This window comes from Perognathus longimembris, chromosome 16 (assembly GCF_023159225.1).
Source record: "Perognathus longimembris pacificus isolate PPM17 chromosome 16, ASM2315922v1, whole genome shotgun sequence".
Taxonomy (NCBI): domain Eukaryota; kingdom Metazoa; phylum Chordata; class Mammalia; order Rodentia; family Heteromyidae; genus Perognathus; species Perognathus longimembris.
In genome coordinates, this window is record NC_063176.1 from 42,651,686 (window position 1) to 42,723,774 (window position 72,089).

Consider the following 72,089-nt stretch of genomic DNA (forward strand, 5'->3'; position numbering starts at 1 on the left):
GGGATGGCTGATACCTATGCTTTCAATAGAAAATATGCTATTTTAAGTCAAAGGCAAAATGCCATTTCAATCAAGATAAAATCAGTTACAGAACTTGTCACCTTAAAAAAATCAAATTTTTTTCATTATTTTTTTTTCTGTGATGTGATATGCTTTCTAAAAAGTTTTCTATAAAGTCAGAGTAAAATTAGAAGGGAAATGAAATGAACAGGCAGTTAAAACACTTAAAGAGCTGATTCTAAATTTGGAATAATACATTCAAATATTGAAATTGAAACAGCTTTTTCACATATATAAGGACATAAAATGATGTGAATTCACAAACGTATGCAGAAGTATTCATGTGTTTAAGCACAGAAAATTGAGAAAGCCGGCACATTTGCCTCTTACTTCCGCTAGCAGTTGTACATGGCATATTTGCTTATATTCCTATGGTTATTTTCAACCATTAAGCTCTGAGCTTAATTGAGGTTTGAATTAAAATATATTCTCTAGCTTCTGCAAAATAAGATATAGAGAGATCAACAAACAAATATTTAATCAGTTAAGAACCTGTGGGTCAGAAATTTAAGAAAATGCTTTCACTGAAAATGTAACTGTTAAACACATTTGGAAAAGAAATTTTTAGTTAGATTTCTTTTTTTTCTCAGCATGCATGTGAACTTGTACTACTTTTTTTTCTTTTTCCTTTTCAGTTTGTTTGACTGAGTGCTTTGTTTAGTTTTGTTTCTCTTGTAGTCCCTCCCTGTGGCTGTACCCTCACTACCACTTTGCTACATCTGAGTACCCTGGATATTGTCTGATACAGGTAGTAGAACTGGGGAAGGGAGAGGGAATACAAGGATCAAGAGACAAAGAACAAAAAGTCAAACTATTCAAAAAGCAACACTTAGAAACCATTTGGTGTAAACTGTTAGGTTTTAAAGTAGGTAGCCGGTAAAGGAGAACGCCACGCGGTATTCAGGCAGGAGAGAAAGTTTATTACTGAACTTCTGGCCTATGGTAGAGATGATCCATGGCTGGAGAGAAGGGAGAGAGAGAGAGAGACCCCCACCCAGCTCTGCCTTATCTAGGGCAGGGGCAACGGGTGTGGCCAGGTGGATTAGGATGTGACCTCAGGGAAAGGGGAGGTAACTGCCTCCAGGTCTGCAGGTTACCCAGGTAACTGGGTGGAGACTTAATGAGGTGGGGGCATTTACATGTAGCCCTCAGGGAGAGGACCTTACATAAACCAACTGAGCAACTCTTGGGGGGAGATGAAAAAGGGGAGGGGAAGGGGGAAATGAGGGAGGAGGTAACAAGTAGAACAAGAAATGCACTCACTGCCTTTCATATGAAACTGTAATCCCACTGTATCACACTTTGACAATAAAAAATAAATTAATGGAACCAAAAAAATTATAGGCCAGTCTTCCTCAGGGTTGAGTAACATTAAAATTAATTTCTATTCATTTAATTGACTGTATACTAGCCATTTCAGCATTAAATCTACACTCATTAATGATCCCTGTATCTATATTAAAACTAAAATATTCATAACTCAGGGTGTCTCTAAGTGTTTTGCTCAAGTCTGGTTCTGTAGCCCTTGAAATACAGCCCCAGTTGTATCTTTTTTATTATTATTTTTAGGTGGTTAACTGAGGATAAGCAACTCATAGACTTTATCTTAAGGTCTGGGTTCATGATAATCCTCATATCTCAGCCACCTGAATAGCTAGGATTACAGACTTGAGTCATAGACACTGTCTGGAGTACAGTTTTATGCACAATTCTGTACAATGTCTGCCAATGACATCACTGTAGGGATGTAACATGACTGCATATTGACTTATGTGGGTACTGGGTAAAAACAGAAACCTTCCTTTACCATTGACTCTGATGCTCCTTTTTAAAATAAATAGTTTACTTAAATGGTTATCATGATGGATATGTAAACTCTGTTTCGTGCATGTATGTTTGTCAGTCCTAGGGTTTGAACTCAGGGCCTGGGCACTGTCTCTGTGATTCATCTGCTCAATGCTACCATTTGAGTAACAGTGCCAGTTCTAGCTTTTTCTGAATAGTACACTAGAAATGAGTCTCATAGACTTTTTGGACAGGGCTGGCTTGGAACCATGATCTTCAGATCTCAGCCTCCTATATTGCTATGATTAGAGGTGTGAGCCACCAGTAACTTGCTGTGTTTAGTGCATTTTATTGTCAGAAGTAATGTGGCTTAACAGCAAATAATCCGTTACTTGGTATGATTAATTTAAAATAATATAAAAAACTTAAATACACCAGGAATTATAGATGCATAGATAATGCATTCCTATCTAATACCTGATTATAAACAACATATAATATCGGATATTAAAAATACAATCACAATTTTTGTTATATTAGTTTTAGCAACTCATTTGTTTTAGCAAACGAGTTTTTTTTCTGTATTGTTTTAGATATGGTTCTTAAATTATATATATTTAGAAAATAAAATGCTTTGTTTAATTTAAATTCTATTGTAAAGGTGATGTACAGAGGGATTATAGTTACATAACTCAGTCAATGAGTACATTTCTTTTTTAACAGTGTTATACCTTTCCCCATTTCCAGCCCCCGCCCCCCACAAATTCCTATTACTGTCACTACCCTCTTCCCACCTTGTAAAGTTCATATCCAACATAGTGTCTGGCCAATATCACTTTTGATATACTGTTGATACACCCTTTGTCATACCATTTCTGTGATTCCCCTTCCCTTCCACAAATCATATACATATATGTATATATAATATATTACATATATATTATATATATAATATATACATATATATGAAAAAGGGTACAGAAATATATGGAATCAAACCAGTTGTTCTTCAGTAGATGATTACATCAATGCAATTGAATTCTATACTTCCATCAGAAAGAATGACATTTGCCCATTTGTAAGAAAATGAAAGACTTGGGAAAAATTATATTAAACCAAGTGGGTCAGACCCAAAAAATCATAGACTGCAAAATTTCCCTCTTTTGAAATACCTATAATGTTTCTATAAATCTTCAAGCTAACCCAAAAGATAGTAAAAGACAAATAATTACAGTTGGACATGATTAATTAAAAAAACTCTCTAAGCATATGAGAACATATGAGGATCTTCTTAGTAGAGGATCACAATGGCTATATCGTTCTGTGCATATGACCATATAATATGTTACATATTGAAATGAACTTCAAGAAATGGAACAAGAGAGAGTTTTGTTGTTTGTTTGCAGTTATTTCTTTTTTCTTTCCTTTTTTTCCCTTTGGTTTATCCTCTGTAGTCACTGTTTTTGATTTATGAATAATAGTCTTTTTGGATCTTGTTTTTTATTTTCCTCTCTAAATTTCAGCCAGAAAACTTCTCTTCAAAATCTGAAAGCACATATTAACTATGTCTAGTTTTTAAAGTATATTTTTCAAGCATACATCTTTGAGCATCATAGGAAATAAGTTGTTTTGTTGATTTTTTTGGATCTTCTACAGCTTGTAAGGTAAAAGCACTTGTGTGTGACAGTGATGCTTAGTCTGAAATATCACTAGAACAAAGTCACAGGGAAGAAACATATGTCAGGGATTCATTCTCTACTTAATGCATAATGGAATAATGTGCATTAATCTCAGATATAAACTTGAAAATAGACATTGATGAGGAAAAGGTGTGTATAGAATGTTGCTTCCTTACTACTTATGTTGCTGTTCAGAAACTATAGTGCATAATATGTTTTGCCTGTTATGTAAGATAAGGAAAATCCCCCACAAATCCAGTTCTAAAAATTGAGGTGAGGTTGGTAACTAAAGAAACATACAGCTCTCTACATCAGTGCTTCCAAGACTGGTATAAACCAGGTTGTATGCGGTTCATTTCAGATAAGGAAGGGAAATATTCTGAGGAGCACATGACATCATATATTTTGTGATATTTTTATAAATATAATTCTACCATTTTTCATGGAAAAAGCTCATGAAAACATACTGTATATTGTGTATCCAGAATAAGCAAATTCTTTAATTATAAAAAAGCCAGAATGGGGGGCTGGGGATATAGCCTAGTGGCAAAAGTGCCTGCTTCGGATACACGAGGCCCTAGGTTCGATTCCCCAGCACCACATATACAGGAAACGGCCAGAAGCGGCGCTGTGGCTCAAGTGGCAGAGTGCTAGCCTTGAGCGGGAAGAAGCCAGGGACAGTGCTTAGGCCTGAGTCCAAGGCCCAGGACTGGCCAAAAAAAAAAAAAAAAAAAAAGCCAGAATGATTTTATTCAAATTAGCAAATAAAAAAATCTAATGAAAAATAAACCACAATTATATGTATAATATCTAGTTCCTAAATGTATTTAAAATTCAACTATTTAAGCTTGAATAATAACTAATATATATTATGAGCAATTTTATAGTTACTCTTTATACATATTATTATCAAGCTTAGTTAAACCATTTGTACTCCTTCTATACAATTTATTTTTATACAATAGTGTTATATTAAATTGAACATATTAAACAAGATCATATAACTAATCATTATGCATTTTATTTATAAGATTTATTATGGCTTTCACATTCTTAAAATATATTTCAATTTTCTGATTATATCTACTGTATTATGTTTCAGTTCAAACTTTTATACATCTTCAAACTAGACAAGATACTTTATAAGTAGTGAGACAAAGAAACCTGCATCAATTCCATTGCTTCTTAAAAGAAACTTTCCATTACTGTCCACTTTCTGTTACAAGTTGGAACTTAACTATTTAGTTATAAGAACATTCATCTTGTTTCTTGTTTTAGGTCATTTTGCCTTATACGACTTCTCTTACTTCAACTCAAGAACTCACATATTAGTGTGAATTGTGGTTTTTCAAACTAATAGCCATATTTTCTTATTTTTCATTTGTTTTTCTCACCTCTTAATATTTTCAATTTATTTAAACTACACTAATATTACAAACAGTGTAATCAGAAATTAATAAACTAGGTGATAATTAGTCAGTAATGACTTGGAAGGTTTAAAGAAAATGCATGAGGATATGAAAACATTTCTTGTCAAAGAAGAAATCCAGTATCAAGAACTTAAGGTGATAGAATGCTAGGATGCACAAAGAATTTTAAAGATAGTAGGTGACGCGATTGTTACATAAATAGAAAATGTAAACAGTTACAGACATCAAGTGGGAAATGTTAGGTTCAGGAGGGTTGTATATATGATTGATCCTTTGCTTAGCCTAAGAAATCATTGAGAGGTTATATTAGAAAAGCTGAGGTGGCTGTTATACAACTTGGTACTTATAAATGACCAGTTTGGGAAGGCAGAAGATTAATTAGAAGTTAGACTAAAAGTCAAAATAAGTGACAATAATCAAGTGGTGGCAGATAAAATAAAAGATGTGATTCAAATGAGAGTTATAGTAGTTGAGTTAAAAGAGGTGATTAGATTTTGGGCATAAATAGAAGGAATAGTCAAATTTCCTATAAAATACTGAAGATCATATTAGTCAAATAACAATAAAAGATGAACTCAAGGTATGGGTTAGGCAAACTCTAAGAATGTATTATTATCAATTAACACAAAAACATGATTTACACAATTATGCTGACAGGAAAGATCAGATTTGTTTTGAACCCAGAAATGTTGCGATATATTATAGACATCCAATTAATGTCTACATTATTGGGTTGAGAATCAGAGGCATGAACTTAGAGTGGTTTGGAAGTTCTGGATTGGTGATATAAATTTAAGAGTGATCATATACATGGGTACTACTCAAAGTTACCCTGCTGGGCATGGAGCTCCCAAGTGTTAGAGTAGCTACTTGGGAGGAGAATCAGAAGGATAGTGGTTTAAGGACTGCCTAGACAAAAGTTAGCATTAAGCAATACCAATAAAATTCATGATAATTACATAAATATGCCTGTAAATCCAGCTATGTAGAATGTGTAGGTAGAGTCTGGATATGAACCTAAAGTAAACAAGAAGGGAACTCTATCAGAAAAAAAGAACTAATGCAAAAAACAAAAGGAAAAACCTAGTGTAATTGCTCACATTATAAAATGTCTGCTTACCAAGACAAAGGCCAGGATTTTAACCCCAACAACATTTTCCACTATACAGTCACTTACATCAGTAAGTACATCAGTAGAATGGTCAAAAACACAATCTCCAAAAATGGAGCCTTGAAATACCCCAATATTTAAAGACTTGGGAAAATGATGTAAACAGCAAGATAAATTGTAAAGAAATACAGCTAGTAAGAAAGAAGACTGAGTATGAAATTGGCCTGGAAATCCAAATGACAAATATGAACCTTACAAAACCAGGCTCATTACCTTGGCCCAAGGACATCTTATGGATCAAGTAAGATGAGGGGAAAAAAAAACCAAGAGAGACATTTTTCTGAGATACAGATAAAATTAATGAATCACATGCCAGAGTTTTTCATGAAAGACATCAAGAGGTTAAAAAAAAGCTTGACTGAAATGGACTTTAGGAAGACAGAATTACAATTATTAATTGAAAATTGAGGCAATTAATATTACTGTTATTATTATTATTGGTGGTGGTGGTCATGGGGCTTGAACTCAGGGCCTCACATTTTTCACTTGTTTCTAGTACTCCACCACTTTGAACCACAGTGCCATTTCTGGTTTTCTGGTGGTTAATTGGAGATAAAAGTGTCACAGACTTTCCTGCCCAAGCTGTCTTAGAACCATGATCCTTACATTCCAGCCTCCTCCATAACTAGCATTACAGGCACAAACCCTCAGTCTCTGAGAAGACAATTATGTTGATAATTTTATTGCAACAAGACATAATATTGCCACAGAAGATGAATAGTAGCACATGTCAAAAACATTTTTAAGTTTGCAAATTTGTGGATGACTGTAGAGAATTTTGGAGAGTACAGAAAAACATTGTCAATTTGTAAAAAGCCTCCTAATCTCTATTCTTCTACCTGTATTTCTTCACTGTCAACTACTGTTTTACCTGTTGGAAGATTTTTCTTAAAGAAGTATGTGCATTATTTGCTGGTCTACTTTTCCTTTTTTTTTTTTTTTTTGCCAGTCCTGGGGCTTGAACTCTGGACCTGAGCACTGTCCCAGGCTTCGTCAGTTTGTTGTTGTTGTTGTTGTTGTTGTTTTGCTTAAGGCTAGCACTCTGCCAACTTGAGCCCCAGCACCACTTCTGACTTTTTCTATATATGTGGTGCTGAGGAATTGAACCTAGGGCTTCATGTATATGAGGCAAGCACTTTTGCCTCTAGGCCATATTCCCAGCCCTGGTCTTCTCTTAATATGTGATCACATACAAAGATATACCTGTGTATACCTTCGTGTATTTTTCTTCTATAACATTTTAGAGTATTTCAATATAGAAACCAATTTTTGAACCTTGTCCTTTAATACCTAGAGTAAGAAGATTAATCGCTTCCAATAAGTTATCTTAAGAATTACAGATGTTTAAAACAAAAGCTACCAATGATGTTAAGTAGGATTCGGGTCAAACAACAATTAAGTAATTATGATAAAAAAAAAAAAAAAACTAGTGAAGATTGTAATTTTGTGTGTGTGTGTGTTTGGCTAAAACATGATTTGGGGCAAGTTTCATTGAGAAACATGCAAGGAACAGTTGGACTTCATCAAGTGAAATAAGGGAACCCGATGAGAAAAGGCTAAGTAAAAAGCATGTCTAATGTATAACTTGACTCATGTTTTTGTTTGCAAGAATGAAAATACAATGAGATATAGGCAAAGAGAATACAGATGAGATCATAGGTGTTTATTTATCAATATTATGGATTCAACTCAGATAGAGATGAGGAAACAAAAAAGAGAATTTCTCTGGATGAGATCAGTATCAACAAAGCATCCAGACCTGGACATTTTTGTTGGGAATCCCGAAAAACTTCAGTTAAGTGAGATTGTATTAAAATACAGTACACTGGAATTCTATTTTTTCCCCATAGCATTTATTACAAAGTATTTGTTCTCATTAGCTGTGTGCTCCTGAGTAAGTTTTGAATCCTCTTCTGGTTATACATTTAATTTCCCAAATCTTTTTTTTTCCTACTTGATATGCCTACGAACTTCTGCAGATATGCAAAGGGTCATTTTCCTCAGCTTATTCAGCCAACACAAACTTTTTTTTCAGTTGGCCATCCTCTCTTTTCCATTTTTTTCCTCACTAATGGTGAATAAGATTACCAAAAGCTGGAGAGAAAGTAAAGATATACTCACAGAAAAATCACAATAGTCAGAAAAGTATAATAAAAGACATTGAAAGACAATAATGAAGAGTTACCTTCTTGGGAACAAGATATAATATAAACAAATGTATTTGTAGAATTAGGATTGTAGAAGGAAGAGTAAAATTTAACAAATGGATAACATTTATTTGGTCACATAATGATGTATTAATAGTTTTAAGGTATAGAGCATAATCAGTAAGCATATTTTTAAATGGTAAAGTCTTGAAATACATTAACTGAAGTTGTCACTACAGAGAATCATCCCTTAAAAGTACTATTTTAACATTTTAAATTACAATTTGATTATCATGGATGTTTAAATTGTCGGGATCTGATGAATCCCTTTTCCCCTATCTCCCGGGGAAATGTCCAAACCCCCAAAACTATGAGAGAGCTCTCGGCCTTATCTTCCACCCGCAGAATGTGAAGGCGTGCTCTCGTTGGGCTGCGTTTAGCTAAGGAGAGTGAACTACTGAAATCTCCTGCCCCTGCCTTCTCACGTGTTGGTGATAGGCGCAGTGAAACAGAAGACTCCAGGGAGGCAGTCTGGGGTTTTGAACTGAACTCCTCGCCCAGGGGGCGGGGGGAAGGTTTTTATTACAGTGGGTAAGGCAGGAAAGCGGGTTTTGCTAATAGGCTGAGCCGGGCTGTCTCAGCCAGAGTGGTATCATGGGACGCCCCCCCACGGGCTGACTTCATGCCCCAATAGGACCGCCCCTGGGCACCAGTGGCACCATCTTGAAGGCATCCACGTGGACCCGAGATCGAGATGGGAGGCGGGCCTAGCCAGAACTACTCTTTCCGGTTCTGGTCCCAGGGCAGGAGGAGGGGAGGTTGATCTGGGACCGCCCCTCTATGTATACAGCCAGCACGCCCACATTTAATGACATACAATCATATTAATTTTTCTGCCAAACATTAGATATTATGCTTCTGCTAATACCAATACCAATAGAGTATGTTGTATTTTTTTCTTTTAAATTTCATTTAAAGTATTTTGGAACCTTAGTGTTTTGGAAGGCAAACAACACAACTCAAAAAGTAAAGCACAGTACTCAGAAACATAATCCTCAATGGAAAGGAAGTAGTTACAACCTACTTAGTAATCCTGAAATACATGTTAGAGAAAATGAACTGCCTTATAACTTAAGTGCCTAAATTAAAGCAACTGAGCTGTCTTATAATCAGCTAGAAATGAAGAAAACCATTTCCCAGAGCCACCAAAAAGTTATGTTTTTTAAAGAATGACAATGATCCCGAAACTTGTTTTGATAGTCTTCTTCCTTTATGGCAGTGATTAAAACTATGGATTTCCACTGAAAACACAGAAAACATGGCCACTAGAGTAGGAAGGATCTACCTACAAAGTCTTGAAAGTTAGAAAACATTTCCTATTGATTTCTAGATAATGTGTTGTTAAACAGAGTTTAGTGTAGACTACTCAGCGATAAACTCATTTAAAATTATTATTATTATTATTACAGTAGGAAACTATAATTTGCCTCATGCTAAAACCTGAAATTATAAGCTTTACTTTATGAGAGGAAGAAAGTGAGAGATAGTGTGTATGTGTAACAGATAGAGACTGGGGGAGAGAGAGAGAGAGAGACTACAGACAGAACTTTGGATCTTTCCATATATGTTTCTAGAGACAAGAAGTACATTACTGTAAACTTTCGGGCCTTATTAAGCAAATCCTCTTTAAGTAAAATTTTTCACATAAGAGTACCAATATTATAATTCAACTAAAATGTTTGCAGATGAGTTTAGTTACTTTGCACCTTCAATTTCTGCTTCTTTCTGCTTTCAATTAATGGCTATAGAAACCTATGCATGTGACTGAAGAAGCAATTGTTCTGATTCACTTGACATGCTAATTCAGTTGTTACTAATCTGTGTTAAATGGATGCTTTTACTTAGGATATCATGATTATAACTATTTTACCACACTTAGTAAACACTAATTCACCCAAATCAGAAACTCAGTGTTTACAATATTTACTATAGCACAATTATGCTAACTTATCAGATTGTACCAAATTTAAGACAATGTTCAATGGGCCTTTAATGGAAAGAAATATAAATCTTTACCAAACACTGGTGGCACATACTGTAATTCTAGCTATTCAGAAGCCTGAGATTTGAATGATTGCAGTTTGAAAACACCTGGGCAAAAAAGTCTAAAAAGTCATATTTCCAATTAACTAGCAAGAAGCTAAACTGGAGCCATGATGAGAGCTGTGTGAAAAATATCTAAGCATTTTCAGGAATATAAATTGAGAATTTATCACAGAAATCTGTATCTAAATATGGAAAATAAAACAAATATTTCTACCTTTTTAATACTAGGGTAACTTAACCAATATACGAAAGCAAGCCTGTTGTGAGTCGAGGACAATGCCTAGATGAAAAATCGAACTTTAGAACATGAACTCCTTGGTCTTGTGATTTGTAAATTAGTTTTAAACATCTTTAAGAATGAACACCAATGAGCTGGTGACTTTCAGCTCTGTACTTCAGCTATAGAGTCTGGTTCAAATTCGGGTTCTCTTGTAGCCTCAAGTGTGATGGTACTCATCAACTACTATCAGGTCAAATTCTTTCATCTGTTACCTACTAGTTAGCATAAACCTTTTCATGTATAGCACATCTTGAAGATTGACTAGGATGATGAAATTACAGTTTGTTGTAATTCAAACAGTTGGTAATCTTGAGTATATTTAATATTGCCTTCAACTCTACTGATATGGTCAGAAAGCATCTTGGAGGCCTGAGTATATGAGGAAGGTCTGAGTTTTGCCAAACTGTGATTGACAGGTCTGTCATTGTTGGCACTTCAGATTGGATGTAGCAGTGGTATCAATAATCATTCCTGTGTCTACCCAAAATTAAGATCATGGTTCTGAACATCAGTGACCACACCAAAAATCTGTAAAGCAGGATACAGGGAAACCAAGAAAAAAATCAATAAATAAAATCTTTTGAAGTGATTCATAATAACTTTGCAAAAGTAGCTTTACAATTTATGTGATCAAAACCTAGAGAAATATTTGCAAATTGAAAAGCTTGATGACATGTAGAAATATTCTGCAATCTGAACACTACATGTTAAAGATTGTTTCACATAGTGATTGATGGGGAGTAATTAACTCACAACATCACAGAAAATTTGAAAGTACCAGTAGACAAATACCATCCTAATATACATTGATGGTGTAGAAAAATAAAGATATTTTAAGTATTCAACATTGCAGTGATTAAAAGAAACCCACTTGGACAAATACCCACTGTATTCTAATACCAATTGCATGTTCTTAACTTACACATTTTGAATACTTAAAATTCAAAAATATTGCAAAATGCTATTGAATGGTTTAAAGAAAACTGGCAGGGGGGTGGGGAGTGGAAAATAGTAATTTACTAGATAGCACGTATACCATAATTACTGAGTATCGTGATTTTCCTGAAAAATACTAACATTTGAATGATTAGGCTCAGTAATTCAAATGGTTTTCACAAAGGCTTTTACTCAGGGCATGAATAGAATTTTTGCCTTGTGCCTGAACTAACAGCCAGCATCTACCTTGCCTGGTTGCGTTTGAGATTTCTTATCTTCCATACTTACATAAACCTATTAGAATTTCTGTCTGACTCCCATTCTCCCTCCCCCTCTCATACTCTCTCTTCCTCTCCCCCAGTCCCTCTGCTGAAATGCTCCATCCCAAAAGTTCTGTCTCTTTGGGTCCAAGACAACAGTAAGCTCAAAATAAGTGGAGATTGTTGTTATGTTTTCCTGAAAATTAGTTATTTTTTTCTTTTCTTTAATTGGGTTTCTGTTTATGATGTGTGTCATTTTACCAAAAAGTCAAAGCAAAAAGTTTGGATTCTAGTAATAGTGGACTTAATATGAGATACTGTAAAAAAAAATGTAAAAACAAACATAAACTAAATCTTACCTGCAAGCCGGTTGTATATGAATATGTGTTTTCACACTTGCAGTAGGTAATTTAGAGATAGAGATAGAGACTACAGTAAATACCAGTCTTTCTGGACTGGAGGGGTTTTTCTGGAGAAAGTTGAGAGAATTAGGTTGAAAGGTAGACAATGGAACTAAAGTTTGAGACATCTTTCCAGGACTTATAATATAAGATTTCCAGGGACAATATCCCCTGAGAGACAGTTGAGTATTTAGACATGATTATGAAAGGTTAATTGAAAGTACCACAATAAATCAGTATCAGAATCATATAAAACCGCACATTAATTACAGAGATGGACTAAAATAAACAAATACCAGAGAAGAATTTCTCGATGTTTAGTTTTTAAACGTGTTGCTCTGTAAATACGTAAGAGAATTACAAATAATATGATTTTGAGCTAAGTTTTTAACATTAGAATAATATAATACAGAACTCCTGAGTAGAAGAGGCTTGCACTTGCAAAGAACTTTATAATAGGCTGCAAAAACCTTGACAGTGTGTTATTTTCCCCTGCTGGTTCTGACCAATCAGAAGTGGCTTCTGGAAATGACTATTCTGTGGAGTAGAACAAGCTTTTGGCTCATTACTGAGCTGTGGAGGCAGTGTCATGTAGGTCTCAGTGAAAAACACAAGTGCATTAGGAGCAAGTCAGAAGACAGTTGCATATAGTCATGCTGGGTAGTTATGGTCCTATTGTTCAAAACATTCCCAAAATAACTGCATCTTAAAAGTCACCAAGGAGTAAATAATTTTGAATGCTTTTTTCTTCCTGTTAAAAAGTAATTTTTTCTGTGCCTTAATAATGTTTAATGCTGACATCTGTAAAGATTTACAAAAGGGTAAGATGTTTAACATCTACATTTCAAATATAATGTTCTCTCTGTCCTTTAATACTTTCCCAAGAACATGCTTGCTTTCATTTATTTTTGTTGAAGTGATTTATTTTTCTTGTGGCAGTTATTCTAAACAGATGAAAAAAAGGCAACATAAATCATGGATTTTGTTGAAGTGTTCTCTGGCCTACAGAGAAAAAAGTAAATATCCAACTAACATTTTTCAGAGCCAATATCTGTAAAAATATAATTAACTTCTAACGTTTGAATACATCTCCATGAACTCTCAGTAGCTAAAGGAAGACAAGACCCTGGCTAAAGAATAGTATCCTAGAGACTCTGACAGGTGTGAGACTACTTTTTATTGCGATATATTTTGGAATAGCTTTTCATTTCCAAGGAAGTTGTAAAGATAATATAGAGATTTCTGTAAAAACTTTCACCAACTCTGCCATTGTCAGCATCTTACTTTTCCTTAGAATATTGGTAAAATGGAGAGACTGATAAAGGCAGATGAATCATCAGCTAAATGCCAGGCTGCTCTGTGGATTTCAGCATTTTTCTTAGTGATTGTCTTTACAATGTTTCTTTATACAATACATGGACCCACAAATTTTTAATGACCTTAAATCTCAACATCTCTCACCAGTGGACAATTCCATGGACTGTCCTTGTTTTTCTTGCTCTTGAGATTCCCCAGATACACTTGAGAGTGTCAAGAGGAGTATCCTGGAATTTTGTGAGTATCCTTTTTGTCACATGACATTGGAAGCAATATAAAATCCACAAGGCATTGACCAATGATGGTGATGGTCAAATTTATCAGTTGTTTATTTCTTTGAATGCTGGACTTTTTCTCTATTGTTTCCTCTGGGATTTGAAGGTTGCAACTGTACCTCCACTAGGAGGACAAATCTACTGTGTGTAGATTTGTAATTCTTCTGGAGATAAGAAAGAAAAAAAAAACTGATCTCTTCATCATTCATTTGCTGCATCATTCAGTAATTTATTGTATCATTGTGGACTTTTATCAACTTTGATGTGCATTACAATGATAATTTTCATTCTATTGCTCAAAATCATCAGCTTTTAGACAACTGAGATCTTTCAGATGAATTGTGAAGTTAATCAGCAGTCTATTTTTAATAAAATATTTTAACCTTCTTTTTTTGCTTTTGTCTTTTTACTATTATTTATTGTGCTAAAAATTTTCCACATAATGAAATCATTTAAACCATTTAAAATTTAAACTCTAGTGAAATAGATGAGGTCATAATGTGTAGTCATCCATACTATTTGCAAAATGGCCCATTATCCCAAATACTGAATTTTAAAAGATTTCAAGTATAAAATTGATTATTATTAACCATAGTCACGGTTATGTACAAAAGATCACTTGAACTTATTTTCCCTTTCTAACTAAATAAGCAATATGAATATTGACCTCCATCTTCCATGTCCTGAGAGCTACAATTATTCTCTGATTCTATGAAGTTATTTTGTTTAGATCCTACAAAAAGTGGGATTGGGTATTATTTCTATTTTTGTGCCTGTCTTATTTTAACTTAATATAATGTCTTTTAAACATACACATATTACAAAGAGCATAATTTCTTTCTTAACAGTAAACACTGTATGTAAACACTGCATTCATTTCTTTATTTTCTACATTCTTTCATTTGTTCTCCTTCCTTCCTTCTTCCTTCCCTCCCCCACTCCCTCCCTTCTTTTTTTCCTTTTTTCCTTTATTTTGCATCTTCTTTCCTTCTTTCACACTATGTTGAAATGTCCTCCAGTATGGCCTCTAACAAACATATAGTCTTCCTCCCTCAACCTCCCAGATTCTGAGATTACAGGCATGCAATTCTCTGACTCAGTTCATTTTCCTTATGTCTTTATCTATGACTCTGCTTAATAGTTGATTCCCTATCTTGGCCTAATTTTGACTAATTGTGACTAATTCTGCAATGACCTTGAAAATGCATGTACCTCAACTTTTAATATATTCATTTATATTCTTTGGATATATTCCCAGTATTGAATATGCTGGATGACATATATTAGATCTCTGTTAATTTTTTTTTTTTTTTTTTTTGGCCAGTTCTGGGCCTTGGACTCAGGGCCTGAGCACTGTCCCTGGCTTCCTTTGTGCTCAAGGCTAGCAGCTACTCTGCCACTTGAGCCACAGCGCCACTTCTGGCCATTTTCTGTATATGTGGTGCTGGGGAATCGAACCCAGGGCCTCATGTATACGAGGCAAGCTCTCTCACCACTAGGCCATATCCCCAGCCCTCTGTTAATTTTTAAAGAAACCTTTATAGTGTTTTCCATAGTGTTTACATGAATTTACTTTGCCACTAATGTGCTACTCTAACAGAGGGGGGTTATACCTCCTTTGGTTATAACTTGTAATTTACTCATGATTAATAGTATTGAACATTTTAAAATATGCTTGTTGACTATTGTAACTTTTGAGAAATGTTTAATCCATCATACAGTCTTTATTCATATTATTTGTTTTCCGACTGCTATTTGAGTTTCTTATATATCTTTTCATTATTCTTTTATTATATATAGGGATGGCAAATATAGTCTCCCCTTCTAAAGCTTCTCTCTTCATCCTGGTGATATTTTCCGGGATGGGAAGAAGATTTTTTTAGGTTGACATGCTCATATTTGTCAGTTTTATTTATTTATTTTACAATTGTTGTCCAATTTTTTGGAAGGATACCTTCACTTATGACACGGTTAGCCCAGTATCCCACTCTATATTTCTATTTATGCACATTCTTAAAATTGTGGTTTCCTGTTATATCTAAGAAAAGTCTAAATTCCTTGGAACAGGGACCAGTGTTTTCCAAATGTGTCTATCCCTACATCCTCACTTGCAACTTTTTATTTCATATAACTAAATCACATTTTTTCCAATGTTCTGGACCAAATTATCTTATATTCTGCCTTAACACTTCATACCCATATACCTATCTCCCATTTTGTGACAGCATGCTTGCTCACTTGTTTCCAAGCAGTGATATGTAATAGGTATAAATAACCATTTCAATGACTAAATGAAAATTTCTGTTTCTTACATTATCTTTTCTTTTCCCTTCAATAGACATTTTTACCTGGTAGGATCCTAAATTCTATATTTAAAACTTTACTTCCCAGAGACTGTTTTCTCCATCATTCCTGATCATACCTAGTCAGCTTTCTTTCTTCTCTGCTGCCATGGATTCCAGTCTGTGTTTCCATTCATATCATTCATTATGGTCACCGTATCCACTTGTGCATTGTCTGTCTTTCTGAATCCCCTGTACTTTCAGGACCATAGTATTGTTCCTATTCCTGATCTCCATATGCAGATATGCAGTTGTCCACACTTGGAACCTGGACATTATTTGTTGCATAAATGCAAGAGTTAATTGTGGAGATAAAAAGTACGTTAGTGCTGTGCCCAACACAGATCTGGACCCTGAAGACTGACAGGTTAGGACTATGTACAGGCAATGGAGCAAGAGTAAGGCCAAAGTTCTCTATGGACTCTATGTGGTTCAGCTGTAGGCAAAAGCACCCTGGAGATTGTAAAAGGTAGGGGGTTTAAATTTAGTGAAGATGCCATTAACGCGTTGGGGCCAAGAGAATGGCACTGAAGAAGCAAGCTGGAGGTTTCAGAGAACAGGTTCTCAAGCAATTCAGTAGACCTATGCAGGAAACCCGAGAAAGGTTTTGAAAGTTGTGACTTTTTTTTTCACCCTCATCTCTCTTGCATAATAATATTCTGAAAATGGGAGCATCTATATCTGCAGGTCCTTTCATCTCCTTAGAGTGACTTTATACTTCTATGACTGCATCAACCTCTGTTTCCTTATGACTTTGGTGTTATGAATGATTGTTACTCAAACAATACAGTCAGGAAATTACTACTTCATTAGGAACTACATGAGAAAATCACTTTCTAATAAACATATTAATGTAGAATAACACCCCAAACACTGATCAGTTTAAAACAACTATATCGTATTCCTTAGAGGAGTCCAAGGATAAGCACGTTTCTTTTCATTTTTTATTATTTATTTATTTGGATTGATTGTGGGATTTGAACTCTGGGCCTTGGCGCTGTTCCTGAGCTCTTCAGCTCAAGGATAGCATTCTACCACTTGAGGCACAGCACCACTTTCCATTTTCTGAGTGGTTTATTGGAGATAAGAGGCTCATGGACTTTGCTGCCTGGCTGGCTTTGAACCTCGATCCTCAGATGCCAGCCTCCTGAGTAGCTATGCTTACAGGCATGACCCACTGGTGCCCAGCTTTATTTTTATTTTTATTATTATTCAACACATTTAATAGTGCATCATTTGATTTCATTTTTGTTGGCCAACAAATGATATACATTAATGATCTGGGTTATATTTACTGCTTTATTTAATCTACTATTTGATGCTTATGAAATTAAAAGACTTTAATCCTACATACCCAGGAAACTGAGATCTGAGAAAAACAGTTTGAAATCAACCTGAGCAGTGAAGTCTGTGTACTCTTATGGCTATTTAAAAAGAAAGTTGATGTAGGTCTCAAGTGCTCAAATGCAGTGTGTTAGACTTGAGCAAAGACTCATAAGGACATCACACAGGCCTGAGTTCAAGCTTCAAGACCAGCACCCAAAAATTAAACAAAAAAAAAAGAACAGTGAAAAAATTCTTCATGGTCTATTTTTCTCAAATGTATAGTTTACTATATTGTAAAGGAAACTATAATGCTTTCTAGTTAAATTATTCTTCAATGAAAATCTAAGTATAATGACTGTATTTTTTATTCTTATAATTTTTCCAAGGAAGGATATATATAATCTGATTTTATCCTGGTATAACCCCTTCATGACATGTTTTATTATCCTGGCTTTCTCAAATTGAATATTAGTCACATGGAATTGCAAAGATTAAATTCTCAGTTATTTTACAAGAGCCTGCTTTGTGTCAAAACTTGGTTAGGTGGGTTTAGATGCCAAGTGCAAAATACCTTGCATAATAATGTGTTTGGTAAAGACATAGAACTGGATTAGAGTAGAGGGGCTGGCAGCAAAGGCAGTGCCTCTTCAATATGAAGGATGATAATAGAGCTGCCAACACTACCAACACGAGTATAGATGTGGATTAACACTTGCAAAACACTGCCTAAATATAATTTTGTTACATTTCCACAGCGCATTGAATAAGAATCAATGTCTGTTGCTTACGTATCCACATAATAACCATGAGAAATCTAATTTTAATGCATGCTGAGTAGGTTACCTCAAAGTGAATTAAAAAACAATTGAGCAGGCAAAATGTCAGACATAAGGACACATGCAGAAAAAGAGCATCCAATTTTTAGCCGTAAAACCCCCCACCCTAGCACTTGTCTGACTGACTCAAGCTGAGCAGGAAGACCCCAAAAGCTCTTTGTAATTTGCCCAACAGGTGCTTACCATAGACAGGGTTGAGAAGGATCCTGACATAGAATCTGTAGTGGTGAGCCTTTTGCACACTTTTGCACACCACCAGCTTTAAGACAATGTCAATTGTACAGTGTTTTTGTTCTTGTTCTACTGATTTCTTGTATCAGTTTCTTATATATCAATCATTACTTTCTTAGGTAATAATTAGCCTTAAACAGTCAAACAAATGACCACCTGGCACTTAAAATGTAACAGAAGAGTCCTTTGGAGAATTGTACAGGGATAAAGAGAGGAATTGGGAGAGAATATACTCATAACAGTGAAAATCCTGAGACTAAGAATATTGAGTGAGAAGTTGGATTAGGATGGACTGAGCAGTATGATGGAGGTAAAGACAAATTATATTTATAAACTGATTTATTGAATGGTATTTATTTTTACAAATATTTAAAGATAATAAAATATAGTTAAATAGTGAAAAACTATGGGTTTTTTGACATTTTTATTTAAGCTACAGTTTGACTATTGCTTTTGTTGCTTCTAGAAGAGTGGAAGATCTGTATGAGAAAAATTAAAAAAACAAATATTCACTTTAGAGAAGAGCATGCTTTATTCCCGATTATCTTCCACATTCGTCAAAACACATTTCTGTGACTTCCTATCCTAATATTGCAGCACATTTGTGTTAAGATTGAAAATCAAAACTAAAACTTACAGGAAAAATATTGCTAATAAACTGTTGAAATTTTCAAATAAGCAAATTTTAGATATGAATAATAACGGAAGACTTAAATTTATATATATTAATTTATACAAATGAATTTCTCTTGTCTAGCACACATATAAAACTTTCTGCCGTGCACATGGCATTCAAGCAAAAATTCTTACCACCGCAAAACCTTAGTTCCATAATGCAGAATCATGCATCTATTTAAACAGAGTATAGGATAAACTTAGCAGCATATCAACTTGGTTTATTAAATATATTCCATAGACAGTAGAATTTCAAAATGATTTTAAAATAGGAAAATTGAAAATAAAAACAACAAGAAGTTAAAAAAAAAAGCAAAAGTGAATTAGTCTTGCCTTCTTTGTTCTATAAGTTGGTGTGTTGCAGAGGTAGAGTGTTAAGTCACTTTTCTCTTTGTTTACTACATTTGGCCACCAGCCAGTTAAGGTTGTAACTCTTGCTTGTAGAAAACAGTTAAGTAAATGGAGACAATGAAGCAGGTGCAGTAGATAAAAATTAGATACGCTGAAATTATAGTTATCCAGGTGTGATTCTACTGTTGTGACAGAGTTCTTCTGCAGAAAGGCAGAGTACAGAAAGAAATACAAACTCAACGTACTTTCTGAATATGTAGTCAAGTTACTTTATATCTCTGGTAGTCACCTACAAAAACAACTAAAGATTTTTTGAGTCTGTTGTGGGTTTTGTAGCTGTATTTCTTTTTTCTTCTTTCTTTGTGTTAGCAATTTTTTGGCCCATTGATGGATAGATCTAGCAAACTATTTGTTCTTCCTATTTTTTTTACAGAAGTAAGGAAATATGCATATATTTAATGTCTACATCACTTAAAAATGTCCTTCCAGTAAATTTTGTACATCATTAGCTAGTTTGCATCATATGATTTTGAAATCATCTCTGGATGATTTGAATGATTGAGGATGAAATCAAATCTCTAATGTTATAACATGTTAAATATGGCAAATTATTTGACCCTTACAAGAGAAAAGTTTGAATTAATAGAGTTTTGGTATGTTATAGGAAGTCTATTCCTTCTTGCTTAAGTTCTTGATATCTCTGATTATGCATAAACTTTTGGAATTGTTTAATTAACTAAACCCATTCAGGTTTTTCTAGGGAGTTTGTGACTCTCCCATTCCTCCTTCATGAGTAAAGCTAAAGGATACATTTACATAGTTTAAAAGTAAAAAGTCATGCATTTCTATATAAACCAATGCAGAGAAAGAACAAGAAAACAAGAAACCTGTGTTTTTTTTACTTTCAAACGCACTTTGTATGTGGAAAGTGATTGAACTATCGGCAATGAACCCTTAGTGGTTATTAATCTGGACTTCGTGAAATGTCATATTTGAAAGATTCCTCAATAGCTACATGTTTCCCAACAATTATTGTTTTAGCCAAATTCTGCCTGTTATGCTCGGCTGATCATATGATAATGGACAAAAGGTGTCAGATCTCTTGATTTTAACCATTATACTTGTGAATGGATGATTCTACCTGATATAGATAAAGTGATTGGACATGCAATTTTTTAAGGAATTGAGATTCAGTTCGACTTAGAATGTCGACAAATTTCTCAAAAATGCAAGGCCTGTATTAAACATTTCTAAAATGCCTTGGACTTCCCACCTTGTGCAATTTGCTATTATGTACCTTCAGAGACTGGTAGATTTCCTGTTGTTTCTAAAAATGTGGACCTGTAATGCACTGTGCTTCCTTTCATTCCATAGCATCATGTCACACTCTTAAAAATGGAGTTATATAATAACATAATTGGTCAAATAATTGACAAATTTATCAAAAATTTATCAGAAATAAAGATAATACAATGGAGCACATGAAAGGCTGTTCAACAAATAATGAAGAAAATTAAAAATAAAAGATACAGATGTTATAAAAATTAAGGCCTAACCCTACAAGCAAAACATAAAACTCTTTGAATATAACAGTAAAATAATCAGGTATTCTTGTGGTTGATAATGATCTTTTAGACATGAAAATAAATCCATGATTAATGAAAAGAAAAATTTATAAACTGGATGTCATTAACAGTAAATTTTTCTATTCCTTAAAATACATTAACTAAAAGTAAATTAAAGCACAAGATACAAACTGGGATAAAATATTGGTAAAGAAATATAAAAAAAATACTTTTCCCATATGACTGAAAGCTCTTTAAATTCACAAGTAAGACAGTAACAAAACTCAGTACTAAGGAAAGATGGGCAGGATAAATGCAGAGAATTTTTTTCACTCACGGCTATCACTGGACGACTTTGAGCCACAGCGCCACTTCTCCTTTTCTGGTGGTGAATGGGAGATAAGCGTCTCACAGACGTTCTTGATCTGGCTGTATACAAACTTTGATCCTGGGATCCCAGCCTTCTGAGTAGCTGTGATTACAGATAGATGCAAGCCATAGGCACCCAGGGAGAGGACTTTTATACCATTTGATTACATTGTATAACACTGTAATGATCAATACATGTCCTTATACATAGGTTTTAACTCAAAGAATGTACAAATGAAATGTTGGACTTATTCTGGGTAATGATAGTATATGATGTAGGGCCATCAATTGTTTCCTATATACCACTGGGAGATGTGGATAATAAGAGAGAAAATGCTTAGGGGGAAGACAATTCACATAAGGCAAATCTCTGTATTTTTAAAAGCAATATTGCTTTAAATCTAAAACTGCTCAATGAAGCAGTCTTTTCAAAAAGTGTGAGACTAAACCTAAATCCAAGAATAGAGTGCAAAGAATGGACAAATGAAGAGGAGAAGGGAAGGAAGCAGTGAAGATTCCAATGTATATCCTACAAAATTAAGAAGAGTGAGGAGGGCTGGGAATATGGCCTAGTGGCAAGAGTGCTTGCGTCACATACATGAAACCCTGAGTTCGATTCCCCAGCACCACGTATATAGAGAACAGCCAGAAGTGGCGCTGTGGCTCAAGTGGCAGAGTGCTAGCCTTGAGCAAAAGGAAGCCAGGGACAGTGCTCAGGCCCTGAGTCCAAGCCCAGGACTGGCGAAAAAAAAAGAAGAGTGAGGAAAAGAGTGGATAGAGGGGGCATCGGTTTGAATGTTGAAAGTAGTGACATTGTTCAAGACATATTGTATTAATAAACTGCTTTTTTTAAATGGAAATTCCTTTCTTTACTTAAAAACAATACAAAAAAGAATTCCAAAATATAAAAAAGAAGATAATAAGCTTAGGCAATTTAATCTTTGACTGTAAAATTACAGCTATTCAAATATCAAGTATCACTCTTGCATTATCCAATATTTATCGGTTCATCAATGAGCATTATTCAATTTATTTATCTATAATATGGACAATTATTCATTTATATATATATGGTGATTATTCTATGTACTTTGCTATACCACTGAAATTTTCAAGAGACCTTACTAGAAAAATACTAGTATTTTTTGTAAACATTGTTGAAAAGCTTTATACATGAAGAAATCATTGTGTTCTCTCATATAAATAAATACTTTGTTAACCATCCTTATATCTTCCCTACTTTCATGATGCCTCAATATTATCCCCACCAACTGCAATCTCCTAGTAGAAATACCTATGAAGTATGTTCTTAGTAGGTGTATATTAATGCTTGTTAATTAACTTAGCACTTTACCCTTGTTAATTGCATAATAAGTAAGACCAGTACATTTGTTATCTCATAAAATTAGCTCAATATGTAATCTTTCAGAGAAAGTAACTGTACTTGCTAATTCAGTTCCTGCTACGGTCTCTTTAACACAAGGAAATGAGGAGTGCAAGTGAATATCTTGAAGCCAGAAAGAAAGCTTTCTCAAACTGTCCTGTGTGAGCTTGTTTTAGTCAGCCTCCAGGAAATTATTGAGGTTTCTTTCAAGAAAAATAAAAGAAAAATATTTCACCCTCCCTAGAGAACTCAAAGAAATTGAGTATCCAAAATCCTCAGGTTCATCTATATTGATGCCCCTATTCTGGGTGTTTCCTTCTTATTTCTTTTCCTTTCCTTTGACATGGGGTGCCTATCAAGGAAAACCACAGACTCTACTTCGAAGCAATGATATCATTGCTTTAGGTCTTAAGCTTGATTTACAACAGCCGCTGGAGATGTGAGCCTGCTTAAGTTCTGCCATAGAGGCCCTCTGGCTTTGACAGTCAGCTATGCGTGAACAATTGCCTTCCCTGAGAGAACCGTGTTTTTGTTAGAAAACTTCAAATGCTGGTCTTAACAAAAAAGCCAGAGTTGGACATAACTGCTATAATTATTAGTGTCACAATTTTGTTTAAGAAAGAATATCAAACCACAGGCTGTCCCTTTATGATTTGCGGCTCGACACCCCAAGGAATTATAGGTAGAACATTTACATTTATTCTTTGCTACATGAGGAGGCATAGAAATACTGATTATCAATAGGGAGAGGTCCTTTCAATTAGCAGATTATGGAGTAAGCTACACCTGAGCATAAACTGTTTATGGCCCTTCCCAGTAACAAATGTCATACCCAGACCCTTCAGAAATAATCTGAGGGAGATAATGAAATGCAAAGCCAAAGATTGCTGGTGAAGTTCAAAAGTACAATTTACTGAAAACAAATGCAGAGGTTTGTTACCAAGATGAATGTTAGAAATTTGGTCTGATTATTTGATATTTTGAAGTAGCCACAAAGAAGCCACACAACTGTGTCTAAGAACTGTTCTAGAATAAATTATTTAATCCTATCCCATTGGCTTGAAGGAAGGAATTTAAACATAACCACCTCCTGGTAGCTGGTTTCTACCAAAAATCCCACAGTGTTCACTTGTTTGAATGTGATATTTTTCCAATGTTAATTTTAGACTATGACTGTGTTTTATAATAATAGAACAAGAAGTGAACCAGATCATGTGCAAAGAATCATATAACAAAATAAATTTTGTAAGAAGCCAAACAATATCAAATTATGATTTCATGATTTCAGATATCTTACTTTGAATTATAACCCAGAACAAGAGGAGACCTAATTGGCACTATTTTTCTGCATTCAAACAGGAAATGCTTATCAAAATGTCAACTTCCTAATTCACTACAAATTTGTAATCTATCTAGAATAGCCCAAGGTTTCATGGACATCCCTTTTTTAACATATGACCCAAAATACAAGCTCTCCTAAAATCTCTTATTGGTACAGTACCACATTTTCCCTTGCTTTCTCTTTTCCTTCCTAATATAAACTTAATTATATAAATTTAGGTACAGCTGTGTTTAGAATCTCCTATCTATTCAATGTTTATACAAGGATGGTTAAAACTTCTTTATGAACAGTTAAGATGCTGAGTAGTAGCTAATATGGTTACACATCGACCATCTGAAATTGCATGTACTGTATGGCAAACAGCTTATGATCAGGTTAAATATGTATAGCGTAACACCATTGATAGTAAGTTGGGTTCAGTAATTTGCTTACAAGTTTAGCACAGACATAACTAGAATAAATCAATCGTATTTCAGCATTGATCTCTATATACTGAAGAAAAATTTGAGTTTGGTCAGTATAGACTGGTCTTTGATATACCATAATATACTGAATGGTTCTCAAGTGAAAATGGAGGTAACTACTTATTGTTTCATAAATGGTCATCAATAATGGAGATAGTCCTCCAAAGAGACTGGCTACTTTTGAAGCCCTGATGTTCTATGATCTCCAGGTATTTCACAGTTCCTGTAGATATTAGTCCAAGAGTATTTTTTCCCTGGAGATGTAAATACATAACAAATATACCTTCTTTTACCTAGAATTCTTATGCCTTTTGGTCTTTGTGAAAAGAATTTTTACTTTGGTCAACATGAGTAGAAATATTATCCCTTCTATTGACTCAAATTGTTATGTTTTTCTCTTTAACTTTTATGTGCTATAAAATATTGACAGACCAGATATAACAATGCTATGTCTTTATTGTTTCTTATTACTCTAATATACTTTTCATTAGTTACCGTAGACAAATTCTTCCATATTTCCAACATGTAATTGCAGTAAATATTGTATTTAGTAATATCAGATTTAAGTCAGCCCTTTTACTGTCTTCATTCATTCATGTATTCTTTTACTCATTCAGCAAATATTTATTAAATATTTCTGTGCCAGGCATCATGCCAAGGACTTGAAAACAGTCATAAATACGATACACTCAGCTTTTGTTCTCCTGAGGTTTATAATTTAATATCTTTATGCTTAAAGATCTCACGGTAAATATGCAAAAGGCTTTCAGTATTGGGGATGACCTTTAAAAGATTCTGAAAGGCAATTTCAATACTGTGTGAAAGCATTTCAGTATTAAACAGATCCTCTGAGCTGGCCTTCCACATGAAGGAAAGCAGGTATTCTTCTGCAATGAAAACAGTAATTTTGTAATAGATAATTCACAACAGTGTTTTCCACCATTAGTACTTTGGTTTTCCACTTGGCAAACAATGAAAAGAAATGACTATGTACAATTAGAATACAACTAAAAATAGTATTATGGCTTCTCTTTTATATAATCCTCAGTCTTTAATGTTTGGGACATCCTGCCCAGAATGTCTTTATTAAGGCACTAGCATCTCCCTCTGCTATGCAAGTATTCCTGGATGTGTGTGCTTTTGGGTGAGAAATCAGCTATTGAACAAGTCACTCTAATCAATATTATAGTTTAAGAATAATAACCAACTTATACTTTTTATATCTAATGCAAATGTTGATATTATTAAAGGGCAATGATAATATTAAGGATATTTTCTCACCTACGAGTATGTTGAAGCAGAACTTCCTAGCTGATTATCACAGCAACATCCACAGTTGGTAGGGGTGGGAATGTGGCTCAGTGGTAGAGTGCTTGCCTCTTATACAAGAAGCCCTGGGTTTGATTCCTCAGCACCACATATATACAAAAGGCCAGAAGTGGCGCTGTGGCTCAAATGGTAGAGTGCTAGCCTTGAGCAAAAGAAGCCAGGGACAGTGCTCAGGTCTTGAGTTCAAGCTCCACGACTGGCAAAAAGCCAAAAAAACAAAAACACAGTTCGTTTTAAGAAGCCAAACAATAAATGTACAAAACGTACATGGTTAGTAAATGAGGAAATTATTAGTTTTCACAAGACGGGGTTTGGGCTTTTAATATCTCATTTCAAATTCTCATTTGAGATAGTGACAAATATTCTCCACAAAAATCTCTCCAACCTCTGACTTTCAGAAAATTTTACTCTAGCCCTTCAGTGTCTTATCTCAATTAAATTCCTTATCTGACAAATATCCTAAGGGAAGGACACCTCTCTATCATGACAAAGGTGATAAATATATGTTTCCTTTTCCAAATGATTGTATATTTCTTTAATCACAATATGTGAATTATAGTTCTATTTGCAAAATTGAAATATTAAAGTATTTATGATTATATGGCTTAAAATAGAATTATGAAGGAAATGAACTAGATTAAATTATAAATCAATTCACAATTGAATTAAAATTTTGAACCAGAAATATTAGGTAGTTTGCTCTCAGTTTCTGATGATTGTATGTGTAAGCTACTGCCAAGAACATTTTCTGTCCCTGTCTTCATTTTGCTCTTTTGGCACTGTCCCTGGCTTCCTTTTGTTCAAGGCTAGCACTCTACCACTTGAGCCACAGCCCCACTTCTGGCCTTTTCTATATATGTGGTGCTGAGGAATTGAACCCAGGGTACCAGTATGCCATATTCCCATCCCTGCCAAGAATATTTTCAACAATAAAAGTATAATACTGCTCCCTATTTGTTATTTGATTTCTCTTACCTCTTATATCATAAGTATGGTTTAGATTATTTAAACATCATATGTAGCTGTTTTCATTTAAATATGTTAATTTGAATCAGTTTCTCTTATTTGTTGACTGAAATTGTTGATTTTATTCTGATGTCTAGCTTCACTCTTATTTAGTTATAATTATAACTGAAGGTATGTTGTCAATTCAGAGGAACTCAGGATGTAAGGTGTATATTTTATTTCCTTTTAAATGAGAATAACTTCCATAGGACTTTGGATAATTTTTCTAATTTACGTGATGATGGGTGTAACTTATTGGAGAGACCTGTAAACATTTTAACACTGCCTTATGATTCTTGACAAAACATAATATTATTCTATATTCTATTGTTGTACAATGTAAGAAGAATTATTCAAACTAACTTTATCCCAGAGGAAGAAAAGTATACAAAATGACAAACATGTGAACTGTCACAAAACAAAGAAACAAAACAGTATTACTGAAGTTTAGGCTGTGCAATTAATGATTTTGTTAGCACATATACTGAAATAATGAATGTAACTGCATTGGAGAATTGTAAGACCACTACTTTCATAGCTTTTTGTTGTAAATAGAGAAAATTTTATTACTCTGTAACTCTAAAGCTTTCATCAGAGAATAATTTTCTCTGAACACTGTTGATTTCGTAATTTCTCCCCATGATCTTTCTTCCCATAGGGATAATTAACTTGTTGATGAGACAATATTCATTGTTTGCATATCAAGTATCACGAGTGTAAGCAAATGCATATTTCTCGACTTTTCTCTGCAAATATATCATTAGGAAGTAGCCATTGGGTAAATGAATCTGAGGACTCTAATGTTTGTTTAAGTAATCAATTCTCCAGGCTAGACAGGAGGGCTGGAGAGTCAGCATGACTATTTTGGCTCTTGTATTAAGTCATGTCTTCTTTTTCAGCTTTTATTTGTGATGAAATTGATCTGTTGTTTGACTCTTAATGTCTTGTTTTTCAATTTGATCACAATTAGAGTATATATGATGGATGCTACTCAAGGTGTCTGCTTAAAACTTTAATGATGTACATCTTCCTTAATACATTTAAGGAAAATAGCATCATTTATTAGAAAATTGTTGTCCATACAGTCCAATCTAATACAAGCAATATAGTGAAATGTGAATTTTTTGTTAAAAAGGAATGTTAGCAGACATATATAATAATTGATATTTTCAGTTGCTTAAATGTCAATTTTGTTGTATGCTTCATTTCTTTGGAAGAACATATGATCCAACAGAACATAGATACTATTAAAAAACACAGTAGAAATAATTGATAAAACTTCCTTAAAATTATTTATTATTAGCCAATCCTGGGGTTTGAACTCAGGGCTTGGGCACTGTCTGTGAGTCCCTCTGTGCTCAAGGCTAGCACTCAACCACTTGAGCCACAGTGCCACTTCTGGCTTTTTTTTTTTTTTTTGAGTAGTTTATTGGAGATAAAAGTCTCATGGACTTCCCTGCCTGGGCTAGCTTCAAACCATAATCTTCAGATCTCAGCCTCATAAATAACTAGGGCTATAGGCATGAGCCACTGATGCCTGACAAGATATCTTTAAAATATACTTAAATGTAATTTCAGAGTATAAAGGATTGAGAAAATTAAAACTTTATAATCTTTAATAAAGCACAAATCACTCAGAGGATCATATAGCTGTAAGGCAAACAAAGTGGACTGTTATTTCTGGTATTATCAGACCATGAAATGAAAGAAAAAAGGATTCTTACCTCAAAAGTTGTATGCATCTTAGTCTGAAAAGCTTTTAGGCTAATGATAAACCTTACATTCAAAATATTTTTTAACATAACAGAAAAATTATTAGCAACTTTTGCAGAGCACAAAATGTGAAAATTGCCTTAACATTATTACAGGAGGCAGAGAACAGGAACAAGAAGACATGTTCCCATGATCTCTAAGGAAATGCTTGCTTGTGATCTATTAATATTTCATTCTGAGTACTGTTGATACATGTTATTAAACTCAGAAAGTACAGAAATAGAAGATTGACTCATGTCTGGTTCCTTTGGATTCTTGATGGGCAAAGTCTTACCGAAAATCAGTGTACTACCACAGTTTGACAGAAGTTATCTGAGAGGGATGTTGTGCTGACGCTATAAGAGGACCTGTCACAGGCTATCACAAAGATCCACACAAAGGAAAGAGAAGTTGTGTGCTTTGTTTGAATCCTAATTCTTATCTTAAGAAGTATACAGATCCAAGTCAAGAAGTCTTAGTTATGCACATGAGTATATACAGATGATATACTAATGTGTGCATATATACTATTCAAATGTATAATCATTGTTTCCATTTTTATACATCATAACTTTCCAGATTAATGTTTAGCAATATTTCATGAGTTATTTAATTTGTAAATGTGTGTGTCTGTCTCTTTTCTCATTTAAACTGTGTAACCACCCTTGTGGATAAAACATAATTTTTGCAAACAATTCCTTCTTTGGGAGAATGTAGAGTGTTAGTTTGGATTGTAATAAAGTATATGCAGGAATGTGATTTATTAACTATATTTCATTGAACAATATGTGCCTTAAAACTTAAAGAAATATATAGAATAGCAAAAAAACCATATTCTGAATGATGGTCACAGAAATAGCTGTTCTCACTTTTTTTGAAAAATTTTTAAATTACATTTATTTACTCAAAGTTTATTTACAGGACCTGTAAACATGTTAATTTGTAAACCAATAGGGTTGGACCAAATTAAATCTACATTTAAATGTGTGAAAATCACTTACATTTCTTTGCATTTGTGATAATTAGGTATTACAAAGTTATAAATCTGACAGGAACATTTCATTAGTTTAGTCTAAATAAGTTTATTTAGATAGTATTGAGAAATAAAATCAACAACTCAACCTTTCAAAGCCTGTTGCTATCTTATATACCTTCTGAGAGGAACTATAGTAGACATAGTGGGAAAATTCTGCAAAATGGTATAAACTTTATTAAAACATAGTTTGTACACAGTATAGTTATTTACTGCACATCTTGTTTTCTCAATCTACTTAATGGATTCAACAAAATTGAAGATTAAATGTGATTGAATGTAACTTATAAGATCATATACATTATATTGGTGCCAATAATGTGTCTATATACCCATATTTATTCAGAAATATATTTCATTTATTTTCTCTTAATAATTTCTTAGAGATACGTAATACTTTTTCACTTAGTTTTTCCCAACCATAATCTTTTTGACAAAGAAATGACCTTTCATTGAATTCTAATGAATACAGTATCTTCGCACTTGTGAGGCTAAAGAATCAGGGCTTATTGCTCTGTAAGTATATCAACAAGCTTCCATTTATCAACCTTTAAATTCACATTTTACTAAACACATTCTGATAAAGTGTATCTTTGTTGTTGTTGGGGAAGAGTATTGAGTGGCATGTGTGTTGTATGGGTGTGAATTTAGAGAATCACGTATTTTCTTGAATGAACATTTTGCTTGTATTTTAGGTAGATTTTTCAATGATAAGAAAATGGACAGCAATGGCATTAGAGAATTTTTTTTATCATTTTAGCATTAATAAGGACAGTATTTCATAGGAGATTTATAGTTTCATAGTGAAGAGAGGGAAAATATGGCCTCTGGTAACTTGGAACTTCCAACTAGGACAATTATTTCCTTTTTTTCCCCCCACAGGAAAAGAGATACAGTAAAGAATAATGTCCCCAAATCAAAAGTCATAAAATATAACATTCATCAATACAAATATTTTCATAAAAGTTTACATGAAAAGTAATTGCTTGCTCCCTATCTGTTGGGTAATAATATTTCTGAGTGTTCTACTTCTGTGCTACCTTATTTGGCAGGGAGCTGCAATATTCTTAAACATTAACTTAAAACTTTCTAAATGACCTAGATCTGACCTCATCTTCACCATCAGAATAGTTAAACATGCCAACTTTATGTCCCCTTGCTTCAGATAAGGCAATGAATTTAAAAAAGAGTCACACTTTGTGAAGCACAAAGACACATTTTCATGAAATTCAGGTACAGTGCTATTTCTGGAAGATTCCGGTGGTCCAATTTATTCAAAATGTCCAACAATAACACACCAGGGACACAGCCTGGAGTTTTATCATGAAGTTTCTGTCTCTCAAACCACATGGCTAAAATATATGGAGATTATTTTGTCCCAACCTTATTAGTCCTTTAAAAGGGTGAAGAAAAATTACATTTAGTTTTTTTTTTCCTGGTTTCATAGTGCATTTGTGCATTCCAACTACATCATCTGCTCTTGTAAAATGAATTTATTCTCAATTTATACAAGAAAGTTATCAGTTTACCCCCAAATAGTTATATAATAAAAAATTCAGCAAAAAACTCTATAAAGTCTTTATTCAGTGTGCAATATCTCAAGCACATGTCATATACATACATATATAGTATTGTAATTATAAAATGTATATATGGCATGAAAGGAAATAAATTCATAATTAAAATGTTTGAAGGACCATTCTTCATCTTTTGCAAAGGCATCTTTAAAGAGTTCTAACACCAGTGCTCTTTTGAAGGGATTTAAAAATATTATTACTGAGATTAATGAGCACTCCTTAAAATATAACATAAATGACAAATCCAAACCCTACAATAAAAAGATTCCCAAGAACACAAAGAAAGCAAGTGTATTGATGCCTGTGTTCAATTACTGCACTGTAAAGCATTCATTCCTTTGGAAGAAACTATTATTTTTCAAAATAATGTGAAGTCTCAGCAGGTGCCTTCACAGACTGTGCATACTGCATCTCCGCCAAACTCCAGTAATTACTTAGACCAGGAAAATTGTGTTCTCCACACAAAGTGAGCGTTCACTGCATTCTTCAGATTGTTTGCTGGATCTTATTGTTCAAATTGTGACATTCATTACTGAGGACTAAACCCTTCATTACACTGTTTGTCAAAGTCCTCAAGCAATATAGTATTTCAAGAAGAACAATCAGAATTAACTTCCTATGTGGAGCTCTCAGAAGAAACAATAAGAAAACAAGGGGGGGGAAAAAAAGAAAGAAAAAGGTTTTAAGACATGTATTATTTTGCCACTAATTAGTGACATTTCTTTTCTCCAGTCATCTGTCATATTAGGAAAAGTACCCAATGTTAAAAGAAATCAACAAATGCCTTTGTAGTAATAGTATAGCTTTAGAAACTCACTTTGTCAAAATTTCATCTTACTGACAAAGTTTATTAAAGATGAGGGAATTTAATTTGTTTTTAACAGATTTATGATTTGAAGAAATATGTACAGATGTGAGAAAAAACACATAAATCATTATACAATGTTCAATTAATAGCAATTTTATTTTAGTGTGTCTTTGGCAATGATTTTTGTCACAATCTTCTCAAAGCTGGAAGAAAAAAATCCACCAAAACTTTAAACTATTTTCTGATTCCAACTTCCTTCCTAAGAGAATTCCAGAGATTCTTACGGTTTCTTAGCCATGTATGCTGTGAACATTAACTTAAAACATACATTGCAAACTGCATAAACCCTACTCCTGTTTTTTTTTTTTTTCTAATAATACATCCAAGTTTCTCTTCACTGGAGCATAAATCCAAAGAAATTTGGCAGCTTCCAACAGACAGAATGTTTAATGCTTGCCAAATGTTTTGATAGGGAATAAAAAGAGCCTATGTTATAGAGAGCAGTCTGGAACTCTGCTCAGATAACCATTTCTCTGGAAGTTATTCAGATTTAACAAAGAATCCTGAAGCACATCCACTTAATGAAGTTTCCTCTCTGAATGGGTTGGTTGATTATTCTATTGTCCTTCAGGAATGCATTTCTTACTTTACATAGTAAGCTCAACCTAATAAAGCTAAGTATTTCTATAGCACTTCATTCCATATATTATTTCCCAGGAAGTATGTCTTCATTATTCAAATAGAAAAAAGAAACACTTTCATTTCTAATCACTTTGCTAGAGAGATTATTTTACGTGAGGTCAATTTCATCACAATTCAACTGTAACAGTTAGTTTGGTTTTTTGTATCTGTCTTACTAATTTTTTTTTTACAGTTTTCTTATAAACTACATACCATTATTCTCAAAATGGAAAGAAAACCAGAAGGTCAAATGCCCTGTAATAAAACAAATCTGAGACTAGACTGAAAGCAAGATTTTTAAGATGAGAGCATGTATGTGTAACATTGTCGTATAAATACAGACTAGGGACAGTTTTGTACACACACACACACACACACACACACACACACACACACACACACACACCCCTAATATTTTAAAAGACATTTAAAGACTTGACTATCTCTGTGACACATATATTGCTCCTAACCTGGATTTACTGTTACCTGGGACTTCATTTCCTGTAATCAACAAAGGATGATATTTGTTGAGAACTTGACTTTCACAATTCAGCACTTTCTCTTTCAAAGGTATAAGGACTTAACAAATTGTCTTGCCCCCCTGCAGTTTCCAATTATTTCAGTTTACATGATTTAAATTAAACTCTGGGTCCCAGCCTACCTTAGGGAGGGAGTCAGTATAGGATTCCTTCTTTGGCATTCTGAGACCAGGGAAGGTTGAGTCCCCAGCTCAGCACAGCTTCAAAGAGGAAACAAATCACCGGAACTGAGGAAAGTAATTTTAGACTGGGAAGAAAAAATTCCTTGAGACTGAACCAGCATCCTAACAGCAAGAATGAATTTGAGGAAGGATAGACATCTTGGGTCCTAATGGGAATTAGCCTGAAGTGATATCAACTATGAGGCAAAGCATCAGGAAATAGAAGAAAAGGACTGGGGCACTGAAGACTTCAAAGCTGCCATGTGTTTACTCTCTAATGATATATGGAGATATAATTACAACAGAATGTTTCAGATAGTATTCCCTATTACATGAAAGAAAGTAATTATTAAGCTATTTGTAATTACTCAATAAGTGATTCAATTTCTTTACCAATTTCATTTGAACATGATAACATAACGCAGAATGCTCCTTACACCCATAAATGGATGCATACAATGTTTGGATTATAGTGCCTCAAGATCTTGTACTGCACTCCTTTTTCTGACTCTACTGGAATCCTTAGATTTTGTTTGGAACAATCCTAGAGTTGCTGAACTAGAACAAAAATTAACAATGATGTACCTGTCCTTTCCCAAACTAACAGTGGCTTGAAATAGTTATTTCAAGAGAAGACTATGGTAAAGCTGGGTGCTCACGTTTGCAATCCTAGCTAATCAAGATGCTGAGATCTGAGGATTGGCTTGAAGCGAGGCAGAGCAGGAAGTCCATGAGACTCTTTTCTCCAATTAATCACAGAAAAATATAAAAGTGGAGCTATGGCTCAAAAGGTAGAGTGCTAGCCATGTGTAAAAAGTTGCTCAGGGACAGTGTTCAGGTCTAGGGTTCAAGCCCAAGGACTGGGGAAGGGGGAGAGTAAAGTAGGAAAGGGCAGTTTAGAAGGAACACTTATTGTAATTCAAATTCACATTGTTTTATCTGACTTAATTAAAAGTTGAGATTCTTCGTTGTTGCTTACCAATCTTTTATCCTTTTGTAGATTTCACTGCCAATACTACATTAAATGATACGTTCCTAGGCACAGATGCTACAGAAAATACTGTAAGATTGCATTCCAACAAGCCCATTATAAGTTGAAAATATCAGGAGTCGAATTGCATGAATGTAACTAACCTACTGAACATTAAAGCACAGCAGCAAAGTGCACACTTGGGTTGGTACAGTCATGGCTTTCCTCTTGGGATCCTATGGCCAGTTGGAAAGTGTAGCTGCCTACCAGTGCCCAATAGGCAGATGTCTTGGGGACTTCATCACTAACCTGTCAAAAGTCTAGAATTAGAAAAACAAATGCTTTTTTTACTTTACTTTAGTCAACACTGAGGTTTCAAGCCAGTGGTGCCTCATACTTGCCACAAAAGATACTCTACCATTTGAGGCAAAATCCAAGTCGTATTTTGTGCTAGCTATTATCATATAGGGCTTTCCTCAAAAATTTTCCCCTGAAGTTGTTCTCAAATTATGACCCTCATAAGTATGCTTCCAGCATATATGGAATTATACACATACTTTACCAGTCTACTTTCTTGCAGTTAGCTGTATTTCTCACTTCTGTTACTATTATTCATAAGGTTATAACTTTTATTAAACTTATCCATTTTACATTACTAAGCCTTTAAGTTCTGTGATTAAAATGTCAGATCTTATTAAAATAAATAAATATAAAATATATAAATATAAATTTAATAAATTTATAATTTTAATAAATAATTTAAAATTTAATAAATATAAATATATAATATATAAATATAAAATAATAAAATATATGTAGGTTTTTTAGCCAAAAATTTTTGCAAATTTAATTTGAACCATGTTAATTTGATCACAGTTTGAAGATGTTGTGCTTACTTTTTATTTGGAAGGCTAAAAGTATCATGGAAGTTTTATATGATCAATGAAAATACCATTCCCCAATGTAGAATCGACTAAAACCATCATGCAAATGTGAGTACTATAAATAGATCTAGTAACTCTCCCTATTATAATGATTTGTTATTTTATAAAATAAATATGGCTTTTGAACTCAAATGAAGACGACGTATTTTGAATATTTGAAAGGTACAATGTGATTAAAATATCTAGGAACCAAACAAAAGAACATATCAATTCCACTTGCAAAATGTATTGTAAATTAAATGTGTTTACTGATTTAAATTATATCTGATAAAACTATTTGTTTTTTGAGAGCAACTGTTTTTTGTTTTCAAATTAAAGTACAATTTTGCTTCTGGGATCTTTTAATGTTATTTAGTATTTATTAAAACCCAGATCATTCATGGATATATAAATTCAATAACTTCACAATTGCTGCACAGAAAATGTTTAGCAAATAGCAGAAAAATGCCACAGAGTAACTCAAGGCACACATAGTTAGATTTTTTTCTCCACAGAGAATTGTAAGCTTCGCATTCAATGAAAAGTAATGAGTTCTGTTGATTTCATAGGTTGTAGATTTATAGTTGTGCTGATGCTGACTGAAGTATAACCTATTACTCAATAACTTTCTTCTCTCCAAGGAAAATAAAAGGAAGAAACATTTTACAAAGATCCCCTGTTTATTTCCTATATAAGCAGGAGTTATGTTCAGAGACTATAAGCCTAATACTGTGTGTGTTTGTGTGTGTTTGTGTGTGTGTGTGTGTGTGTGTGTGTGGTGTGTAGTCCGAACATTTTTGCAGCGTTAGCACTTGAAATTCACCTGTTCTCAATCACTTTATATTTTTAGATCATACATATGTTTATGAATGAAGCAGAGGTATTTTATACTCCCGTATTATAAAATGTTTAAGTGGGACACATTAAAAACTGTTTACTTTTTATGAGGTTTTGGTGTTTCCATGTATTGTATCTTTTTTTGCAAAATATAATTGATTTTTTGAGATCCGGAACATTTTCAGAATGCAAGAAAAATCATTAATGGCTCAGGCTATAGAAGAATGGCATTTAATGAAAACCTTTCTTCTGCTGAAGCGCAGTCTCTTGCTCAGAAGATAAGTCTGCCATATTTCAGTATACAAAGGATCTCCCCCTACTTTACAAGTGAAAGTGTGTGAAGGCAGTAGAGAAAACTCACATGCAAAGTTCAGTAAATGCCATTGCAGTGTTTATTGAAAGGCTTAAATAAGCTGTGGTTAAATAAATCATTTGGTATTCTCCCACTTATGGGAGATATTTGTTAATCAAAATAATATGATTCCTTTCTTTAAAAAAATAGCCCAGGTGTCAAGAATCATGATACTCACTGTGACTGTGTCCTAACCAAGTATGCAGATTCATTCCATGAGTAGACAAATAAATTCACACTCAGAAAGTGCTCCTTGGGAATTTAGAGAATCATTTTCTTTCCTTCCAATGGTCCTTCCCTAATCATTGTATTTTCTCACTACCTTTGGAAAATACTAATGTGAGCTGAAGAAGAAGAAGGCAAACTTAGGGCCAATAATTTTGCAAGCGTTTGTTAATGGTGCAGAGTAGTGTTTTGCAGGAAAATTTTATAAAACTCTGTTTTTTCATTGGACTTTCAACTTGTACATAATTTTTCCCCTTTGAGTCTTGGCTACTCCCTTGTTCTCATGATTTTCTGGAGATTTTTCTTTTTATCCCATTTAATATTTAGGAAATTTCTGTTACAAGGTCAAATACTCCTTTTTATTAATATCCTACTGTGTCCCTTAGTTGTGTGTCTGTGTTTTTGATTGTTGTATAATACAAAAAGCAAAAGAAACAAAAGAGAGACAAAGGAAGGAAAAATGAAAGAAGGAAGGAAGGATGGAAGAAAAGAATGAAAGTGGCAGCCAAGGAGGCAGAAGGGGAAGTAGTAGGAAGGGAGGGAAAGGACAAATGAAGAAGAAAGAAAGGGGGAAGGAAAGAAGAAGGAAAGGTATGGAAGACTAATAGAATGCCAACATTCATAAAAGAAAGAAAAAGGGGCTGGGGATATAGCCTAGTGGCAAGAGTGCCTGCCTCGGATACCCGAGGCCCTAGGTTCGATTCCCCAGCACCACATATACAGAAAACGGCCAGAAGCGGCGCTGTGGCTCAAGTGGCAGAGTGCTAGCCTTGAGCGGGAAGAAGCCAGGGACAATGCTTAGGCCCTGAGTCCAAGGCCCAGGACTGGCCAAAAAAAAAAAAAAAAAAAAAAGAAAGAAAAAATCAAGAGAAGTAAGGAAGGAGAGAGGAGAGAAGACAGAAGTAGGGAGGGAACAAGGAAAGAAAGGGGAAGGAGGAAGGAAACAAACATCAAGACTAAGTAATCATGAGAGGAAAAAAGAAGGAAGGAAGGTAGGAAGAGGAAGGCAAGTAGGAAGGAAGAAAAGAAGGAAATGAAAAGAATGGGGTTGAGAGAGAAGGGAGTAGAAAAGTAAGAACAAAGGGAAACAATGGAAAAAGGGAAAAGGGAAGAGGAAAGAATAATATGGTATGCTTGGAGATGTCTAGTGTTATATCCTCTTCCCTTTATCTGCATCTCTGGGTAGAAACACACAGATAAGCAACTTGACAATTTTATCTTGCAATAAGAAGTCACAGACTAGCCTGATGGCTGCAGCAAAATAAATTATACTGCCTTTACTGAGTGCGGGAAGTGTTATTTCTACCATGTGTTTAGAAATGTAGGTCAAGTTTAGAATTATTACAAACTTATGGTAGTTCATATAGGAACATATGGAAAACCACATGTAAGTTAAGCAAGTAGAATAGTAACTGAATCTCATGACAATAGTTCTATAGGTTTTAGGCAAAGTCCCCATTCTCACTTCAGTCATCCAGATTGCACATATTTACACTCTCCAAAGATACAACAAAGCTTTCTTTGTAGCTTGTTAAGTTGATGGCTCCAGAAGGTGTGATTTCAGCAATAGAGCTGAAGCAAATATCTGCTAGGAATTGACATCAGCATCTTATCACTGGGGAAATTTTTTCTTCTTTGGGGATCTGTTTTTATTTTGTTTTCTATTTGATAAAAAGTTATTTTTTTCTCAATTTCTTTAGATAAAGCATGGCAAAAAAAGAGTTCCTTAAAAAGCTACAGCTAAAATATTATATATATAAAATTGTGTAAAAATATTATCAGATTGCACCCAACAAATTTTAAAACATGAAAATAGAGACAGAGTGTGCACCAACATATACAAGCATGTAAATCTAGTACCTCTGGTTAAAATCCAAAGTATTGCATTAAGTCTTAGAATTTCCTACTTGGGATACCAGGTATAAGTTGGGAATACTATAAAAATTGTTTTATGTTTTTCCTTCCTAACTTCCTAACATTTTTACTCTAATTTGAATTAATACTTCTCATAACACTTCTATTTTCTTTTTTGTGAGTTTAGATAATATCCCATTCATGAATACCCTTCATCAACTGATTTTTATTTCTCAATGTTGTCTAGAAACAACTGTTTACAAATATAGTGTTCCTTTAGGTGTAGTATTAAAAATTTTTAGAATGAAATTGGTTGTAAGGATTCAATAATCATGTGTTTACTATAGGACTCTATTTTAAATAGAAATCTTGAAAACTATTTTTTGCAACTGATTATTCAAATGTCTCAATCAAAAGGAGATTGGGTTGTGAATTGTGATTGAAAGAGTTTAAATGGAGCAACATTCATTTCTGATGCAGTGGAGAAATTTGAACTGTCTCTTGTATTTATAGGCACATTTCTTTTGGAATTCCTCATGTATCTGTGGTAATAGATCCTAAAAATATTCTGAATTAATCTAGTTCTGGACAGTTACTCATTCTTTCCTGAAAATGACAGGAATTATACCCTAGTCAAAATTGGGACAACTAGCAACTAATAACCTGGTATTTAGAATGAAAGTTTGAAATAGAAAAAAAAAAAAAAAGGAAACAGAAAAAAAAATGAGAGTACAATGGAACCACATCAACTATGCACCAAGACAAATTTCACCTAAGGAAGAAACAAACACAAATATAAGAAGGGAAGAAGCGACAAAGAGATAAAGTAACATGTAGGTCCATAAAACTTCTAGTTCCTCAGTTTAAGGTTTTAATCTTCATAATCGGTATTTTGAGAACTCTCTGAAAACAAAACTCTCTAAAAACAAAAACTTCTACCACATTGTATTGTTTAAATTATTTTCTGTAATTCATAATAGCAATCTATATATGTCATCAGATTTTTTTAATTTGTAGTTACAACTCTCTATAAAGTGTTTAAGCAAAAAAAAAAGATACTAAAATGAGCCAATAATATTTTGGGTTGGATCTATTATAAGAGATGGATTTTCTGAGTAATTAAAATATCTTTTTACACTATGAAAAGTACAGCAAATACATTAGCAACAAAGAAAATCTAATGAATTTTAAAGTGAATATTTCATTGATAAAGTTGGATATTAACCATATACTAGAATAATTATGAGTTGAAGACTATACTGCCCAAATATTTCATAGATTTGTGAATTCTAATGAAGAAAAATATAGTACATCGATTTATGCTTTTGTCTTTGCCATTAGTTGGGGCAACATAAAACAGTGTTTCTGACTTTCCAGTTTCCATCTGGTTTGGCTTCATTTAATCCTTATGATTACTCAAGTTTTTATTTGCTTCTGTAATTACGGTCACATTAAATTGGTTTACCAATCATAAATGTAGGCATTTTTGTAAAAATTATTTAAAGAAAATTATGATGCAGTAATAAAAATTATCTTTGTTTTTTATTGGTTAACAGTAATATACACATGATAAAGTGTGAAAGCTAGAGGCAAATGACAAAGGAGGGTAGTAGCAGCAAAATTGTGTTTGTGAACCTGTGTTTGACTGTATGTGTGGTGGGGAGACAAAGAATGGCAGAGAGGGAGTGAGGCAGAAAGAGGGAGAGACAGTCTAAGACAGAGACAGAGCAATCAGAACCCAGGAAGGATAACCATTAATCGAGGATAAAATTATATGATATGAGGCGAGCACTTTTACCACTAGGCCATATTCCCACCCCCCTGTAGTATAATTTTGTAGTTTGTAGTAATCCTTAAATACAACTAGTGTTTTAATAAGCTCATGCTTCTATATAACATAGTCCTACAGAAAAAAATAAAGCCAAGTCTTTATCTTATTATAAAGTGTTTTAAAAAGTTTCATTTTCTGAACTACTTTTTGTTTTCTTGTTTTGTTTTTTTTTTTTTGGGCCAGTCCTGGGCCTTGGACTCAGGGCCTGAGCACTGTCCCTGGCTTCTTCCCGCTCAAGGCTAGCACTCCGCCACTTGAGCCACAGCGCCGCTTCTGGCCGTTTTCTGTATATGTGGTGCTGGGGAATCGAACCTAGGGCCTCGTGTATCCGAGGCAGGCACTCTTGCCACTAGGCTATATCCCCAGCCCCTCTGAACTACTTTTAGAGTTACTGTTACATTATTATTTGGGGAACCATTCCATTAAAAAAAACAAGTCTGAGAAAAATAAACATTATTACCTAACAATGTAAAAAATTACATGATAGTTCTTCATTGGAGAAACATCTATTTTCTATTATCTTGATAAAAAAGAAAGTCCTTGTAATAGTCATGTTTAAATAAATTTATGTCACTACCAATGTAAGTTTACTCAAACAAATTGAAATACAGATGTTTAGTTAATTTAATGCAGACCACTGACTTGGATAGTAATATAATCTGAAATTAGCCGAGAATTTTCTGGTATCTTCCACTGGCTTTGTCGTGATGCAATGCTCAAGGACATGATAGTGTTATTAGAATGTAAGTCTAGAAATACATACCTTGATTGATTCAAAATTTAGCCAAAAATTCACAATACTCAAATGTATGGAACACCAGATTTAAATGCAATAGTGTATCTGAAGTGAAGGCAAAGAGTAGAACATATTACCTAAGAATATCAAATGAGATAGCATGAATTACTTTCTCCTTCCCAGTATGTTAAGCACATGGCTCAAGGCCAATTGCCTAACCTCAGAGCACGAAGAATATGCCATGTCTTCCACCGCGGTGCTGATTGCACTTGTTAGAAAATGTAAGCGGCACTCTTGAGCTCATATTCCCACAAATTGTTCCCTGGAGGACAGTGAGGTAGGGTAAAAGCATGGAAAATGAGAATCCTCCTCATTCATAGATGTGATGATGCATCTAGATGGGGAAGTAGGGAAGGGAAGATGTGGGAAATGACCTCACACAGAGCTCTTTACTGTGTCTCCAAAGTGCCCTAGGGGATGTATTGCTTGTAAAGCTGTGGGGAAGTGTCAGATGCTTTGACAAAGGCAAATGAGAGGAAACTTTTTTTTTTTTCTTTTTTGGCTCATTTAAGACAAATTTGGAATTTTTTTTTTTATCCTTTTTAACATGCCATTCCTCCGGCTCTATTTGATGCTTCAGGAACATGGGAGGTTTACAAGAGGAAGAATTTGTCAACAGACTCTCAGACAAGAGAGCCCTGAAGAGGATCTGTTAGAAAAGAGAGATGTTAAACATGTTGAAAGAGGAAAATATATAAGCATGATTTAGAAAAGTAGTTACTGAGGACTATAGAACAAGAAAATCAAAGCATGTTAGATAACGAAAGTGAAAGTAAGAAGGAAAAGAAGAACATTTTTTTAAACAGTACAAGAACAATTTATTTTTTTCCTAAAATGTTTTCCTAATTTGCTATACTGTCTTTGAATTTGCTTAACTTATACCTGTTATATTTCATGGTTTGAATTTATCTTATATTAAAGTTATATTGTTAATCCATACAATGTACCAGGAGCTGTGATATATACTGATTATTATAGGCGTAATGATGGACAAAGTTTTATACTGAAAAATCAAAACAGAAATACCACTACAAATCCAAAGTGCAATAATTGGAGGAAAGTGAGGAAAGGAAGGTACAATTTAGTTGAAGTCTTATTGCATTGTTCTATTATTGTATAACTTACATACTAGGATCCTCTGCATACATATATGTGCATACAAACATATACTTGCTTTTGGTTGAATGATCATATAACATTTTCTGCGTGTCTATTCAGCTATCATGTTTCAAGCTACTTCCTTTATTATACAAATGTGAAAATGGAAACTGAGGTGTTTCATTAGTTTCAAACAGAGACTAAAAATTTAAGAAAGGATTGTAGTATAGGCAGTTAAGCTTTAAAATTTATAATCTGTTCTAGCCTCTGTATTTGTACCAGGAAAAGGCTAGCCCCTCACAATTTCAGTAACACATTCAACTTGGAAATTTCAAACATTTACTAATGAGATTACAGAATTTTGGAAAACTGATTCAGCTGTTTTGGATACCTGTGTGTTTGGTGTGAAGGATGTTAAAAGAGAACCCTACTGGTTGTAGTTGCTGCTTTGTTATTTGAAGCTAAAAACTATAATACAGTAGCATAAAGAAGATCTCTTTTCTTGTCAATTATTTTTTCCATTATGATTAATTTCTAAAATGAGTATGGTCATTCACTCTTTCCTTACCATGACATGATTAACTTCATGTATGTGAAGCCTAAAGTTAGGCTAAGAGCAGTTACTTTATAGTTAGATATTTTTACTTCTTTGGTGAACTATGAGAAAGTTTGGGCCAACATGTTAACTCAAACAAATTTGTGTTTTGCCATATGATTGGCATTATTCCAGAAACCCTGAAGTTCAACATTCATGGTCAAATATAAAGTAAATGAGTGAATCATGTTAACATAATTATTATAACACAGATCGCTTTCTTGATTGCAGAACTACTAGCAGGATAATAAATTTCAAATAATCTTTTTGCCTTTTACCTGGTATTTAGTAAGTGATTGATACATGTTTGATAATTCAGTTCATTCATTTTCAAATTACATCTGCTATAAGTAAATGTTTAATATTGCCTTTCATATGATAAAGTAAGACTAATAAGTAAATTCATCGAATCCCTCCAAACTCTGTAGATATCACAGATTATTTAACCCTCTGTTAAACATTAAAATGATGACCAACAATTTTTAATATTATTATTATTATCACTTTTCTAAGTTATACTCTATGCATCACTATAGTTCTTCAGGAAGTCTGATATTTAGACTGATTTTTTGTTATACAATGATTTATAGTTGCTTCTAAAATGTATTACTAAATATTAAATTCTGTATCATTTTGTATATAAGTATTAGTAGAAACTATCCATCATAAGTTAAAACTTGTGTAAAGGCAAGTCAAAAATTTCATTTTTTGCCCTTTTGCCATATTTGTATTATAGGTTCCCTGGTTGTTAAATAGCAACTTCGAAATAATTAAGCCACAACTCTGATTAATTTTGTTTCTGATGTTTGCTTTTATTTTTGTTGGTCCTGAGGTTTGAACTAAGGGTCTGGGCATTGGCCTGTGTTGTTTTGCCCAAGGACAGTCCTCTACCATTTTGAGCTACAGCTCCACTTAGGGCTTTTTTGTGGTTAATAGAGACAAGAGTCTCACAGACTAACTCGATTTGGATCAATGTGACTAAATCAAGGGACCAAGTTCTTCTCTTGAGAAAAGACATGGAGTTGGGGTGGTGGGGGACAAGAACGAGGAGGAGAAAGAGAAGAATAAGACAGAGACAGAAATAGAGGCCGAGACAGAGAACAGAACTAACATTATGAACTATTTACTATAATAGAAAGTATAAGAAAATGAAGGTATACATTAGCTATCTATTTATGAATTACTTTCAAGCTAGGTTAAAACATTCATTTGTTTTTATGGATTTTTTTTTCTCAAAATGCAATTACAAATTGATGCAAAAATGAAGAGACAATGGAAGTTAGGGAATGCATGTAAGAAAGTGTGGAAATTTTAGGGTGGGTAACTAACTTGTAGTTAATTCAATTTGCTGTGTCCTCCAAGAAACAGCTTTACTGCTCTGCCAAAATTTGGAGAAACAGTGTAGTAATGGACACATATATTATGTTATGGTTTGTGTTAGTAAATATTGTAAAGTTTTTCTATAAATGTTTTTTGGCCACTGTGGTTATTGCTACAGCATATAATGGCAAAAGAAAAGCAAATGTTCAAAATCAAGGTAGTGAGACTGGAAAACCAAATTTTTTCTCTTCTTTTGCTGCCATTGGGTGTCCCTTGTTTCTTTGACTTGTCAGAACTTGAATATTTGTTATAGTCATCTTACCAAATTGTTATTGATAACTTGAAAGTATTCAACATTCAAAAAATCAGTGTAAATGCTTGGATCCATCAGCATTGAGACTCAAATGCACCACATGTTTTTTGTTGTTGTTATGGACTCTCAGTCATGCTCAGTCCCATTAATAAGTCAAGGAAAGGAAGAAACATTGTCAATATATGCTGGAATTCATTTTCTAGTTCCATTTTCAATGTTATAAGCATTTGCAGGCAAAAGCGTAGTTATTAAATAATGACAGGCAAGTTAAATTCTGTTACAGAGGCACTAAACAAAATACAGAATCTTCATAAGGCTGTGAGATGTGACTCTTCAACCTTTGGGTCTAGAGCCGAGTGTGATTTTTGTGACAAAAGAGATTATAAGTATTAGGTTAGTTCCTCAGAACTTTAATTAGCTCATCAGATTGCTCAGTTGTTACTCTGCATTGTACTCTTCAGCAATAAGATTCCAAAGGTGATTCATGTCAAGGTGATTACAGCATTCTCTGGTGAGTTGTAAGGCACAAGTCAGAAGAAAAGGTGACTCCTGCATACAGCAATTGCAATAATGCTTTTCGAATCCTCTATGTATGATACCTTCTTGCTGTCATTATACAAATAACAAAAATAAGTCAATAGATGTATTTGGAGTTCTCTCACAATGCCTTACATAACTGACAACCAATTATAAAGTTTGAGTTGTTCATTGTGAGTTGCAATCTCAGTTCTTAATTACATTTCTTGTGTTCTCTACCGTAAATATCCTATGCTATGTTATGATGACTACTGAATCATCAGTAACTTTGTCCTTTTGTTAGGTTCTTTAGCATGTAATACCTGAAAAAAGCGGGTAGGTTACTATTTCTACCTATAACTATCATTTGACAAGATAAATCCTTTTCTGCACAGCAGGAAATGGGATAAACTAAAGGTTAACAGAATCTTCTACATTTGATTACCAGACAAAGAGAAAATAGAAAAAGATAGAACAGTAAGATGAGATATAATACAACCCTGGTAAAATTATGATATGGAGATAAGTAGAAAAATGTAACTATGTAATCTGGATCCTATCAAGAAAGCTAGGATTATTATTTTTTGCTAATACTAATATAAGTTGTCACTATGTTTTCAAAATCATTCAGTTTGCTTCTGCTCATGGACAAGTATCAGCATTTACAGATGTCCTTTGCAGCCTTAGCAACACATTCAATCTTCCTTTCTAACTTTTGTTTAATGGTCCTGAAAAATATCTTCACAGTTAAGAAAATAAAAAGCTGAGTAATTCTTTTTCTGCTGTAAAAGACTTATTTGTTCTATATTATCTAGAATTTATGAAATGTTTATGCTACTTCACTGGGGGAAATTATTTTTAGCATATAATACCATACTTACGATTTTTGTTCCATTGAGGTTTTTTTTTTTGTAATATACAAAGATACTTCTTATGTTTGTCTTTGAGGATTCCAAGTCTATTATGATTAGTTAAATTTGTCAGAAATTTTTTTACAAAGGAAGCACTTACATGTCTGTATTAGTACTGCACTTTAACAATCCATGAACACAAACAGTACTGGGATACATTACTATTACACTTTAAAAGCAGGTTTAATAATTTTAACACCTTAGAAATGAAGATGAAATCTAGAAAAAATGAGAGTTGTGGTATTTCTGAATAATACTTCTGGGATCCACAGTTGCTTTCCTTAAAATATACAAATTCAGGTACATAGTGACATGATGCATGTTTTCCAGCATGAGAGAAACAATTTATGTGTTGATTTTATGTTGAGTAGGAAGTAACTGTGAATTTTCTGGAGAGACAATGCTTTGGAATGACATATTAGAGTGTGTTTAGACATCAAGGAAGCTTAGAAAGAGTGTCTGTCATGCTTTACATATTTAATCCTTCACTGGGTTCATTGAAATCAGTCGGAAATGTTCTTGACCTCAACTAATTTAGAGATACAATTTTAGAGACCAGAATAAAATGTCTATTCTGTAGTGTTAATTTACAGAAGCGTAATCCTTATAAATTATAATAAGCCTCTGCTTTTTATGTTATCTTGGAGGATCCAGACCCAAGAACAACTCCAGGCAAAGGGTAAATTGTGATTCAGTGGATATGTCCATCATTACATGTTCCTATTTATTTAACCAATATACAAATATCTAGTTATTTTAAGGAAAATTCATAAACACAAATGTTAATTCAATAAGGATTAAAGGCATAAAGAAATGAAGCAAAACCTAACAACAAGTCGCATGGCTGAAATATTCAGACAATGCAACTTATTTTAGAAAGTAATTTCCCATGATGCTATGCTGTTTTAAAGAATTCCACCTAATAATCTTTCCTAATTTTTAGTTTGTCTATGAGTAATTGTGAATATAAAAATCTAGATTACTCTCTCAGGTGAAAAAATACATATAAAATTTTTTTAAATGCCATTTTTCTAACAGCAATTCACTAGAGTGGTAAATACTGATTAACCTCTCATAGTACAATATGGAAAAAATAAAGCATTACCTATTAATGCAAGAATTCTGATTGTACAAGAAGTATGAGTTGAAAAATAAAAGCATAGAGCACAGTGCTACTCAAATATTGAGAATATGTTTTATATTCTCTACCTTCACATTCAAGAATCACAAGGTAGTTTTAAACCACGATCATGAAAATAGGTTTTGAGGTTAACATAAGACTGAAGGTCCCGAAGAATTCCTACTTCCCCATTTATTATTAACACTGGTTATAGACATTTACCAAAACAACCATTCCGAATGTCATGTGCATATTCCCTAATGCACAAATATTAGATCGGGTATAATTTTGAATGTAGCAGGCCCTTCAGATATTGGGCTGGTAGTTTTTCCCAAAACATCATTTCTATAATGAAAAAAAAAAGTCATCCACTTTAAATTTGTTAAGCTTTCTTTCCAATTCCACTTCTTCCTCTTTCCTTCCTTCCTTCTTTCCTTCCTTCCTCCCTCCTTCCTTCCTTCCCTCCTCCATTCTTTCCTTCCTTCCTTCCCTCACTCCCCTCCTCTTCTTCCCTTTCTTCCCTTCTCTTTTTCAATCTATTTTTTTTTTGTTGTTGTTTTGTTTTGGCCGGTCCTGGGCCTTGGACTCATGGCCTGAGCACTGTCCCTGGCTTCTTTTTTTTTTTTGCTCAAGGCTAGCACTCTGTCACTTGAGCCACAGCGCCACTTCTGGCCATTTTCTGTATATGTGGTGCTGGGGAATTGAACCCAGGGCCTCATGTATAGGAGGCAAGCACTCTTGCCACTAGGCCATATCCCCAGCCCCTCAATCTAATTTTTAATCTACATTTTTCTTCATGTTTGTCACAATTCAGTATGATTGCTTTTACCACAATTCAGTATGGTGCCTGTTTATGTAAAAAGGAAATGGGGATCACTAAAAGAGAAACAGCAGAGGATATATGTTCATATTTTGTATGAAGTTAATCTTGCTTGTGTACTTTGAGGAGAGTTGAATTCAGGGGATGAAATGGAGAGCTTTATGATAAAAATTAGAAGGAAATAAAAAGAGATACAGAAAGCAAGGAAGGAAGGGAAGGGAAAGGAAGGAAAGAAGGGAGGGAGGGCAGGCAAAATAAAGTTTACTTCAGAGTCAGTAACAGGTTTGTAACCCTGTGTATTTAGCAGTAATAGAGAATTGAGATCTGAAGAATCTCACTTCTGTAGCAAATATGTTTAAAGTACAAATTAATTAACAAGATAACAATTTAATTAGCTTAATGACTTCAGAATTTCCAAAATTAACACTAATATGGCAATTTCTATGTAACTAAGGCTCATTAAATTCTACAGTATGCATTAAGTTTGTGGAGGGTAATGCTAAAGGAATGGTACATTTCCTTTTGGTTATAGTAAAAGTAGCTTTATTTTTCATATACCATCTTTAATATTTTCCCATTTCCATTAGCATTATAATTACTGTATATTTACTATGTGGCAATATCACTACTTCTTTCTCAATTATTTCACTTTACTTTTTAAAAATCTTAATAATGCCTATATAAATATTTACATGATGATAAAAATAGTTGTCAAATCAAGTTTTAACTATAAAATATGTGTGATTACTCACACAAATCTGTTCATTGTCTATGCTAGTGGTTGGCTTTTTCTCTCAATTTGGACCTCTACTACATGAACCACACCTCCACTTGTGGTCCTTTGTTCATTATTTGAAGATAAGAATCTTCTGGATCTGTCTTCTGGGTGAGGTTGTTCTATTCATCTCAGATCTCATTTTCCCGAGTAGCTTGTGTTACAGGCGTTAACAAATGGTGTTCTGATCCCATTAAGTATTTTAAGCATTAACACAAAATAGAATTATATATTCTTGACCTAAACATTTTTGCCAAGATTTTTTTGTATTTCTATTATGGGGAAGAGTCTTCAGATATCTAGCTGTATCTAAAGAAAATGTTCCTTAGATTTTTCATGTTTCCTTTTCAATTACTCTTTCTTCTACTCTCAGCCACCACATCTAATCATGGTATAGCCTTATTGATTCCTCAAGGAATGCAAAAATGCTAGCAATTCCAGAAAATAATGGCAATATCAATCTAAGACAAGCTAAGTAAGATTATAGTGAATTTAATAGTACTTTTTTAGTATTAGGATAAGGTACCTCCCAAAGCCTTATTAAAGAATGTCTGATATTGATCGTTGTATGGACTTACCTATCTGTAGTATTACAGTGAATTAAAACAGAATAATGTTTTGTCCTTTATTAACAGTTTGTAGAAGATGTCCCAGAACAGAAAAGAATGTAATATTGATATCCAATAAAGGCCAACAGATGTTTATATTGATTGAATATTAATAGCAATTAAAGCCAACAGATTGTCAAATTGTTTGATTTTTCAGAATTGTAAGAAAAAATTCATTGTGCAAAGTCCTGGGGAAATCCACTGATATAAAAATTCAAACATTTTGAGGCAAAGCAAATAAAAATCAGCATTGCATCTCCATTTCATTAAACATACTTCTCTTATAAATTAGCACAATCCTTCTCTCTCAGAGGTTAAATGACATTAAATTTCAACAAACAGAAGCAACTATGAACCTTGAGGCGTGTTCTTGATCAAATATCCAATAATCGTTGCATTTATTTTAAACAGGTAAATTCTGGTTAAGACTAGATGGAATGAAACAGCAAGAAACTTGAATGTGCAATTCATGCTGATAAGGCACATTCAGAAAGACAAATCACACCTGTATTCAGTAATAGTAATATTAGCTTTCAGGAAGCATGGCGATAAAACATATGTGGATGGACCATAGAAAGAATATGTGCAAAACAGTGAACATATTTAAAGAGATAGTCCCTCAGATGGTCAAAACTCCAGGTGACTTGAATGCACTGCAGCCAAGAAAAGATTGAGATTACCATTTCACCCATCTACTATCATATCAGTTGGAAGTACCACAGTAGCAGTCAAGGTAAATCTGATGAAGAATTTAAATTCATTGAGTTAATGGAATAGCACCAAACACACATCGATTATGATGCAACAGTAAAATCACCTCTTATAAAACTTAGTAGGAGATATATTCTAGGCACTTTAGGTTGGGCATTATTAGTCTCTCTTTCTACATAAAGCAATAGTTTAAAAATTGCAGAAGGTAACACATGTCATTGGTAGTGTTCATAGACTGAGACTTAGTAAGGAAAGAAAAGAAGGCATGAAAGTAGGAAATGCTATTCAAAAGTCACCATAAAATGTGCTAATCTTATAATAGCTCAAAATACAGTTATTACATACAAACTTGGTTATCAGAAACAAGACCACCAAACAAAAATAATGAAATGATAATCAATAATTTATTTGTTGTCACTGGTATAACATTGTATTTTTCATCATCCAAATAATTATTTAGATTAAAATAAACCTATGAAAGCTGGGCAACACTGACTCAAGCCTATAATTCTAGCTACTCGGAAGGCTGTGATCTGAGGATCACAGTTTGAAAGTACCCAGGGTAGGAAAAGTCTATGAGACTCTGGACAATAAACTACTCAGAAAATGTTGAAAATTATGCTGTGGCTCAAATAGTAGAGCACTATCCTTGAGCACAGTGAGCATCAGGGACAGCCCGTGAATACAAATGTAAATAGATAGGAGGATGACAGAAAAGTGAGTAGAAAAATAGAAAAATAGAAGACTACAGGATAAGAAACAAGCAATCAATGAAGTAAATATTTTGTCAACATTTCACAGAAGAGAGTAGGTATAAGATACAAATCATCTATTATAAATACATTCATCACTACACTCTAACATGGAAGATGTTTTTACTCCAGCAAAGCTCATATTTAGAGTAATTTGAAATATGAGACAGGGAACCAATTCTTGGAGCTGAAATTGGGTTTTTGATACAGGTCTAGTACTCTATTCAATACTGCTGTATAGTAGAAAATGTATTCTTCAGCTTACAAAGGAGTAATCAACCTCTCAGCCTCACAGAATTTTTGCCCACATTTTGGCTCAATATCTATTTATAATTTATATGAAAACTAGCTGAAGTTGAAACAGTTATTTCTTTCTCTGGTCACTACATTCATGTAGGAAGAATTAAAATGCTAACTTTGAGTTAAGCAGAAAAACACATGTTGATGGTAAATTAGTATTTTCAAGTTGATTGAAATATTTTTGGCTAAAACTTGAATGACAAAATTATGTTGACCTTCATTGAGAAGAAATATTGAGTCCAAACTCTAAATGTTAACTTTTGAACCAAATTAGTATTTAGAATGATTATAATAATTTGATGTTTCTGCTAATAGTTTTTGTATAACAGCAGCATATTTGACCTTTTAAAAATGTCAGAAATAATATTTAATATTAATATGCTCCTCAGCCACTTTAAACACTCAGGTAATATTTAATATTAAAAATAATAATCTTGATATTTGTGTTCAAAATGTCATCATATATTGCTTGACGGATGAGTCAATGTTTCTCTAAAATTGATGAACTCAAATATTTCTTACATGAAGTAATATAGTTTGCATAAATCTGGAACAATCTACTTAGTACAGTGAAGTACAGTGAAACCCATTTACATCGAGTCTCCTTTTAATAGGGAATTCACAATAATTTAGAAAATTGATGATTGTGAAGAAAAAAAATTTTTTCTGATGGGGCAGTAATAGCGTTTGAATTCAGGGCTTTGACAAATGATCTATTTCTATCTTAACTGGTGTGAGGAGGGGAAACACAATAATGCTTTTAAAAGAAAAATACAGCCTCAAAACATGGTGGGAGAACAAATCAAATGAAAGCCGAATATGAGAAACTATTTTATACTAATCTCATACAACAGCATAATTAATTCAATTTGAGAGAGGTAAACAATATTTGTATAGAAGTGTTCTTATTTCTTCAAAGATATAAACTTTTTCTTCTTATTAAAGCCCTCTCTCATCATAAACTAAAAATATAAACTCCCAATTAACTATCAGAAAGAGACTATTGTTATATTCCAAAAGAGTGCTTCCTCTCAAGAATTTATTTTTCAGGTGGGAAGTCACTCAACAGAAGGTAATGTGCTTCATTATGGAGAAATGCTATTTAACTACAGCGATTTAGTATCTATAAAAAGGAAAAATACCTTTGGAGAAAATGTGTGGATAATGAGCTATCTGAACAATGACTTTGGGTCTATCAGAGGAGGATTTCAAATGATCCCCAGGATTAATAAAAGTGTGAATGAATTAAGCAATTTTGTGAAGTTGAAAACACTGCTCCTTCTGTACTGCCTTAGCATCTTCAACAATTCTGTTATTAAACATAACTCACTAAAATGTCATCATGATCCATACACCTGTTCCCAAATAAATGGTATCTTCCTTAAGGATTGGGACACATAAAATCTCTTTACCATAATTTTCAAACAAATATGGCTTCAAACCCTTCCCATTGTAACATTGTTTGCAGAATCTCTGCTCTGGTAAAAGCTGGATCTTTGAACTTTATTAACATGGGTCACTTGAAGCTTAAAATAGTTTCCTTTGTTACTTGAGGTCGACTTAGTTGGGCAATAAACAAACCACAAGTTTTCAAATGAGTTAAAACTTTTCCTTGCCCTCTTCTAGCTAGGTTGAATATTAAAGTTATTCACTTTCTCTATTGCCTTGTAGCTTTTTACTCATTAGGGAAAAAAACAAACAACAAAAAGAAAAAGCAAAACAAAACAAAACAAAAAGGAGTATGTTTTCAAGTACCTGCCTTGATCCTAATGGTATTTTTGGACTTGTACTCACCAACAAAGTTCAATTATGTGGTTTAGTTCATGTTTTTAGAACTCTTGCTCTGTACTCATAACAAATAATGTTATAAAATATTTATAATGTGTATGCCTAACACATTAATTTCTGCAAACCCTATCTTAAGATTTTTTCAATCTATTCAGGTAAGCAATCTCTCCTTTTCTCCTTTCACTAAGTCTCTTTGACACTGTATTGCAGTTAGATTTTTTTAAGATTATTTCTACAGAACGTCTTAGGATTGCTAAAATTTTAAATGTTTTATCATATACAATTATATCTCTAGTTCTTCTGTATTGGAAAATATGATTTTTCCCTATATTATCTTTTTTTTTCTCAAATTTTTATTATCAAACTGACGTACAGAGAGGTTACAGTATCATACGTTGGGCATTGGATACATTTCTTGTACTGTTTGTTGCCTTGTCCCTCATGCCCCCTCCCTCCCCCCCTTTCCCTCCCCCCCCCAGGTGTTCAGTTCACTTACACCAAACAGTTTTGCAAGTATTGCTTTTGTAGTTATTTCTCTTTTTTTACCCTGTGTCTATATTATCTTTTATTGATTTTTTTCTATGACTCTTGTTTCCAATTAACCAGTAAACAGCCAAAAGTGGGAGCATAGCTTAAATAGTAACCTTGAGTAGAAAGCCAAATGTGACGAAGTGGACTGTAGTTCTTACCCCTATGGGTAAAAAAGAGAGAATGATAAAACAAAAATGGATTTCAACCATTTTCATATCAGTTGAAGCATTTCTTAATATCTCAATTTCTGTGATGTCAGTAGTGAAGAAGCTTTTATATTTGTTAAATAGTATTTGTATTTCTTTCTTCTTATTGCTTAACCTGGCTAAAATTCTGTCCATATTTCCAGTCAACCAGATTTTCATTTTTTTTCTCTGTTGTGTTCTTATATTAATTTCCTTGATTTATGACTTGGTTTTGCTATTTTATTCTTCTGTTTGTTTTATTTCTTAATTGTTCTATTTTCTCTACTTTCATGGTTAAAACTCGAATTCCTTATATTATGTCTTTCATCTTATAATATGTGCAATTAGTGCTTTACATTTTACTCTACTGCTTTCATTGTATCATATTTGTTTTTACAACTTACATTATCACTTTTATTTTTTTCAAAATACTTTTTGTTTCTCTCGAGATTTCGTTTTTATACTAAATCTAACATAAAAGCATTTCTTAAATACCTGCATGTTTTTGAATTTTCTAGCTACCATTCTTTTTCATTTCTATTTAAGGTCTGTAAGGCCAGAGGTGTGATGTCTACTTTCTTAATTGGATTACAGAAAGGTTTATAAGCTAGATCACAGGCTACTTTAGTAAATGTTTCCCGACAGCTGTAGAAGAATGGGCAATACCTTGATTGGTCTATGTAGTGGAGTGCACTTAGTGGAGTACAGATTTGTTAGTCTGCATAGTTTAGTATTAGTCAATTAGATTAAGTTAATTTATAGTACTCCAAGTCTACAGTGATTTATTACTGCCTTTCACCTATCACTTATAAAAGATAGAGTCTGTAAGCACCAACCCAGCAACCACAATGATACATAGTCACATAAAAGAAAGAAAGCATTTTAATGTCAGCTGAAGATGACAGGCTAGTAGAGTAGCAGCCTTCTCTCAGGCCGAGAGGTAGTTATGTAATATCATGGAGGCTGAAGGCAAAAGGGGCTGGGAATAGGAAATTTTTTTTAGAGATAGTTGGGCAGTGAAGATATCAAGACAGCCCCGGCAGGAAATTCTATAGGTGATTTATAGCTGGGAAAACATCCTACATCTGGCACTTAGCCTGGATAGTACCTTCTATAGCTGGACACTAGAAATAGCTGTAGGACCAGGATTGGACATGCTGTGTTCCTGCCAACACAACTGAGACTGGAGGTACCTGTAGTTTGCGTGGGAATGGGCGATGGTGACCAGGTCTGATTTGTGGGTGACCTAAGATGAACGCTGTCAACCTAAAACAGGGGTGGATATGTTAACATAGTCAAGTCTCCAAGTCTCCAACAAAACGTATGGGCTTCTTTATCCTTTCATTTATGTCACTTTTGCTTTCCACTTTTTTTTTTTTTTTGCCAGTCCTGGGCCTTGGACTCAGGGCCTGAGCACTGTCCCTGGCTTCTTCCCGCTCAAGGCTAGCACTCTGCCACTTGAGCCACAGCGCCGCTTCTGGCCGTTTTCTGTATATGTGGTGCTGGGGAATCGAACCTAGGGCCTCATGTATCCGAGGCAGGCACTCTTGCCACTAGGCTATATCCCCAGCCCCGCTTTCCACTTTTTAATGGTTTATTGTTTGCTACAGGCATGTGAAGAATTGAGAAACTTTCTATCAATAAATCCACCAATAATTAATATGCAATTGTGTTTTTCTTTGCTATGTATTCATCCTGTGCATTTTGTCTTACCTCCAACAGCTGTCACCATATTCCCTAATTTTTTGTGTGTGAGATAGAGGGGACTAAACTCGTGGCCTCACTCTTTTGTTTTGGCAATGCTAGCCTCTTAAATTTAACAGGGATCAAACCAAGATTCTAGGACCTTTGCTTTCCAATTAGTTGAGACTACAATTATGTCCCATCATACCTGTTTCAGTTTTTGAACCAAGGCTTTGCTAACTTTGGTCTGACTGACATCAAAACCGTAATCCTCCTGTCTCTGACTCTAAAGTAGTTGAGAATACAGGAATATTTCACCAAGATCAACTTATCATTGCATTCTCATTAGAGTGAGTTCGGGATGCATTTCTCAATAATGTGAGGTATATTTGTGCTTTTTACTCACCAGTCTCTTTATAAAGTAAGTTTCTCCTTGTGAATTTTATATTTAAATATACTGGATCACCTTTATATTTAAATTTTTTAAAATTTTCTTTTTAATTTTTTTTCTTATTTATTGTCAAAGTGATGTACAGAGAGGTTACAGTTTCATATGTTAGGCCTTGGGTACATTTCTTGTATTTTTGTATACTCCAGTCAAGTTAAAAGTGAATAATAATTATTTTAGGCTAATACTGACCATATTTTAATGTTTAGTTCTTTTTTTTATTTCTCTTTATCTCACTTTCTGCTATTTAAATAGACTATGCTGTGCTTGGTATTATCTTTTAATTTAGCGTATTAATTGTGCTTTTATTTTTTGGCCAGTCCTTGGGCTTGGACTCAAGGCTTGAGCACTGTCCCTGGCTTCTTTTTGCTCAAGGCAAGAATCCTAACACTTGAGTCATAGCACCACTTCTGGTTTTTTTCTGTATATGTGGTGCTGAAGAATCGAACCCAGGACTTCATGGATGCAAGGCAAGCACTCTACCACTAAGCCACATTCCCAGCCCAAATTGCTCTCTTTTTAATATTCATAACTAATTGCCCTAGAGTTTAGAAATTTTCTTTTAGCTGATGTTCAATCTTCCTATCAGCTACCTTATGTCAAACGAAGTATAAATAATTTTGATGAGGGTTTCCTGTATCTTGTCCACTTGCATATTTTCACATAATACCATAATACTGTATTTTAAATAAGCTATAACCCCCTACACTGTTTTATATACCTCATTAAAATTGTCCTTTGGATGTTGTAAAATTTTGAAAAAGTAAAATCAAGTCAATATATTTTATTTTATTTCAGTTAAATCACCCTTTATGTTCCTTAATCCTAGCTTCTGCTTTATATTAATATTTAAATTTTCCTGTCTCACATTGTACAACATTTCTTAAATTAGGTCTTCCATAAATATATTCACTTTATTTTTGTCATTGAAATATTTTGTGTTCCCTAGGATAATTTTGCTAGATCGGAATTTCTAAGTTGTTGAGGATACGTATATGTATATATTAAAGTGCGTGTGTGTGTGTGTGTGTGTTTTGCTAATCACTATACCTTCATCTATAATTTGGGAATCCAACCTTTTGAATGTGAACATATATTTTCTTTTATTATCACTGTCTTCAGAATTTCTTCTGCCAGATAAATTCATTAATGGATTGCTCAAAATGATGATACATGAATTTTCACTTTTTTGGATACTTTTATTAAGGGAACATGAACTGTAGAAGAGTTTCATTATTATGTCTATGAGCATTTTTGTAGACATACTTTTAAATGATGAATTAGTTTAATGGTTATGTAAAATGTTAATAGCTTCTTAAAACCATTAATATGGTTTTCTTTTGCATTTTATGTTACTTATACTTTGTGAATCTTCAATGAAGAAGAGCAACTTGTGATGGAGATAACAAAGCAAAATAATGGACCAACAAAAAGGTAACTTTGCATGTTGAAGTAGCTTTAGTTGTCAAGCAAAATACACTGATTTTATTACCAGGTTTTCATTCTAAATTATCACTGATCACTTTGATGATTATTTATCCCTCTGTTTAACAACTTACTATGTTAGTAGAATGGCATCAGATTACTAGGCTTCAGGTTTATGCTTATTTTATTAGCCTTCAAAATACCACATCATCATTAAAGTATGCACATATGAGGTTAATTTTCTATAACACATATAAGCTTATTAATGTTTAACCATGTAGAAGTGCTCAGTAAATAGTGGCTGTGTTTAATTTTGGGTTTAATTGAGCATTTACTTAACTGTTGCTTTTCTGTCTTTCTACCACTTTTGGTTGTCTTCACTCTTCCATTTGCAAAGCATTTTGAAATGATTGTTTTTTTCTGATTAGAAATTCTGACAAGATGCAAATTGTTTCTCGTTTGTCTATTTCTCTTTGGATTTCTGAGTCTGGATTCATTTCTAAAATTGTTTTGTGCCAAGAACATGTTTTTACCTCAGCAAGACTCATTTTTTTTTTAAGATCATAAATTAAAAAAAATTGTAATACATTTTATTGCTTTTAGAAATTTCTGAATATAAAAATAGTACTTCAAAATAATTCTCTTTATTGAATGAACAACTAGTAATTCCTGACCATCTTCATATAGGAAACTGAAGTAATAAATCACTATGAATTCATAAGAAAGAGGCACTTTAAATAGGATGCTTCGAATACCTTATTGCATTTGATTATTAGTTTAAAAACACAAAGTCAGGAATGTTGGCAAATACCTATAATCTCAGGAGATTGAGGATGGAGAATTATAGATCTAGTACAATACATTACACAGCAAGTTTAAACACAAGCATGTTCTCCAAATGACATCTTAAACAAAAGACATAAAGAAAAACCAACCAAACAAAAAATTCTGCTACCAATACTACTACAAAAAAATAAAATGAAAAGGATTAATATCTCAAAATATCTTACATAGTATTATTTTTGGCTAATATTTGTAAATATTTATTGTTGTAGGAAAGGAGATGAATCAATTCACTAAAACAAGTCAATATTGCTTATTTGTGGGTACCTCTTCAATTCTTCTAAAATTCATATTCTTCCTTGATTATTTGCCTTTTCTGTAAATTTGCAATAAAAATTTCTTAAATAAAAACCAAGGAAAGTTTCCTTGGTAAGTATTAAAATTTCTTTAATGTACCAAACCTGAACTATAATTCATCCCAGGCTTCTTAAGGCTAAGGCTGCATTTGTGCAGGTATGCAGTATGTTCCCTAATGGTTTATCTTTGTATAAAGCTATGAAGAATTACAGGCTGCCAAATATTTTAGGAAAAAAAATCATATGGGAGAGAAGAAGAGTCTTGGTTCAAAGGGTAAAGAGTAGATTAGAGAAGAAGTGTTTGTTTCCTCTGATTAAGGAAATATTGTAAAAATCTGCTGATAGAAGCCTTTTGTTGATCTCCTTATTTGTAGAAATTTCTTGAACCAGTAACTTTCTTTTAAAACCCCAGCCACAGAGGTTGCAGTTGACTGTATGAAACTCCTTGAGGAACAGAATAATTCCAGCCATCCAGAAGCTTGTTTCTAACTGGAAAAAAGCTGTTGACTGTAACATGTTATCAGCAATATCATTATTGCATATGATTTTGTGCAGGTTATTTTGAGAGTTCTACTGTCATTGTTTAATTCCACTTTATTTAGTACGATTATATGAGGTAACCTTTTCCCAGATAAGTATATCTTTAATCCCCCAAAATAATGTATAAATTTTGAGATAAAATGTGTATCAGCATAATGCATGCTTTACTACAATATTTCCTAAGAGAACATTGTATATAAACAACTTCATTTTGTAGATTATAGTGAACCATTATAAAAATATATATAACCTGCTAGTGTTAATCTGCACCATCTATGGTTTTGTTTCCATGATTACTTATTTTATCTGACTAAGGTTATGTAACAATGAACACTTAATTATGCTGATCTAGTAGACCAATAGATGGTTGCCTTACCTATGAAACTGTAACCCCTCTGTACATCACTTTGGCAATAAAGAATAAATAAATGTTTGCAGTTATGAGTAGTTAAAATTTACCTGTTTATTCTATTTGTCATCAATGAATCTTTACACTTAGATTTTTCCTCTGGTCCAAATTTGTGCTCAGAGCATGATTCCTATTCACAGTGGTAGATAAATGGACAGATTGACTGGTTCTGAATAATTTCATTGGCATTTTGCTGCAAAAATGAACCTGCCCATTAAAACCACAAACAAAAAACGAGAAACATCTTACCGTGATTCTTTCAATAACTTGGGTAACTAAAAATGTTTGCAATCACCCAATGTCACAAAATGTCTATGTGATGGACTCAAAAAGCAGTGATCCAGTAGTTCAAAGTGAGAAACTGATAAACATCACAGAATTTTCCCCATGGTCTCAATCCTTTCTAAAATTCTTTCTACTCTGGCAATATTTTAAAATATTCCACATGTGCAGAGTTTGTAGTTAGATTAGTCATCGTGTTGAAATGTAGACTGAATAGTAAACAGGTCCTTGAGAAAATACTCTGAATATAAAATGTTCATAACTTTTCATACTTTACTTGTCACCTTTGATGTAAAGGAAAGAGCAGACAGAGTTGATTGGAGCCTACTTTGCTCCTCATAAAACATGATGCATGGGTATATTTGTCACTAATATTTCCAGATTGGAACAGATGCTATCTTGGCTCAATAGTTTAGTGACTACAGAAATGTCAACATGGCTTCAGTGTTATGAGACAGATTTGCTATTAATTCTGATGTATTTGGGGGGTATATTTTGGGTAAGCAGGCAGGCTAATTAGAATGCTTTTCTGCATCAAAGTGAAAGAAAAAATAGAATACTTCACTCTCTTATGTTATATTCTGACAGTGTAAAGATAACATCAGATACTACTGTACACTGCTAAAAGATATATATATATATACACACACATATATATGCATGTATACATACATATGTATTCTCAATGCAATTGAGGAAGGAGATAAAATTTGCTTTCAGTGTGACGTTTATATGCCAACCCTTGATTTAGTTATGCAGAGGTAGCAAGGCACGTTAGCTGAAAGTAGCAATCCAGCATATTTCTAAACATGATGTCCCATTTATGTTGAAAATGATGTGGATGGAATCAATTAAGAGAAACAAAGTGAGTTCCAAGACATACTTTTTAAAATGCGGCAGAGTTGCTTAGTAACCTGATGTGATACTTCATTTCCCAATAGTGCTATAAAGCTGTCAGAGCTGGTAATGGAGCATTCCAGAAATGAATCAAATCTCCTGTGCTCTGTCATGAACATACCCTTGTTAAATATGCTAGAGCCAACTGTCAGAAGTCATATGTGTTTGCTTAGGAAGACATGCAGCAAGAACCTAAAGTCAGAAGAATCTTGTTTATTTATTTATTTATTTTTGCCTATATTGTGTTGCCATAAATCAATGTTCAGTGTACCTGCCATAACTCTAGGGAGTGTTCATTCAAGTGTTTCTCTTTGCAGTATCGGTTGCCAATAACTTGTTTTCTCTATGGCAAAACATACTTTCGTGCAGTTTTCAGCTAGTGTGCTTTGCATTTTAGTTTCACACACACAATAGTAAACAGTGTTAATTTTTCCTGACATGATTCAGGCCGCCAGATATTGATTCATGCAAACTATATTCTTTATGTAGTAGCCATCCTTTGAACATTTTTCATAATTTTATATAACTAAGAAAAGATACACTCATGCTTCCAAATTGTTCATCATTATAAAATCTTGCCAAGTTTTTTTTTTTTTTTTTTTTTTTTGCCAGTCCTGGACCTTGGACTCAGGGCCTGAGCACTGTCCCTGGCTTCTGCCCGCTCAAGGCTAGCACTCTGCCACTTGAGCCACAGCGCCGCTTCTGGCCGTTTTCTGTATATGTGGTGCTGGGGAATCGAACCTAGGGCCTCGTGTATCCGAGGCAGGCACTCTTGCCACTAGGCCATATCCCCAGCCCCGACTTGCCAAGTTTTTTTAGCTTTTGGATTATTACAAGTGAGTTGCCAAAATAGGGAAAATATTATTGATAGAGTTTTACAATATCTTTTCTGAACTGCCCTATTTATCTGTAGAAGTTCATCCATCAAGTACCGTTTCACTGAATGGGACTTGATATTCAAGTTGGATTTAAACAGAGAGGTTTTGAATGTTGTCAATTTTTCAGTTATTTGACACATAATGGTTAAATTACTCATTTCTATCTATGTGTGAGATATATGAAAATAAATTTGTATGCTCGTATTTTATAAGCAGAATATTTTATATGTACCTGGTTAATAGACAAACATGTACCTGTATCTCAAGGATATCCAGTGAAATACATACTGTATTTGATCAGAATGCTATAGATACTGTGAGCAAGCATGTGTCTAGTGACCATGAGTAAGTTAGTAACAAAATAATATAATTTTTATTATATTTATGCTTAATATGTAATAGTGGTCCACTTCTCATGGGATGGACATTTAGAATGTTCTTACTCAAAAGTAATTCTTTTTATATTTTTCTTTATTGTCAAAGTGAATTACAGTGCCACCCCCAGTGCCACCTCCTCTCACTTTCCCTCATCCCCTCCTGAATGAGTTATACAGTTGTTTAAACCAAATGTTTTTGTAAGTATTGCTTTTGGAATGGTTCGTCTTTTTATCCTTTGTCTCTCGAATTTGGTATTCCCTTCCCCTCCCTAGTTCTAATACATCTATATATAGTATCCAGGGTACTAAGATCAGATACAGTGATAGCATGGGTCAAAACTCAGGAAGGGAATATGACAGGAGAAAAAGAAAGAAAATAAAAGAAAAAGGATACTGTTTCACGTGGCATGTTGAAAATAACTACAATAATGATATACCACTTGTTTCCATAAAGTGAGTTCATTTCACTTAGCATCATCTTATGTGTTCATACAGCCATAGCTATTAGGGTCTTATGATCTTCTGCTATGGCCAACGTAAACATGTACTAATTATTCCCTATGAGGGAAATCACAGGGTCCATGTTCCTTTGAGTCTGGCTCACTTCACATAGTATGATTTTTTTCCAAGTCCTTCCATTTCCTTATGAATGTGGCAGTGTTGTTCTTTCTGATAGAGACATAGAATTTTATTGTGTATTTGTACCACATTTTCCTGATCCTCCCTCCACTCGTCTACTAAGGGGCATCTGAGTTGGTTCCATATTTTAGCAATGACAAATTGTGCTGTGATAAACACAGCTGTTCTGGTGGCTTTAGTGTGGTCTTCCTTGTAATCTTTGAGTAGATGCCCAAAAGTGGGGCTGCTGGGTTGTAGGGGAGCTCTATGTTTAGCCTTCTGAGGAATCTCCACAGTGTTTTCCAGAGTGGTTGAACAAGTTTACATTCCCACCAACAATGTAGTAGGGTTCACTTTTTGCCACATCCCCTCCAGTGTTTAGTAATAGTTTTCCTGATAATGGACATTCTTACTGGGGTAAGTTGGAATCTCAGTGTTGTTTTGATTTACATTTCTTTCATGGCCAGTGATGTTTAGCACTTCTTCATGTTCCTCTTGGCCATTCTCATTCCCTCTTCAGAGAAGTCTCTTTTTAGGTCTTTAGCCCATTTGTTGACAGACCAGTTGGTTCTTTGAGGATTTGTTTTAGAGGAACTTAATTTTTCTGAGTTCTACATATAATATAGATCTGAGGCCTTTGTTCACTGTATGGCCGGTAGAGATCTTCTCCCAATCTGTGGGCTTTCTGTTTATCTTAAAAGCTATGTCTTTTTCCGTGCAGAAGCTCTGCAGTTTGATGCAGTCCCTTTTGTCCAACTTTTCTTTGATTTGTTGCATGTCCGGGCATTTATTAATGAAGTTTCGTCCCATGTCAAAAAGCTCCTTAACCATGAATATTTAACGTGTTAAATAGACCCATAGCCAGATGAAATAGAAACTGCAACAAGAGATCTCCCATCCAAATAAAGCCTAGGTCCAGATGGATTCCCAGCAGAATTCTACAATGCCTTCAAAACAGAACTCACACCAATATTTTTCAAACTCTTCAATGAAATTGAAAGTGAAAGTTTGTTACCAAACACATTTTATGATGTGAGTACATCCCATATTCTAAAACCAGGCAAGGAATTATCAAAGAAAGAGAACTATAGGCTCATTTCCTTGATAACCGTTGATGTCAAAATTCATAACAATATTCTGGCCAATCGGCTTCAACAAGTCGTCAAAAAAAGTATACACTATAATCAAACTGGATTCATTCCAGTGATGCAGAGCTGGTTCAATATACGTAAGTCAATCAACTTAATCCACCACATCAACCCGAACAAGGTCAAGAATCACATGATTATTTTGCTAGATGCGGAGAAAGTGTTTTATAAAATCCAGCACCCATTTATGATAAAAGTTTTGGAGAAATTGGGATTCTAGGGAGCATTCCTGAATATAATAAAAGCTGTCTATGACGTACCCACAGCTGACATTATACTTAATGGTGAAAAGTTAAAGCTATTTCCTCTAAAATCAGGAGCAAGACAAGATTGCCCACTCTCTCCTCTCCTCTTCATCATAGTGCTAGAATTCCTAGCCAGAGCAATAGGAGAATTCTTTTTAAAAAGGAGAGAGGAGGGGCTGGGGATATAGCCTAGTGGCAAGAGTGCCTGCCTCGGATACACGAGGCCCTAGGTTCGATTCCCCAGCACCACATATACAGAAAACGGCCAGAAGCGGCGCTGTGGCGCAAGTGGCAGAGTGCTAGCCTTGAGCGGGAAGAAGCCAGGGACAGTGCTCAGGCCCTGAGTCCAAAGCCCAGGACTGGCAAAAAAAAAAAAAAAAAAAAAAAGGAGAGAGGAGAAGAGACAGATCAAGAACAAAACTGCAAGTACACATTTCCTTTGGCATTGCTGTCATATAGTGCTTTATATTATGTCAATGAAAAAACAGTCAAGACACTAGAATATTATGACATTTTCTTTAGTACCCTTTAGTCATTGAAAAATGTCTGTTGAAATACTAATCACCACAAAAAAATGTTATATTGTACAGAAGATTAGGAAGTCTGATTATGACACATTCTAATCTCCCTGTAATTTTTATTTAAAAGTACATTGCAGTGTTATAAACATCTTATCAAAAATGAACACAGAAATTTTATGATTTATGTATATTCCAAGTATTCAACTTAGCTGAATCCTCAGATCCTATGTTCATAAAATCTACAAAGGCCTACTAAAGTTAAGCTTCTTATTCTAAACCAAATAGAAAACCACAAATCAAGGAAGAAAAGTCTCCATTTTACTTTGGTTTGCTATAACAAAATATTTGACGATGGATGGACAATTCTAAGTGTGAATTGAGCAAATAATATTGCTTTCATATTTTTGGAAGATCTGAAATTGTTTTTTATTACAATTACTCATAGTATGGCATGTATTTATCTATAATTATAGTTTTACGATTATAAAATTTTATGGATTCTCTCTGACTATGTTTATCTTAGGGTGTTCATTAGGACAATGATAGAATATCAAGAAACTACTCCTAATATTTGTAAAGTGATAGTAAGATCAAGGGAATAATTTAGACAAATGAGTTCTGATAGAGTCCTTGCAATCTACTCTAGCTAACTAATAGGCACTTATGTAAAGTGCTTCTCTTATGTAATCCTCTTTTAATATGCTGTGACTTGATATAGGTTACAAAATTCTAATCGGCACATGGTGACTATATAGTGATATTTTCCACAGAAGCTATGTGAATGGTAAAGTTATTTGCTGTTCTTTTCCACAGGATGTTATATATAGTTATGATAACATATATATATATGGTGATAATTCATTTTTCAAAAAGTAGAATATAAGAAAATTATTGGTTCAAATTTCTGGAATCAGAAGATGATTTTAATGAAAGGCAAATTTCTGTTTAGAGGCTTAGCCATGTTGATAGTCATTCAGAAGTTTAAGGAAACAAACAAAAAAGATAGTTCCTTATTAGCTCATCATTATGATGTTCTTCTCCAAAGCCAGCATGAAAATTAGACTGTCATCACAAGATGTTTTATGCAAGATGCACAAAATGGAAGTCATCATTTCTACAGCATCTTTCTTCATCACTTGTGCTTCACATAAAACATTTCTCCCAAATTATTATTTCTCCCCAGCCCTTGGCTTCCCTGCATCCCTGCTGTATTTTGTAGGTTTGCATATCTGTGTGTAAGTAAGGACCACATATGTTTTACTACTCATATTAGCAAGGAGCTAAATAAATATTTACTGAACAAGTAAACACAGACTGTGATTATTGTGAAGTATTTCGCCAGCTAAAATATTATTATATGGCAGATGTTTTTACTGTTCCAGAATTGGTAGTTTGGAATAAATTATTTATTTCAAGAATTATGCCTCTAAAAATCCATTTCTAGTCATTCTAAGTAGATACATTTAAGTATGTGAATGTCAATATATTTTCTTAATTACATAATGACAGAAATGTAATAAACAAAATTACAGAAAAAAATAATTTGCTAACTTTTCCATTAAGACTAATGAAATAGTAAAAAATGTTTTTAATTATCATCTAAAATTATAAATAACAAAATATAACAAGTGCATCTCCTTTTTGCTGCTGATATAGAGGCTGAACTCACATACTAGTTTTTAAGCTCAGGTTCTTGCTCTAATTCTGGATTTTTGGTGGTTAAATGGGTTAAGTGCACATAATATTTCATGTACTTTCTTGCCCAGGCTGGCTTTGAACCACAATTCTGAGAACCCAGCCTTCTGAGTAACTACGATTACAGGCATGAACCACCAATATTTTGATGAGATGGGAACATTTTATTTATTTATTTATTTTTCAAATTTTTATTATCAAACTGATGTACAGAGAGGTTACAGTTTCATACGTTAGGCATTGGATACATTTCTTGTTCTGTTGAGATGGGAACATTTTAGAACAGTATATATTTCCATAGTATTTTTAATCATCACACAATTGTATTTATTACTATTTACATTGCCAATGGTTTTAGTGTTTTCTTTGAAGAAATGCTGATACTCAGAGTCTGCACAAAAGCCCAGAAAATAATTATAATATCAGCAAATATTGGTAGCTGACCATGGTCATCTGGTGTAAAAATAGCAAACCCCCGTTAGAGCCTGAGTTTTATTGTTTTGGAGTGTGTTGGCTTTTATTGAGTGTATTAATAATCATATTGTAATTCAGATCTTAAATGAGTAGTAGAAGATGTCATAAAACCCATCAATTTTATTGTGTACCTGATAAATTGTTTTTCCTACCTATAAAGATACAGTGATTCATGGGGAGCTTAAGAAAAAAGATACTGAGGATTCAACCTTGAATCTTTCTTCTTATTGGAAATCTCAATTAAGAAAAAGACACAGGCTTCCCTTCATGACTTTTTAAGGTGACACAACAAGCTTGTACAAAAATAAACAATAACTTCTCGAAGGTCAACTGTAACTCTGGGAAAAAGGAAGGATTAAAAACTACTTGTTCAGGGGCTGGGAATATGGCCTAGTGGCAAGAACGCTTGCCTCCTACACATGAAGCTCTCGGTTCGATTCCCCAGCACCACATATATGGAAAATGGCCAGAAGGGGCGCTGTGGCTCGAGTGGCAGAGTGCTAGCCTTGAGCGGGAAGAAGCCAGGGACAGTGCTCAGGCCCTGAGTCCAAGGCCCACGACTGGCCAAAAAACAACAACAACAAAAAAAACTACTTGTTCAGGGGCTGGGGATATAGCCTAGTGGCAAGAGTGCCTGCCTCGGATACACGAGGCCCTAGGTTCGATTCCCCAGCACCACATATAAAGAAAACGGCCAGAAGCGGCGCTGTGGCTCAAGTGGCAGAGTGCTAGCCTTGAGCGGGAAGAAGCCAGGGACAGTGCTCAGGCCCTGGGTAGTCCAAGGCCCAGGACTGGCCAAAAAAAAAAAAAAAAAAAAAAAAAAACCAATTAAAAAAAAAAAAGAAAAACTACTTGTTCAAATTAGTCTAATGGGGAAAAGATAAATTTGATATTATAAAATGCAACAATGGGAAAATAAATGAATTAATTTGATTCAATAATTGTGAAAGACCTGAAAATCCATAGAAACATGAAAACGCTTCCCAAAAGACTCCCTTTCATTCTTCCTTTCCTACATGTGTTTTACTGTTAATGTCTATGTGAATTGACTAGATTTTAAATTTTGTCCCTCTAAGATATAATTAGAAAATATTATGGGATTTACACCAGATTCACTTTTGCTTGCTACATGAGAATATGTACAATGAAAGCGGAAGTTCCAGATACAGATATCATTCACTTAATTTTGAATAAATGAATGCATAACTTAGAATAACCTAGAACAATGAATTTGCAAAGATTCTTTTTAATATACAAGTATCATACATGGGTATATCTAGATGTTTCGGGTCCAGTAAGAAACACATCCATGTATTTCACATTACACACACACATATTTCTTTCCAAGTCTCAAATCTTCATAAGGGAAAGAGACACATTAATTTCTGTATACTACATTTTCCAAAGCTTCATTCCCACTAACTTCGTTAGTTTTGCAAATATTTATTGGTTAGTTGTTTTTTAAAGTGATCTTCAGTGAGCTTACTTAAAATTCTAAGAATTGAAAATTTAAGATATCATGTGAAGACAGAATAATTCTGAACATTGCTTGACTTTCTTAAGTCAGAAGGTGATATCCAGCTATAAAGTTAGAAAATATTGAAGACAGAGGTAAAAGGATATACATTTTTTAATTTTTATTTTTTTGCCAGTCTGAGCTTTGGACTCAGGGCCTGAGCACTTACTTCTCCCTGGCTTCTTTTTGCCAGAGGCTAGCACTCTGCCACTTGAGCCACAGCGCCCCTACTGGCCATTTTCTATATATGTGCTGCTGGGGAATCGAACCCAGGGCTCCATGTATTTGTAATAGCTAGAATTTGGAACCAACCCTGGTGCCCCTCAGTAGACGAATGGATCAGGAAAATGTGGTACATATACATAATGGAATATTATGCCTCTATCAGAAAGAATGACATTGCCCCATTCGTAAGGAAATGGAAGGACTTGGAAAAAATTTTACTAAGTGAAGTGAGACAGACCAAAAGAAACATGGACTCTATGGTCTCCCTCATAGGGAATAATTAGCACAGGTTTAAGCTAGTCACAGCAGAGGATCAAAATAGCCCAATAGCTATACCCTTATGAACACAAAAGATGATGCTAAGTGAAATGAACTCCATGTTATGGAAACGACTGTTATATCACTGTTGTAATTACTTTCAACACGCCAGGTGAAAGCGTAGCTTCTATTATTGATGATCCTCTTGTATCCCCTTCCTGTGGTTGTACCTGCACTATCTCTGTATCTTATCTGAGTACTTTGGAAACCGTGTATACAGGTATTAGAACTAGGAAACTGAAAGGGAATACCAAAATGGAGAGACACAGGGCATAAAAGACAAACAATTACAAAAGCAATACTTGCAAAACTGTTTAGTATAAATCTACTGAACAACTCATGATGGGAAAGGGAAAGGGGGAGGGGGGAGGGGGGACGAGGGAGGAGGTAACAAACAGTACAAGAAATGTATCCAGTGCCTAAAGTATGAAACTGTAACCGCTCTGTATATCAGTTTGACAATAAAAATTAAAAAAAATAAATAACAAAGGATATAAAAATCCCCCTTTCATGAAAATAAGTTGAAAAAAGAAGAAACACTGTTTGTTTTTTGTCTATCCTCTCAACAACAAAGTAATTGTATGTTTAGATTCAACTCCCCACAAATACAAAAGTTTTGAGTGGGAGGAAATTGGAGTGGAAATGGAAAAGGACAATTGTGCCTTTGCTCTTAATAGCATGTTCTCTTCAGTTGCTTTATCTGTCGCAAAAAAAAAAAATACTGTCAAAACTCCATTGGCATAGGCATACATGCCTATTTTCTATATGTTGTTATTTGTATCAATCTGTCATCATCATGATCAACCTTATGTCTTAGATCTGATACAATTATGATATGAAAAATTACTAAGCTTTGCAGCAATGTTTGACACCTAAGAACTTTTTACTTTCGAAAGTAACTATTTAAAACAATGCCATCAAATGTTCTCCTATTAAAATTATTAATGACTTGGGGATCATGAGCTTGCATTGGTTTTTGTATATTTTGATTAATATATTCTAAATAACAGTTTTTGCACCTTCTTAACCTGGACATTGAATAGAACACTGATAGTGCTTTGCTTAGATTTGATTAAATTAATATTTCTTTCTTTTATATTATTCAAAAACCAGATTGATTAAAGCTTATATGATAATATTATGGTAACTTATTCAATATAGAATTGAATTCATTTAAAACAATTTCATGTTTTCCATCCCAATTACTATGTAGAAATAGCCTTGAATGACTAACAGGTACCACAGTCTGTTATTCCTCCCATAGTACTACTTGGTTCTTGAAAATAACCCACTTTGCTGAGTGCTGTATAAAGTGGATTGCCTCAAAGTAAGTTGCCTCAAATCTTCTTAAAATTCTTATGTCACTCCATCAAAACACGCTATTATTGTCTTGATACAAATGTTGTGAAGATCACATTACCAAACCTCACTTATTTTTTCAATTTATTCAATTCCCACACAATTTTTGTCTGATTTGTAATATATATCATAAAATAATCTTACACTTCTTAACACTATGGATCTTCTTACCAGGAAAAAATGTGGGAAATAGATTTGAAATTACCATGATATGATGTACAAGTTGATGTCCAAATAATCAATAACTATTTAGAAAATAATGCCAATCATAAATGATATGCTATTATATTTCAACTAGCAGAGACCCAGATAAATGTAAGAAGATAACAGTACAAAATACAAATACATACTTAATGATTATGAAGTATACATACTAAATGTGTAAAAATATTTCATGTAATCACTGAGTTCAGAAATAAACCAATGATAATTGTCATAAAATTTTATACTCTAGTGAGGTGTCATTAGCTCATGTCTGTAATCCTAGCTACTTGGGAGGCTGAAATCAGATGATTGCAATTCAAAGCCAGCCAGGGCAGGAAAGCCTGTGAGACTCTTACTATCAATAAACTAGAAAGAAAAAAATCTGGAAGTGGCTTTGGTGTTTATGTGGTAGAGCACTAGTCTTTATGTTTATGTGGTACTGAGAATCGAACTCAGAATTCCCTGCATGCTAGGCAAGAATTCTACTACTAAGTCACATTCCCAGCCCCTTCCACTGCATGTTTAACTTAAGAAGATCAACTAATCAGAAAGTGTTTTCAACTGTAGGAATAGAATCCTGATGAGCCATGAAATCTACCAACTTCAGGTAATAGGACTGATCTCTTCATATAACTCTGCTAGAAGTACAAGCTGTTCAAGGGTATATACTGAAAACCTCTACACAGGTCAGAATAATATAACAAATTTAATGTAAATATTTATGTGATTAGATAAATCATATTTTAGAGTAAGCTATGTTTTATGTAAGTAAGGAAATGTGCAAGAGGTAATATTGGCTATTGTTTTTCTGAAAGAATTCATTATAGGCATCATTTTAGAATTAACATTCAAAGAGAATGATAGACTGAAATTATGTATAGAAGATACATAGGAAAAGAAAATAGTTATGAAAATGAAACTACAAAATTTAAATCTAAAGGGTTGGGGCAATTGGTTTTAAAAGAAAGAAATGATATTTTGTTTTCAAAGTACAGACTAATAGATGTGAAGAAAAAAATGAGCAGAGGCCTTCAAGTGGAAATATAACCTGCAAAGCAGGAATGTCAGATGAGAGCCGCGGTGCCTCCTTGTAATGTGCCTCCTGGCAGGTGTCTGTGAGTATTTCCTTTTTTGAATTTTTCTGCAGATAGGTTATTAAAGTCATTGCAAATCAGAACATGTCTTTGCACCACACAAATTATACTATATGGGAGCAAAGGCAAAGAAAAGGACAAGAACACTTAGAGGTCAGAGAGAGAAAGAGAGCTGTCTGTAAACTCCATGTTAACACTGAGGTATACTTCAGGTTTGCATTTGATTTGCAACAAAATTATATTTATACAAAAATGCTTTGATGAATTACATCTGGAAGATGCCTGGATGGAAGTTGCAGTTTGAACAGTTTGTGAATAAGTTAGCACAATTAGCAGATTGCAGAATTTCCTAATAAGAAAAAAATTTGTTTAAGCTACAAAAAGCACCCATTTTCACACTCTTGCAGTGGCATGGTCTACTGACCTTAGCATTAGTTCTGTCAATTTTGTATGTTGTTATGTATGTATAAGAATACATATGAATTTTTTCACAAATGCACAAACTTTCACATATATGTATAGAAATATTTTATACATGCCTATCTGTCTCTGTGTCTATGCATAAAGGTACATATGTATGTATGTATGTATGTATGTATGTATGTATGCATGCATCTATCTATCTATCTGTTTATCTATCTATCTATCTTTCTTTCTATTTATCTATCTATAGTCGGCTTAGGGCATGGACGCTGTCCCTTAGCTTTCTTGCTCAAACCTAAAGACCTACCATTTGAGCTATGGCTCCACTTATTTTTTTTCTGCAGTTAGTTGGTGATAAGAGTCTCACAGACTTTCTTGCCTCATTGACTTTGAACAGTTTACTTCAAATATGCTAACTCCAAA